This window comes from Hibiscus syriacus, unplaced genomic scaffold (genome assembly GCF_006381635.1).
Source record: "Hibiscus syriacus cultivar Baekdansim isolate YM2019G1 unplaced genomic scaffold, ASM638163v2 tig00116960_pilon, whole genome shotgun sequence".
Classification (NCBI taxonomy): domain Eukaryota; kingdom Viridiplantae; phylum Streptophyta; class Magnoliopsida; order Malvales; family Malvaceae; genus Hibiscus; species Hibiscus syriacus.
In genome coordinates, this window is record NW_024063486.1 from 1,162,538 (window position 1) to 1,234,626 (window position 72,089).

Consider the following 72,089-nt stretch of genomic DNA (forward strand, 5'->3'; position numbering starts at 1 on the left):
AACTTGTTATTTAAGCTCTAGATTTGTCCAAAAATCCAAACTGAATTCGAAATGGCGATCCATGGCGACTGAACCCGACTCTTCTTCCTTCGCGCCTTCTATTGATTCTGATTATTCCGCTGATAAAATTACCGCCGGGTACCTTATTTTATTCTGTCTTTAATTAAGGTTTTTCACTTTGTTTTAGTTATTCTGATTTTTTTATTGAAAACGTGCAGATTTTGCATCATAGAAGGGCCTGAAACAGTGCAGGATTTTGCTAATATGGAACTGCAAGAAATTCAGGATAATATCCGAAGCCGGCGGAGCAAAATCTTTCTCCAAATGGAAGAGGTCACCCCACTGATTTCCTTTTTCTTGTTTTTGATTGTTTTCATTGAGGGAAGTTTTTGCCTACTGCATCTGCACTTCAAATTGAGAGTTCTTATTTTTATTGAGTGTTCAATAACATTTGGTAAGTGTATACATATGTTCATCAATTACAAAGCTTTTGATTTCCAGTGAGTTACCGTTACTAATAGGGGAAGTTTCTGAAATTGATTATAAAGATAGAAAGCTTTGAGTTCAATTCAGTATCTTTATCAACACTTGAAGTTTCTGCTCCTGCAAATTAAGTTGAAAGTTCTGCTTCCATTGAGTTCTAAATAGCATTAGCCGGGGTCTATTTAAAAGTTTCAAAAATCTTGGAGGTTTAAATTAAAATTTCAAAAAGTTTGAAGGATTTAATTTAAAATTTTCAAAAAATGGAGGTCTAACTAATATTTTCATAAATTTGGGGACTTAAATGAGAACTTTTAAAAATTTGAGGAGGGGACTTAATTTAAAATTTAAAATTTAAAAAGTTTCATGAGAATTTTTAAATTTGTTGAAGGATTAAATGTTAATTTTCAAAATATTGTGGGGCCAGGGTCCTTCTGGCTCCATTACGGTCTGCCCCTGCCATTGGCGTTGTAGCTGCATATGCTCATCCATTAGAAAGCTTTTAATTTCCAGTGAGTTTTTGGTACCAATGAAGGAAGTTTCTGCATCTGCTCATAAGCTTTCCATTTTGATCGAGTTTCGATATCAATGGTGGAAGTTTCCGACTTTCCGCGTCTGCTCATTGAGTAGATTGTGTTACTGAAAAGTACCATATTGTAACTTAAACTTACCCAGTTGTAGGTTCGGAGACTAAGGATTCAACAGAGGATTAAAAGTGCTGAACTTGGCATTTTAAAGGAAGAACAAGAAAATGAACTTCCTAATTTTCCATCATTCATCCCGTTCCTTCCTCCACTGGTAAGATGCATCTTGCGTATGCTTATTTTTCTTCCCTCAGCTTGTTCATAGTTCAACCTTTTTGTTCATTAGTTAAAGTTAACTAATTTATTTGTTCTGTGCAGACCTCAGCAAATCTCAAGGTCTATTATGCAACTTGTTATTCTCTTATCGCTGGGATTATCCTTTTTGGTGGACTTATAGCACCCACTGTGAGTCACTTATGCCCTCAACTCTCATAATCCTGTCTTTCCTTTGGTGTCGATTGCTGAGCGAGTTGTGGTGCTTCTAAGTTATGTCGCTCGCACTCTTCATTCTCATAGAATAGCCCTGTTAGACACGTTCAGATATTGGAGTACCATCCTCCAAAATATATCGATATAAAAAAGAAAATTCAACTATACTGGTTTTGGACGTATCCATATTCAACAGTTACTCGCAAGTCCGATTAACATAGCTTTTGGTAAGGAATGTGTAGTTCTCTTTGAGAGAATAAAATATTTGAAGGGAAGTAATCAACTAAATATAGGAAAACAAGCATGTCGGTGACAGTGTTTACCTTATTATGCTGAAGCAACAAGTTCGACGCCACTGAACACTTTAGGTGATGTTATCACACATGATTCCAGAGGTTGAAACTTACTTTTCCTTATTTCATTCTGTTCCTATATCATTAGCTGGAGCTTAAGCTAGGACTAGGCGGCACTTCATATGCAGATTTCATCAGCAGTATGCACCTGCCAATGCAGTTGAGGTATGGCAATCCTCTTTGTAATTTATTGTTCATTATTTCTAAAAGATTGAATTCCTGAAGATTTCCCTTTTACCTTGAGGTCGACGTACTTTCCGTTTCCTTATGCTGCTATCAGGGATACCCTAGATAATGGCATATTCTTTTAAGACAGTGTTGATCAAGAGACAGTTGCTATTGGTGCAACAATATAGGATATTAACATTAGAAATGTTGATGGCAAATTAACTTACAAAGTTTTCTTCTACAAAGAAGAGGCATCTGTCATCCGTCTCGAGTTTGGTATACTGTACGTAAGTTTGTTTCATGTCGTATTAAACACGATTCTATTGGTGGTAACTGCAGCGAGGTTGATCCGATAGTGGCATCATTCTCTGGAGGAGCAGTCGGTGTTATCTCGGCCTTGATGGTAGTTGAAATAAACAATGTTAAGCAGCAGGAGCATAAACGATGCAAGTATTGTCTTGGAACAGGTATATGTTCTGATTGATACTTCACCTTTTTTTTTTTTTTTAATTCCCTAATATATTGCAGATGCTGTATTTTTATTCATGATGGTAAATGCAGGATATCTTGCTTGTGCTCGCTGCTCGAATACTGGCTCTCTTGTTCTTATTGAACCAGTCTCGACGGTCCATGGTCGAGACCTGCCATTATCAACTCCCAAAACAGAAAGATGTTCAAACTGTTCTGGATCTGGAAAGGTATGTCTTCTGAAAATGTGTAGTCTTAATAGTTTATTGTCTACTTGTGCGCATGAATTGGGAAATTTTGATGAATGGAAGTAGGGGTGAGCAAAACTCGATTCGAAAAAACTAATCTTTTCGGCTCAACTCGAAAAACTGATCTTTTCGACTCAACTCAACAAAATTCGACTTGAATCGACTCGACTCATAATTTTATAATCTCAACTCGAAAAAATTTTAAATTCAAGTCAAGTTATGAAATAGAACTCGAATGACTCAAAATTTTTAGTAATTAGTGGATTGGTTTTCAAGTTTGAGTCGAGTTCTTAAATTTGTATGATATATGTATATCACATATGAAGAAATATATATGTATTGTATATGATTATAGAATCATATGTTACAAAGAAATTGTCACGAGTAAAAGGCATTAACTTTAAATTTATCACAAATTAGAATCATATGTTACCAAAAAATTATAAATATTTACAATTAAATTTAAATAAAAACTCGAACAACTCGAGAGCATTTCAGATAAAGTTTTGAGTTATAAAATAGGATTTGGTAATTTGAATAATTCAAAATTTTTGGACTCAACTCGATCGAATGCTCACCCATAACTGGAAGATTATTTTGCTTATCCAAATTTGGGACTCTTGGGGTTAGGTTTCATGGTTTTTATCAGTTCATATATCTCACGATTTTATATACATTGGCAGGTGATGTGCCCTACATGTCTTTGCACGGGAATGGCAATGGCTAGCGAACATGACCCACGAATTGACCCATTTGATTAAAACTGCGTAGCTCCTGTTTGTATCAACCGAATGTTTTTCATATACAAAATATCCAACCAAATGAAAATGAAAAACTTCAATCCTCTTGTAGACATTCTAGTGTGATTTTATGTTGGGTGAACAGATTTTGAAAAATACGATTTTATTAAAGAAAAAAATTGATCCTTTCAGAGAAGAGAGAAGATACGGGAATAGGGTAAAGTAGATAAATCATTTCTGATTATAGAATTTGGTTTTGTTGAGTTTCTAGATTATTAAAAGTTACAAATAATATTCTGATTATAGGGTGATGTTTGTTGAATCTCTTAATTGTTAAAAAATTATAAAATAACTATTTCATTATTCATATGTTTCAAATTTCTTTTTTCGTCAAAAAAATGATAGTTGTCTGCGTTGGACATTAAGTTGTTGATTAAGAAATGATAAAACTATATTTTAATAACATTTACTAACATCATCGTTGCTTTCAAACACTAATTCAACTACATAGTATTTCAAGCATTGACTTGATGATATAATGTAAATGGATAATCCATCCACAAAATACAACTGAAAAGATTCCAGACCAAATTTTATTATCTATTAACAGGTTAACGTTTATCTCAGACAATTGTTAATTTCTTTTAACGAAAGTTTGGAAATATGAATAGTTTGATAACCATTTTATAATTTTTAATAATCGAGAATTCAACAAAGCATCATCATATAGTCATACGATTATTTTGTAACTTTTAATAGTTAAAAGATTCAATAAAGCGACGTTCTATAGTCAGAGAACTATTTGTTCAATTTACCCTTAATTTAATGAACGTAGATAATCAACGTATTAATTAAAGGACATGGGGAAAAGTAAAAAAAATGTATTATTCAAAGATCACTGCACTTAATCTAAGTTTATTTCTCAAAACAAATATAGTCATCTGAGTGGAATATAAATGGAATGTGTAAATATCATTACAATAAATGATTGAATGTTTATAAAAATTCAAAACCAAAATGGGCTAATGATGGATCATGTAATAGCAAATTTTATTTATTGAACAACTAAAAGAACAGTGGGATCACTCATTAACCACTAAGCTATTAAATGTAATGCACGGTGGAATGTTTTACGCTTAATAATAAACAACTTTCTCAATTTATCACGAGTAAAAGGCATTAACCTTTATAATCATTAAACATTTATGTTTGGAAAGTGCATACATATAATTGAGGGTTAAAAGTTATCTAAATTGCATAAAAATTTGTTTGTTACACACATATGATAGTATACTACTACTAATTAATTAATTAATTAAACTCATGCATTGTTATGTTCATAGAACCTCGAATTACAAAATATATGGTCTTAGACACTTTTTTGAAAGTTCTCGCCTAAGTCAACCTGAATAATCTAAACAAAAAGAATTTGTTTCAAATTTGGAAGCGACAAGAACTTTGAAAAGAAAGGCTCATAGCAAACAACAAGAAAATTTGGAGAATACTTAACTTTATTCCTCGAAACAAAACTGAACTGAAAAATGATGTGGAGGGTAAGCCTATATTTATAGTTGAAGTGTCATACATCCAACGATTAAAATTGAATTACATCAATGGCTAAGATTAAAAAGAAATCTTATATAAATCATTATCTTAGTTTTGAATTCAAAATAAAAATAATATATATTCTAAATTAAATTAAAATAAATAAATAAATAAAAGAAATGAATTTTTCAAGATCGGGCCAACTTAGCTAAAGTAACCCAAGATGGTCTTCAAGCTCCTATGATGGCCCATGATAATCCTGATGGTGCCTTATGGTGGCCTAGGAGGGTCCGAAGGCGTGTTGGCTGGTGAGCTTGCACTGGTCTCGACCACGGACTCAAGGTTCATGACGTTCTCCCCCACTGGTTTTAGCGACGCCCTCGTCGTGTGACTAGAGTGGTACTGGTCTATCTGCTCCTTGAATTGTAAAAGTCTCTCAGCTTGTTCCCAACTCCCCTCACTGTCGGAAAGTCCCTTCAACTGAACAAAATATTCATACCTTGATCGATGACCTGGTCATTGGATGGATCTTTCTGCCTGGATCTCTCTAACTTCATCCTGACAGGAAATCTTCACTTTGACTAGTGCTCGGCATGACTTGTGTTCGCGTGTTGTGAGTACTATAAAATATACGCAAATAATGTGCAAGTATACACAATCGCTCAAGAATAAAGTGATGAGTGAGTATCGTCTCCACAGGGATTGGAAGGATATTGAGTAAAGTTTATGCACTATTCTATCTAAGTATAGATAGTCTTGATATATACAAATGTCACGGCAATAATTATGTGTATGCTGGTGAATGTGGATTGATGGTGATGGTGTAGCAAATGGAAATGCAGTGGCAAGAATAGATGTTTAGTGTTGAAAATGATGAAATGTCAAGACAATGAAAAATGGTAAAAACAGTAAATAAAAGATAAATAAAATGAAAAAAGATAATCCTCACGTGACAAGCTTCAATGGAATGAATGGTAGGGATTGATCTAAGAATGCTAAACTGATCTCTCAGGAAGATTAAGCTATTAGTGTTGAAAATGATGAAATGTCAAGACAATGAAAAATGGTAAAAACAGTAAATAAAAGATAAATAAAATGAAAAGAAGATAATCCTCACGTGACAAGCTTTCAATGGAATGAATGGTAGGGATTGATCTAAGAATGCTAAACTGATCTCTCAGGAAGATTTAAGCTATCTGGTCTTTACTTACTCGACAGGGCTTTCCTAAAATGTTCTCACAGGAACCTAACAGAATAGGATGCCAAGGCATCTGCTCTCACTCAACGATGTTGGACAGCCTACCCTATTGATAAAGACACCCTTTTCAGTTGTTGAAATCCTATCCTAGTCTCTTCCGAGATCTAAGGGATTAGGTTATAATATTCCTAGGCCGGTTCAAAGCCCCTTGAAAATACTATAACCCATTGCTTATGAGGATCTTGTCTTGCGTTTCTTCCGAATACTTACAAGTATTTTTAGCTTAGGATTCTTCCGAACACCTAACCTTCATCTAAGAAATGGACATTTCCATGCCTCTTACAAGCCTAGATGGTGAAGCATTCATATGCAAAGTAAATAAAGAACCAAAATAAACTTAAATATACCATTAAAATAAAGTTAAAACATCCATTAAACCAACCACCACCAAATAAGTTAGTTCATGGTGGGGTTCAAAATATCCATATAAAAATCCACAATATATTCGTTCCAACAACCCACAAATAAAATAAATAAAATAACAGCAAAGGGAAGTGAGAAAGAGCCTTCGATGCGCACCACCGGAGGTCTCCTCGGCCACCACGAACCGCCTTAGCTCGCTAGCTCCTCTCGGTGCCTAGCTCGCCACTCCTTGAAGCTTTATCAATGGAGGAAAACCCAAGGAAGAAGAAAGGAAAAGGGAAAATAAAAATCTGATTTTTCTGCTATAATATGCGTCTCATTTCTTCCCCCACACTCTCTCTCTTGTGAGGTGTTATATATAAAAAATATCTAGGGGTAATGATGAGGTTGTTGGGATATTGTTGGGTGAAAAATACCTCTCATACCCCTAGAATCACATGTTATGCATGAACCTTATCCTCTAGGTGTAGTGGTCCCCTAGTAGGCTGTTACAGCCATCATTTCACGTGTAGAGCCAGCTATCCACGTACAACTGTATATTTTTGTCGTTTTCTACGCTAGAAATGCCGAGGCATTTCAATCTGTTTCAGCAACGTGTGATGCCGCGACATTACTTCCTAGCTCGCCTATTTTGCTTGTTATTTCCTGCACATACTAAAAACCACACCTTCCTCTTCATATAGCACCTTAATAAAATAAAATAACACAACCACCAAAAATGCAATTATATACTGCTACATACATCTAAAATGACCTATATATACCCTTAAACAAACAATAACTTAAGTTGAAAAGGCCTTAAAAATAGTCTTTTTACAAAGTTATCACACCCCCAAACTTAATCTATTGCTTGTCCTCAAGCAATGGATAACAATTAACACAATCAAAATGTCATGGCAATTTCAACAGTAGGACAACAAGACAATAACTGAATTTCAACCCTCAGAATAATTGGCTTCAACATGCTAGACATATCAAGAATTCAAGTACTTTTCCCTAGGTCAAGATTCTTTATGGTTGTGTGTGTGCGTGATTGTATCTAATCTATACTTAACAAATTTAGGCAATTTCTAATTGAGTTCCCTAGTTTCGCCACAACATTTTTTTTCTTTCACTTTTTCACTTTTTTACGCTGCTACGAAGGGAGTCAGCTCATCACACCTACCATCCCACACTCTAGGTGAAAGGGAGCATACCTTCCACCCCCAAGCTAGTCAGGCAGAGTCATCCCGTGACTACTTTCATTCACTCGTATACGCGTGGCTACCATTTATTAAAGAGAGTTCCAGACAATGCCACGACAAAGAGGAGTGTCCCTCTACAGCTATGCCGAAGCATTTATTCATGATTAAACAAAATTCAGAGATAAGGGAGTTTTTTTTAATTGATTTATCATTTAGGCATAATACCATATTTTAATGCCAAGGCTTCTTTCATAAAAACTTCCTAAGTTCTTTAAGTACAGAAAACATACAAATCGTGTAAGAATAATTCACAAAGCATCAAGCCCTAGAGTCAGTTATATCATTCTCAATAGTCATTTACATTCAATTTCTAGCCTAAAAAGTTCATCTTCATTAGGTATCATCAAAACATTTCATCTAACTGTCCTATCATTTACTGATGCCATAGCATAACATTATGTTAATATTATCATGCACATGTTCTACAAAGAACACTACCTCCCCCAAAATTGAGAGAAGCATTGTCCTCAATGCTATAAAAACTAAGTTAAAACTAGACTATATGCTATGTGATACGATGCAATGCAATGCAATGCAATGCAAGGTACCTTGTCTTCCTAAGATGGTGGTGGAGTCACGCTGGCAGTGCTAGTAGTATTGTGTCTGGTGCACTTCCTCAGTGATGTGGGGCTTTTATCAGGATCAGAAATGGGTTCAGCAGGTGGTGTGCTAGGGCCTTCAGTGTTCTTAGATGTTAAGGTCTCCATACGCCCAACAGATGACTTTAGACGTCATCTAGTCCATGCTGAATGGGTTAGCATCCTCTGACTTGGGTGTACTGTCTTGCTGAGTGATATTTGCAAATGTCGTGGCATCCTAAAATGATGGCAAGATCTTATCCAGGATGACCAGAAGATTATAAGCCCAATGTGGGAGCATCTCCTTGTGAACAGGTGCAACGACTGCGTCTTGTTATAGCCTCAATTGCATCTAGTTTTGTCGTGGCATATTGGTTTGCAGCAGCCTATGAAGTTGCCTCGTGAGATTTCATCATATTCATCCTTCAGAACACCCTTCATCCTAAAAATAACTAATAACAAAGAAAAACAAACAAACAAACACTCACGACAAAATTAAACTTCTAAAACATAAATTAAAAAGGGTTCAAGGGATGCAAACTCCAAAACACCATGAATTGTCTGGCATTTTTGTCGCGTTCGATTGGAGCACCAGTATAGACCAAAATGCTCCACATATATAACAGCGCCATCTTCAGTGTAAGTCGTTAGAACCCGATTTGTAGGACCTTTGCAGTAGTCCTCTCTTTTCTCTCCCCGTTGTAGTGGCATCTTTTAATTGCTTGGGTAGCAAAGTCGTTCAAGAAGTAGGGGTCATTATCATGCATCAATCTGTTCTTGCCCAGGCTATTCAAGTACGGAAGCAAAACACCACTAACGAGAAAATTGACAATGTCAGCGTACCACGACAATGCCGTGGCAAATAATAATTTCTCATCAGGGAATTGTTTCTCCATTTTATTCCTTAGTGTTTTAACAATTTCTAACCTAGAAAAATGGGCAACTAATTGGGGTTGAGTAAATTCAATGAAATCCACAGGTTCAAATTTCGTACCTGGTCTAGCTATGAGTAAGCTAGATTGACCCGCCTCTTTTGAAATATCCTTAAGCTCATCTTTATCTTCTTCATCGAGCTTCAAGTACTCACAAGTGCCTACAAAATTGTTGTGGCATAATTCTGCAGCTTCCCTTTGGTCATCAACTTCTGCTAGTGGGGGTTTTTCTTTTGTCGTGGCATTATTTTACTTGCCATCATCGGGTTTACTCATTGAACATCCAGCTTTGTTCTCCAGCGAATGTAAGTCCTCTTGCAATTGAGACTCTTCATGCACAATCTCATAGCTAGGTTCTTCGAGTGTTTCCCCCAAACTTAGCATCTTTGTAGATATAGGTGCCACTCCCTGAGGTGAATGTACTAAATTTCTCACTGCCTTTAGCCTTAGTGACTTCAGTATCACTAGACAATATGTCTGGTTGGTATTCTTGTAATGCCGTGGCAATTTGATCCACTTGCATTTCCAAAGCTCTCAAAGACAAACTATGACTTTGCAACCATGCCCCTTGACTTTGTAATAATTCTTCTTGACTCTTAATAGATGCATCGTGATCTTGTAATAGAGCCTTTGTAGTTGCCATAAAATCTTGCATAGTGGCCTCTAGAGAACTTGTATTAAGTGAAGATGTTGTCCCTTGATTATGCCATGGCATATTCATTTGAAAGGCTGGGGGCTCATCTATATACTGCTGCTGAGCGAGATGACTGACATTACAAGCTCCTTGACTTTCCCATGAGAAATTGGGATGCTGACTCCATCCATTGAAGCTTCCCACATAGTTGATGGACTTTTGATTGTTCGGGCATTCACATTCATGGTGATTGCCTTGGCATAACAGACATGCCAAGCTATCAACCTTCACTTCTTTCACCTCCTTAGAATTTTGCAAATTCTTCAACATATTGGTGATGGTAGAGAGTTGGGCCGACACTGAATCTTAAGCTTCCAACTTGAATATCCCATATGCCTTCCTTATAGTTTCAAACCTTGAAGAGGGAAATTGGTAATCATGGTTAGCAATTCGATCAAGAATGCCAAAAGCCTCTTCAGATGATTTGTCAAGAAAAGTTCCATTTGTCCAGGCATCTAGCATCATCCTCGTGGGTGCATTGGCTCCATTGTAGAACATCACGACTTGAGTCCAGTCGTGGAATCCATGGTTGGTACATTTGTGAAGTAATTCTTTGTAGCGGTCCCAACACTCATGCATTGACTCGTCATCAGCTTGGTGAAAAGATGCTATGAAATTCCTAAGAAGGTTGTTCATATTCGGTGGATTATGCCGTAGCAAAAATATTTTGCACAATTCAGCCCAAGACCGTATCGAGCCAGAAGGTAATCCATTAAACCATGCCCTGGCATAATCTTTCAAAGAATATGGAAATAACTTCAATTTCAGCACATCTTCATGCACACCTTCTTGTCGAAAGGAGTCACAGACCTCCAAAAATTCTCAAACATGTTGCCTTGCATCCTCATGAGGAGCACCACCAAACTTTCCAATCAAGTCCAACATGTCAAACATAACCAGTTTGAGCTCGAATTGGGTTGCCTGAATCTTGGGAGCTATAATAGCAGGTTTTAGGTCATCCAAGGTGGGAGCTAAGTAATCTCTAATAGTTTGTGGTCGAGCAGCATTCCTAGCATTTGGAATTGTCGTGGCATTTAGAACTGCAGGATCATTCACTTGATTTTGAACAACATGAGCCTTAGATTCTATATGAAATAATGGTTCTTTAGGTATTTTACGTGTCATGCGACAACGTAACACCTGAAAAAGGTAAACACAAAAACAAGTAACTATGTACAAAGAAAATAAATAAAACGGTGCAACAACTAAACTCAACATCATCAATTGCCAATCCCCGGCAACGGCGCCAAAAACTTGTTCGCGTGTTGTGAGTACTATAAAATATACGCAAATAATGTGCAAGTATACAAAATCGCTCAAGTAATAAAATGATGAGTGAGTATCGTCTCCACATGGATTGGAAGGATATTGAGTAAAGTTTATGCACTATTCTATCTAAGTATGCTGGTGAATGTGGATTCATGGTGTGATGGTGTAGCAAATGGAAATACAATGGCAAGAATAGATGTTTAGTGTTGAAAATGATGAAATGTCAAGACAATGAAAAATGGTAAAAACAGTAAATAAAAGATAAATAAAATGAAAAGAAGATAATCCTCACATGACAAGCTTTCAATGGAATGAATGGTAGGGATTGATCTAAGAATGCTAAACTGATCTCTCAGGAAGATTTAAGCTATCTGGTCTTTACTCACTCGACAGGACTTTCCTAAAATGTTCTCACAGGAACCTAACAGAATAGGATGCCAAGGCATATGCTCTCACTCAACGATGTTGGACAGCCTACCCTATTGATAAAGACACCTTTTTAGTCGTTAAAATCCTATCCTAGTCTCTTCCGAGATCTAAGGGATTAGGTTATAATATTCCTAGGCCGGTTCAAAGAACCTTGAAAATACTATAACCCATTGCTTATGAGGATCTTGTCTTGCGTTTCTTCCGAATACTTACAAGTATTTTTAGCTTATGATTTTTCCGAAAACCTAACCTTCATCTAAGAAATGGACATTTCCATGCCTCTTACAAGCCTAGATGGTGAAGCATTCATAAGCAAAGAAAATAAAGAACCAAAATAAACTTAAATATACCATTAAAATAAAGTTAAAACATCCATTATACCAACCACCACCAAATAAGTTAGTTCATGGTGGGGTTCGAAATATCCATAGAAAAATCCATAAAATATTCGTTCCAACAACCCACAAATAAAATAAATAAAATAACAACAAAGGGAAGTGAGAAAGAGCCTTCGATGCGCACCACCGGAGGTCTCCTCGACCACCACGAACCGCCTTAGCTCGCTAGCTCCTCTCGGCGCCTAGCTCGCCACTCCTTGAAGCTTTATCAATGGAGGAAAACCCAAGGAAGAAGAAAGAATAAGGAAAAATAAAAATCTGATTTTTCTGCTACAATATACGTCTCATTTCTTCCCCCACACTCTCTCTCTTGTGAGGTGTAATATATAAAAAATATCTAGGGGTAATGATGAGGTTGTTGGGATATTTTTGGGTATAAATACCCCTCATACCCCTAGAATCACATATTGTGCATGAACCTTATCCTCCAGGTGTCAGTGGTCCCCTAGCAGGCTGTTACAGCCATCATTTCACGTACAAAGCCAGCTGTCTACGTACAGTTATATATTTTTGTCGTTTTCTGCGCCAGAAATGCCGAGGCATTTCAATCTGCTTCAGCAACGTGTGATGCCACGACATTACTTCCCAGCTCGCCTATTTTGCTTGTTATTTCTTGCACATACTAAAAACCACACCTTCCTCTTCATATAGCACCTTAATAAAATAAAATAACACAACCACAAAAAATACAATTATATGCAGCTACATACATCTAAAATGACCTATATGTACCCTTAAACAAACAATAACTTAAGTTGAAAAGGCCTTAAAAATAGTCTTTTTACGGAGTTATCAACTTGTCCCGACCTAGAATCTTCTCATCATTGTGGCATGGCTTGAGTAAACTAACATGGAACACAAGATAAACTCGGATGGTCGGTGGCAAGCCTAATCTATAGGCCATGGTACCTATACGCTTCACAACTCTGGATAGTCATTCATATATTTGCACAAGTCCTTTATGCACATTCGGGTTGCGCATGATCCTAGTCAACTTGACAAGGACTATATAACCAACCTGAAGATTCACGTCCCTATGCCTTCGATCTGCTCACTTTTTGGACCATTTTCCCATCATGTGTAAACAAGCTCGGGTTAAGTCATGGTGCTCTTACCATTATTTGGAAAACTTGTGTGTTGTTGGATTAGGCCCCTCATACTTAGCAATAATCGTGTTGGGTATCAATGGTTACAATCTCGAATAGGCTTTGGTTCGTGGCCTCGTTTCACTACAAATTATAAGAAAAATGTGCCATTTATAACATCTTTAGCCAGTTACGTTGTGGGGCACTCACATAGTTCCTCAAGTAGATATTTAAGAGTGCATTCACTCGTTTGGTTTACCTATCGATTTGTGAATGACAACTAGTTAAGAATTTCAAGTTCGATCCTATTAACTTTAACAACTTGGTACAAAATCTCCATGTGAATCGTGTATCCCAATCACTGATAATCGTCTTTAAACCCCCAATACCTTATCATGTGATTGAGAAAAAGACGAGCCACCTATTCGGTTGGACACACATTAGGTGCTGGAATGAATTTCCCATACTCGAAAAACCTGTCAACCACAACCATGATGCTAGATAATCCACCAGTGTCTGGCAAATCAACAACAAAATCCATGGAAACACTTTGTATTGGTCGTTTCAAAATAGCAGCTGTTACAGTACTCATGTTGGCTTTTTCATCTTTATCCTGTCATGTTGGCACAGAAGACTAGCCTTCACATAAGCCTCAACATCATTGCCCATGTGCGACCAATAGTAGTGCTTAGCTAACAACGTCAATGTTTGGTTCATTCCTAGATTTCCCTCCCATTGAGAGTCACGACACTCTCATGAGCGGCTTGTATAATTATTCATATTGAGGTACATAGAGGCGGTGTCCTCGACCATACAACAAGTCCTCCTCGATCCAAAACCTTTTGGTTTTCCCCTTTTTGGCATAATCAATCAACATTTTGTTTATTGGGTCATGTGACAACCCTCCTTGATGTGCTCAAAAAATGTTCCCTCAAGCAGGCTAACGAACTCCATGGTATACATTTGGCTTAAGGCATCGACAACATAATTCACATTCCCCGGCGTGTACTCCAAGGAAAAATCAAACTCTGCAAGAAATTCCTTCCAATGAGACTGCTTGGGAGATACCTTTTTCTAAGTTTAAAAGTAACTATCGATAACATTATCAATAAATATGATAAACCTTGAACAAAGCACATGATGTCATCAAATGCACAAACAATGCATTACTTCATCATCTCTTTTTCATAAACCAAATATCTCCTTTATGTATGTTAGGATCGAAAAGGATCAATTGAATAACCGAAAAAGATTGCAAGAGGGGTGAATTGGCAATAATTTATTTAGGGAGTAAGGAGAGTAAAAGATAGAGAAATTTGACACAATGATTTATAGTGGTTCGACTTATCAACCTCACTAATTTGTTCTTTCTTTTTCAAGGATCAAAAGATAACATTTTCACTCCCTATCTTTTGATTTGGCTAAGATAGAACCAATTCCGTTTTACAAAAGGTAAAAAGAAGTAAACAATAAAACCTCTCAAAGGTAGGGTATTTACAAATTTAGCTCACTAAAACACAAATATTTATAAGAGAGATAAAATAAGATTGGAAAACTATTCTCTTGTGTTTGTTTGCTTGGATTGGTGTTCTAACCCTTCTTCAAGTGTCTTGAACTTGTATTTATATGTTGGAATGTTGTTGTGTCTGTTTCTAACCGTTAGAAGCGTTTTGCAGCTGTTGGGGATCATTTTTCGTACAAAATAAAACTACCCAGTACAGAGGGTATCGGTACACCTAAAGAGAGTATCAGTACTATCTTTGTTATTTTTAAATAAACTAGTCGTTACTAGCCGTTGGGGTCTTATGGTATTGATACTATGACTATGGTATCGATACTACTATGTGAAATAGTATCGATACTCCTTTGGGTATCAGTACCATTTTTGCATTCTGGAATTTGAGCAATGATGGTAGTATCTGTAACATCCTAAAATCAGGGCTAATGACTAAAATGGAAATTTTGAAACTTTGAGGTCTGATTTTGAAAGATTAAAAAGTTCAGGGACTAAATTGGGAATATTTTGTGAAGGATTGTTCAGTAAATATTTATTGAAGTAAGGGTATAATATTCATTTCATAAGAAAGATTTTTATTATTCCATTATAAAGAAATTAACCACGTGGAATTAGGGAGGCAAAAATAAGTTTCCAGTGTTCTCTTTTTCTTCTTTTTCTTCTTCCTTCAGGCGTGGAAGCTAAGTGGAAAAGTTTAGTTCATTGTTAAAGGATTATTCATTAAATTTTAAGTTTATTTATGTTCTTTAGATGATACTTAAGCTTAAGGAAAGCTTAAGTTGTCTTAAAACTAAAAGATAAAAAAGTTAGGAAGGATTAAAGATAAGAACTTTCTAAGTGAAATATTGAGAAAGAGTTGGTAAATAAGTTTTGAAGTGAAATTTGACTTATCAAGGGTCTAATTAAGAAATTAGAAGCAATAGAAGTGAATTTGGAACATGTTGATTATTGGTATGATTCTTAAATTCAAGTATAATAGTTATATATGGGATGTTGTGATGAGTTAAAGTGAAATAAGTTAATTTGGGTATGTGTGGTTAAGTTTAAAGGCATGAAAGAAGAGTAAAATAAGGAATTTAGCTGGGTAATGGATGATTTTCGGGTTTAAGGAATGGATTCTGGGTTGGTAGTATCGGTACTGGTTGAATGAGTACCGATACCACAAGGCAAATTATGAGGATATTGTGCATGGGGTATCGATAGTTGTATGAACAATATCGATACTATAAGGAAGAAGTATCAATACCTATGTGGAGGGTATCGATACCAGGGAACATCGAAGCTAATTTTGGTATCGATACTGGGGTAGGGTATCGATACTCTAGCATATAAGTATCGGTACTGTGCTAGTAGTACTGATACTACTTAAGATGAGAATTGGAAATTAGTGCTTTATTTAGTTTGCTTCGATAAGAATCTTTGCAAGTGATTCAAATTACGATATTTATTGGATTGTGTATTCATGTAGATATCAATCGAGAGAAAAGTCTGGACAAGTTGACAAGTAATAGTTGTCAAGAAGAGATAAGGAAATGGTATTGACTAGTGAGGCCAGGTGAGTGCTAGTTATTATATATAAGAAATTTTATGGAAATAAGACTTGCGATGAGTCTATTTCCACTATTAGATTGTATGAGTCCATGAATGCAGTTGTTGTATTGATATGATTTCTTTGTGGATATGAACACATGCATATGTTTATAGGTTAAGTATGTGAATATTAGTCATGAGAATACATGTTTATATGATACATGTTAAGTATCCATGATATATGTGAAAACATGATAATATGATATAAGTGAAGTTATGTGATACTAGATTATGAAATTGTATGAAAAGGGTTATATGAGTATGTAAAATAAGTTATCAGATCATGAATCAAATAAAATAGTAAATGACTTATAGGATAACAACGGAAAGAATATGAGCTAAGTGATTATAAACAGGTAGATATATGTTTAGATGAAAATGTGATAACACGATATAAATTATATGAGTTAAGCTTAGAGGAAATTAGTATAATAGACTTATTGTATTAGAGGAAAAGTGAGAGAAGCTAACTAACATTGATCTTTCGGGTAATAGGAGAATATAAAATAAGTCATGTAATTATATGATCATAAGAGGTAAGCCATATGATAAGATAAGTGATACATAAGAATGTAATATAAGTTGTTTATCAGTGATGAATTATGCAAATATAAATCACAAAATAATGAATTATAAGACCATCACTACAATAAAATATACCTTTAATGACACACGAACGATGACACACGCTAATTTATGACTTGCAAAAAATATGTCAAAAAAAATGTCTTGTTTTTTAAAATTTGAACGATTTATGACTTATAATAATGTATGTCCTATTTAATAGTTATAATCCAAAAAATTTGCAAAAACACGAAGTACACTTTTAATTGTGTGTCATCTGTAAAGTCGTCTTTTAATTCCCCCCCATTATTTTCATCCTTTCCCGCTTCTTCCCCCCTCGATAATCAGTTCACGCCGCATGCTTCCCCCTTTTTCTCTTTTTCCTTTTTTCTCTTTGCATCAGTCCACTGGTTTCGCCATTCACCCCAACGCAGACAAAGGGAGTCAAAATTCAAGGGTTTCCACAGGTATTCCTCGTTCTCTATTCCACCATTCAATTTGGGTTTGTTCCAGTTTCGATTGGGTTTTTAGATTTTATGAATGGGTTTTTTTAGAATTCTTACATAGTACACATGAGTTTTAGAAAAGATATGGTTTGTTTTTTTATTTGTTTGATACCTTTGGCTGTTGTCTCATTTTAATTTTTGTTTTTGGGTTCTTTTTCACTTTTTCGATATTTACCCCTCCTTTTACAATATCCAAGGTATTTGAACATTGTATGAATTGCTTCCAAACTAACTTCCAATGCTAAATGCTGCGACCACTAAGATCTAAACTTGCAAATCCTATAAATGCATCTATTTTCATGTGAATTTCTACGAATGCAATTCACCCTTGCTAATTGTTGAAATAGTTTTTTTCTCTAATATGTTTGATTGTTTATAATGTTATGTTTAAAACTATTAATAAAATGGAAATAACATATTATTAAAGCAGGAGTGTAAACTTGTTCTTTGACGGACTAGTGTTGAAATTTGCACTTCTTGATGGAAGAATAAGGTGCATAGAAAAAGGGATTCACATTCTTGTTTATCATGCTGGTCAGTTATTGTTAGTAAAAAAGATTGACACCATAGTTCTCATTGTAGTGTTTAGTTTCAATGGCTATGCTTCCATTTTCTAAAATGTGTAGGTTTAAGATGATGAATTTGCACCAAGTTCTAAAAATTCATCCTTCTTTTATAGTTTAATTCTGAGTAATCGTATATTTTTTTGTTTATAATTGGGACTGATTATTGACAATTTAACGAGCATATGAGAGGGTTTACATGAAAACATATTGTGTATATTGTGACTGAAAGTGAAACTAAACTATCTTAAACCAAGTCATGCATTTTAGCTTAAAGAATATTTGTCTTAACATGTCGGGATCTTGCCCATTATATAGGTTGTTTACTATTGCTCAAACAGTTAGCGCAAATTACTACTTCTGTGTTTTCAATTATTTGCAAGGTTAGATTGCTCTGTTACTTTCAAATATGTAGCAAATTTTGTCTTATGTTGCTTGTTAAGATAACTTTTGTTTAACATGACCAACTGAAACTGTAATATACAGAATATATTACTACATGAATAGATCTCAGAATGGTGACCTTACTCTTAGGGAGTTGAAACGTGGAAACTTGATTAACGCGATGCTACATGCTGATGAGGAAGAGGACATTAATAAAGATTTGAGGTAAGGACTTGGCTTGGAATAAGTAATTGCTTTTGGATGCATGCTTAATACATTCTGTTTGATACTGATTATTTTCACTTTGCAATCTCTCTTCTTCTATACTATATATACATGTACTTTTTATATGAGCACTTTTACGTGATATACTGCAAGTTTTGGGAGCTGGATACAGATCATGATTTCTTGATTGACAAGGAGAATCTTATCAGATATGATAACCATGCGCTTACCTACCGGATTGTTGATAGGATATTTTCTCAGGTTTGTCCGTGTCAGATGCCATTTTTGTTCCTTGGTCTAAACTACATTATATATGCAGAAGAACATTTTCATTTAATTGAACTGTCTATTCCACTTTCATTTTCTATCACTTATTCTGTGTCATTGATTGACTTAATTTTATTCACAAGTATGGAACTTTCACTCATGTTATACTTCCATACCATTAGGTTCCAAGAAAGTTTACAGTAAGGTCGAAGGAAAGATGGGGTATGAAGATTTTGTATACTTCATCCTTAGAGATGAGGACAAGTCATCCGAGCCTAGTCTTGAGTACTGGTATGTTTTTGCTCTTTCTCTGTAGAATCAAGGGTATTATGTTTGAATTTTTTCATGGATTATTAATTTTGAAGTTTATTTTCTTAGTGATTGAAGTAAATATACCCTCTACTTATTGTATAAATTTACTTGTTTGAAAAGTCCCCCAAAATTTTTGAAATGACATTTTTTTGCACTCCTAAAATATTCTGAAAATATTGTCTGAAGCTACCATTTGGGAAATTAAACTTGCTCAAAGAAAAATTTAACTGATGTAAATGATTCATCAGAATTTTTATAAATATTCCATAACTTGCTGTTGCTGCTGTTCGAGGGTGAGAAAAATTAATGTGTTTTGAAAGGGTGGAGCTTCTGGATGAACACAATGAGATTGGAGTTCCAACAATTTACAATTTTTGGCTAGTTTTTCCAATGTGGTTTTTTTTCCTTTTCTAGGTTCAAGTATATAGATTTGGATGACAATGGGACTCTAACACGTAACGAAATGCAATTCTTTTATGAGGAACAATTGCATCGAATGGAATGCATGGGACAGGAGCCTGTGTTCTTTGAGGACATCTTATGCCAAATAATTGACATGATTAAACCAAAGGTTCTCTATTTTATTTTCTCTCTTTTTATTTTCTTGTTTATTTAATACAATGCCTATTGGAGTGTGCTCAAGGAGAATGGATTAGAAAACTAATTTTGTGCTAAGATCTACTTGTAATTTCAAACTTAGATTTCTGTTGGTGTAAAGGTAGGTTTCTGGAAAATGGAGTTTAATCTCTTCTCATGCTCCTCCTGAAATAGGTAATTAAAAGCTGATTCATAATAAGATCATTTAGTGTGATCTAATGAGCTAGTTATACAATGAACTGCTTTTACCATATCTTGGTTTGGGATTTTAGGTCTTGAGTGTTCACTGAATGCTCCTTAATATACACTGCAAATGAAAATAGAATGTTTTACATGTTCAGCTATGTCACATTTACAGGATGAGAACTATGTCACATTGCGTGATCTGAAAGGCTCTAAACTTTATGGAAGTGTTTTCAACATCCTTTTTATTCTTAACACAGTACTAGAAAAAACCCCTTTAATGACGCGCATTGCGCGTCATCTATGGTTGCGGATGACACACAAATGCCTGTCGTTGAAGCCACTGACATGAATATCAGATGACACGCAATTGTGCGTAATGAATTTATGGCGTGCATTTATGACGCTCATTGTGCGTCATTGAAGCCCCCGTCATAAATGAAGATGACACACATTTGTATGACATAAATTTATGACATGCATTTATGACTTACATTGCGTGTCATTGAAGCACACATCATTAGAAAAGATGACACACATTCGTGTGTTGTGATTGTATATTGTAAATTAAATATATATATTGTAGATTGACAAATAATCAAACTAAATCACATTTAATTCCTCATAATACTAAATATATATATCATATTATATATAAGAAATCCATTTGCATACAATATATTAACATTAAGTTATCAAAAATATTGTAATCATATGTCGATACAAAATATCACGGCATAATAAAGTTTTCCACATAAGATACTCATTCTTTACGAATATCAAACATGTCGATGTTGCGGGAGATGCAACTCCTCTAGCTTATTCTGCAATTTGAAGTTGCTTCTTTAGAGTCGAGAACTCTTGAAACAGGCTACGAATGAGCATTGGCTTTAACTGAACTAGTAGGAACATCAGATGCACCAGCTGTCCCGAACCCTTCCCAAAATTAGAGCTGATCACCTTTGGTTTCCACTCCTTATTTGAACCAACTGCTAATGACATATAGGAATTAATACTTTGCATATATTAATCAAGCATCAACAATCTTCAGGTGAGCACACAAAGTAGTCCAAACATTTGTAAAGAGCAAACATTTTCATTTATGGTTATCAAGTCATCACTCATCACTAAGTAATATGAAAAGAACGAAAAATCAAGTAAATTTGTGGTAAAGGTATCTTAAGCTTTAAAAGCTTTACTTTTCATTTCTCATAGTTACATTGTTATTTAAGGGGATACTTCAATTTACATATGGGTAATTCACCCATCATTCTCGGTTATAATGATGATTTTCATTCAAACTTGCAACAAACGTGCTACTGAATTCTATTTCGCTCAGAGGAAAATGTGATTAATATCCATTTACCAAAATTAGTTATAGATTCCAATGATTATAAGGAGTAACATAGTGGGTCTGAACTCTGAACATCTTTAATCAATCAAACAAAGGAGGGCATTCAACTAAACTTTCCTGGTCTAAGTGAATTTAGATAAATCTCATCTCTAACTAATAACGCACATATCTTGATATCTAGGTTAGATCGAGACAGCTTAAGCATCCATGTACAGTCCAGCAAAAAGCCAAAAATCAGCTCTTTTTTTGTGTATCAGAAGGATTATAGCACAAAATCCACAATGTTTCTCTGGATTTACCCAATTAAGCCATAAAACCAATAAAACACCATCTAAGTTTCATCAGCAATTACCAATATATAGAAAAGTTACAAAACAACATTGATTTGGAAACTGAAAAGTTAAATAATAATCCATTATACCTGCAGGTTTCTTTGATTTGGATCCAATAAATCTGTTATTTGCTCATTGTATATCTGCAAAAGAAAATTGAAAATGAAGTGATAAGGAACAAGAATAGTACAACGCTAAACAGTTCAATTATGTCAAAACTAAGAATCAAAATAATTCAATTAACTCTACCTCAAGAAAAGAACAACGAATTTGATACTTGAGATGTTTATCAGCATGCTTAATTCACAACTTCTAAACCGGAAATATAGTACAACTCAAATACCCACCTTGGCACATAGAACTCCAAAAACAATCCCTCTAAGGTGGGAAAGACGGACAATAATGCATAAAGTATGGAAACAGGAATTACTCAATCGCACTAATTTAGCAAATTAGATTACTACATTACATACCGATCAACTGGTAACCACATAAGTCACATATAAGTTAAATGTCCTCAGGAATAAATCATTAATAGTAATTTAACTTTGAAATAGGCTTGCGATGCTATATGCATGAAAAATAAAATACACAAAGGATATCATAAAGGCAAAAACAAGAAATTCATAAATCAGTTAAAAGCATAGTAGCAGCACCCCAAACAAAGGGAACTAATTAACAACATAGAAAATATTAGGAACAAAAAGGCATATTGACAGTGGAACTTACATTTTATTAAAGAATTTTTCCAATAATACTGAGAATTAAGCTTATTGATTACAAATAATAATGCATTAATGCTTACCTTTGGAACAGGCTAAGACCTTATTGGTTTGAGCAGTATGGACTTCAGTAATCACCCCTTGCTCACTATTGGCACAAGTTTTGTCTTCTCTTGAGGTCATTTTGCATGTGCCATCAACATTTACACAAGCTTCTAATCAAGAGGCAACACAAGTAGAGTTTTGATTAGATAAACAAAATTCTTCATCACAAACCTTCTCTGTTTCTACAAGTTGTTATGGATGGCACTGTTCGGATATAATCATAACTGATGAATCATTATCCTTAGTTCCTTCATTTCTAGGAGAAACATTAGTACCTTGGATCATGATAGAAGACTCTCCAATATATGTGGTATCAGAATCTTTTACTGCTATATTGCAAGATCTATCATTGTCTACCTTTTCAAGTAAGTTATTACTTTGGCAAGAATCTTGGACTACATTCTGAGACATCTCTATTTGACCCCCATATTAGAATCATCTCTTGCAATGGTGTGACGTTTCTAAAATTATCATCTATTGCACAAACAATATATTTGGGATCATACTGCAATCTAAAAGAATTACCAGAGTCTTTATTTGTCTCCAAATTTTCATTTTCATCAGCTGCATGGAAGTTGAGACACATATTTAGTCCATAATCAACTCCCTGGTGAAGTTAAAGTTTCAGCATTTTTGACAAACTGATTCTGACAATCCTTGAAGTTAACAACGTATGATAGTGGACATGGTTCCGAGCCACAAAAACTTATAAGCTTTTGAGCTTGAAAATTTTCCAAATTAATACATCTTCAACATACACAAGAACTCAGGAATGCATAAATGATAAAACCACAACCATCAATGCAAAAAATGTTAAACTTGTAAAGTCATAAATTGGAGAAACCATTGGACTATTATCACTCTTTTTTTTACCAAAGCAGGTGGAATGATATGAAAATGCAGTAGAAGGAAGTTTCAGAAAGGAACATGTATGTTTAAGAGTACATGTTCCTATGAAGCTGAGACTAGCAAAAATTTTCAGCCCTAATGTGCTTGTAATTGCAAACTACAATGAGAAACAAGTTTCATACCTAATAGTACAAGTTAGCATAATGCACAGTAGATCCATCTTCTATACATTCTATTTGAGAAAATTCAACATTCTTTTTCAGATAATCCACCATTAGGGGTTGTCTGAGAAATTCTTCGAGCTGAGGACTTCTCATAAATTCAATGGCTGAAGACGAAATTACTGGAAGAGCCATAAGTTGAAAGAGCGAGTTCGATCTCGCCCAGAATTTATCAACCAAATCAGCAGGCACAGTGGGAGGAAATTCAGCCAGTCTTTCATCACATACATTGTCAATCCAAGGGCAAGTCAATTTATCCACTATCTAGCTTTAAGCTAAACACCGAGGCCACATTCTCAACTGAATAACATAAAAATGATATCTAATTTAGCCTACAAATACCAGAATTTTCAAACTATCTGGCCAAAATTAAGCAATATTATATACATAACATGCCTTGCTGCTGTGTCCAAGAAGGTGGGGTCAAAAACAAGAGACGTGCTCCGCATGATTCACAGGCCAGAATGCCCATATCCACATTGACCCAACCTCTCATAGCAAAATTAACAACATCTACTACCTAAAAAGAATGGAAAGCATTATCATCTCTTTGAATTAAAAAAAAACCCAAAAAGCATAGGAAAGGGTAGGGTGAGAATATAGAGAAGATAGAATAGAAACCTTGGGCTTAGAAAACTAAGTCATGGATTTGAAAGTTGATAATCTCCTGAGAATATCTCCTCTATCCCATGGTATGCAAAGTGGAGATTCACTCGCACCTAAGCGATGATAATTCTCTTCCGCTGCTAAAGAATACATTGGATTTGGGTGTTTATTCGCTCCTAATAATTGTTCTTGTCTCCCCATTCACATTCCCGATGGTGATGGACTACCCATTAATTACGATTACAAATACATTTTATATACAAAAAAATAGCAATAGTAATGAGATTTAATTGAAATTTCAAGTTTCATCAAACAAATCAGTGGTTAAAACTTAAAAACAAATAGAAAAAAGAAAACTTGGAGAGGAAGAGCTTGTCCATTATGGAATGAAACTTCTTCTCTGGATCGTTGGCCATTTCTTCTTAATGGAACAATAATAATCTCTTGGCTTTACAAAAATTAAACAAACAAGGATTTTGTTCAACTTTTGCCGCTCCTACAACCACTGGGCTCTTCTAACCATTGCCTTTCTTACCCCCTGTATCAGTTCTCCTTAGATGATTTTGGGTGCTTTTGTTTGGATTTTAGAGGGTAGGGTTTGGGGAAGAAGCATTCTCCATCTGATCTCTCAATATCGTGTTTCTTGGTAACATGAATGCAAAGAGAAAAAGGGAAACATAGTTTTAGTGTGAACTGATGATCCAGGGGGAAGAAGCGGGAAATGATGAAAATTATGGGGGGAATTAAAAAATGACTTTTACAGATGACACACAATTAAAAGTGTACTCCGTGTTTTTGCAAATTTTTTGGATTATGACTATTATATATGACACACATTATTGTAAGTCATAAATCGTTCAGATTTTAAGAAACATGACATTTTTTTATGACACATATTTTTTGCAAGTCATAAATTAGCGTGTGTCATCGTTCGTGTGTCATTAAAGGTATATTTTCTTTGTAGTGACAAATTCATGGCCTTTGAGACTCGTGATCCATTCCTAATTCATCAGGTAAATGTGTTATGTTAGCTTCTTTAATATTACCATTACCAGAAATTGTAAATCATCATACTTCTATGCAAGTTTCGGATAATAACATTGTTTGTATTGAAACAAACAAGAGCGTGAGAACCCTACATGGACAGAGTGGGACCGATTTGCACATATAGAATATATTAGACTTTCAATGGAAGATGATGTCGAAGATGCCTCTAATGGAAGTGCAGATGTTTGGAATGAATCAGTTGAGGCTCACTTCTAAGTTGAATAAGGTAATCTTGTCCAATTCACATTGTGTTGTTTTATTCTGGCTTTTACCGAAACGAAAAAAGAAAAACCAATCGATGCATATGCAAAATTAAATGTAAGTACTTGTTAGCAAGACTGAAAATTGTGAATTCTTGTCGTGATAATGTATATAATTTATATGGGAAGTTTTACTAATTAAATGTGTAAAATTTATTTTTACATATGCTTCAAAGAATGCATATGTAAAATTGGTCATTTTAGTACTCTTTGATAGTTATATACTTCACTTTAAATAAGTATAAATTATATACTTATTTCATATTTTTACCTAGGTTGGCGACGGGAATGAAGAATACACGGATGATGACATTGATGATATTCGCAAAGAATGGGTATCTTATGTGGTAAACTTTATTATGCCGTGATATTTTGTATCGACATATGATTACAATATTTTTGATAACTTAATGTGAATATATTGTATGCAAATGGATTGCTTATATATAATATGATATATATATTTAGTATTATGAGGCATTAAATGATATTTAATTTGATTATTTGTCAATCTAAAATATATATATATATATAATTTATGACATACAATCACGACACACGAATGTGTGCCATCTTTTCTAATGATGTGTGCTTCAATGACACACAATATAAGTCATACATGCGTGTCATAAATTTATGACACACAAATGTGTGTCATCTTCATTTATGACAGGGGCTTCAATGATGCTCAATGCACGCCATAAATGAGCGTCATAAATGCGCGTCATAAATGTGTGTCATAAATACGCGTCATAGATTTATGATACACAATTACGTGTCATCTGAGATTTATGTTGGTGGCTACAATGACGCGCATTTGTGTGTCATCTGCACCCATAGATGACACGCAATGAGCGTCATTAAAGGGGTTTTTTTCTAGTAGTGCATATGAGAATAATATATAAATTAGGGAACATGAACGTAAATGATAATACAAAATTATAGGATAAGCCTTATAGGAAAGTTGTATATACTTAAAGAAAATTATGATATATGAATTATCGAATGAAGAATTATAAAATCCTATGAGAAGGTTAAAGTTTTTACATGATTTAAGTAGAGAAATGGATATAATATATAATCAGGTGAAATCCTCATGTGATATGAGTATATGACATTACTATATGGATTATATGAAAGAATATGTATGAATACATGTATAGATGGTATTTATAGGACGCATAAGATTATATGCATGTATGATAACATGAGAAAGTGAACTAAGATCAATGATATTAAGTGAATATAAGAGAATAACACATAGATTATATGAAAAGATATGAGCCATATGATATGACATTGTGAATATATGAGAGAGGATATAAGAGATATATGTGTTACGTGATATATGTGGTATATGTGATATATGGAAAACACATGTGAACAAGAGATGACAATGACATATATGTTATATGAACACATAATAAGTGTTATAAGCAAAGTGACATGTACGTGTGAATATGGGAAATGATATGTAAGAGAATGCCCATGTTATGTGAAATGAGAACTAGATGTATAGTTGGCATGCCAAGATTCGATGGTTACCTATGTCCTTCAGGACATATGGACAAGTCCTTCGGAACATAGACTTCATATGCCATTCAGTTGAATTATACGTGCTGTGGTGACAAAATAGGTGCAGAACCTCAATGTACTCACATATATTTAGTTCTCACATGTGTACATGGGCTAAGACAGAGATAAAAACAAATACCTTATATATATGTTGTATATGCTTATGTGATATGAGATAAATTATAGAAATTGTATGATGATATATTTGATTCTTTGCAAATTGATCCATGTGATATATGATGTGCGCAACTAGTAAATAAAATATCATATAATAAAAAGATTAATAATAAAACTAAGTATAAAGATTATGATATATGTGCATGTGTGTACTTGTTATATAAAAGGATAGATGTTTGTGCATGATATACTCGTATTAAGTGTTAATGCATTATTAGAAACTAGAGTTTCAATTATAAGTTTCATATGCCTCACTAAGTCATCGAGTTAGAGTGTAAGTGTCTCACACGTAGGTTCCACGAAGTAAGAAGAGAAGCTTAGAAGAGCAAGACATGCCAGTTTCTCCTTTTTGGATATCATATCAGAATAATATTTTATGTATTTTTTATTTGAAATGTAGTTGGCATGTAAGATAAACGATTTGAATTGTATATGCTCTAATAAGTTTGTAAACTTTTATTTTGAAATAATATGAAGTTTTCTTTTAATGGGAAATTTCCATTATTTTGCACAAGTAATTGTTTGAAAAGTCAAGATGACACCTCGGACTCGTATCCGGGTCAGGTATGGATTGGGGGTGTTACATTTAACGGTATTAGAGCTAAGGTTTAGCTAATTCTAGGCTTAAACCGAATTCAAACGAGTTTTAAAATGTGTACATGCCAACATAAATTGAAATTTTATGATCTGATAGTGAAAGGAGTATGATGTCTTGCTAATATAATAAGATTAGTATGATATAGTAGGAATCTGATTATGATTGTTTCAAAACGAAGTGAGAGGTGATATCCCTGATTGTGGTAGCAATTCACCTACCCTGCCCAGGCAGGATGAAGAGTGGACACCTCAAGGAGCGCTTTTGTAAAAATTAAGGAATGTTTTTAGAAGATTGAAAATGCATTCGAATAGTGTTAGAGGATTTTCATCGTTCTGAAGTGGAGTAGTTCCTTTGTTACGCTAAAAAAAATAGAGTAGAGGGGATAGATGTTATCCGAAGAATATTAAAAGATCAAGTGATGGGGATATTGTTTTGAAAGAGTTTAAGAATGCGTATATTAGTGATCAGTCTATACGACAAAAGGAGATGAAATGTTTAAATCTGAATCAAGGAAATTGTATTATGTATGAGTAAGAATAAAGGTTTGATAAGTTGAGTAGATGGAAGATGAGTTATTTTGACTGAAAAGAATATATATATAAATGGTTTGATGAAGGTTTAAGCTCTACATTGAAAGAACTGGGCTGAATAACAAAGTTATGTGATAGTAAGTGTATTAAAGTTAAAGGATTAGATGATGATGTCAGGTTAAGTTAACCAAGAATAGTGTGGATTTGGATATGATTGATTATCTATCTTGATCATGTAAACGTGATGTATGGAAAGATATAAGGATTTGTATGTTTGACGGAAGCTGAAGATTGACAGAAAAGTTTAAGATGATAAAAAGAGATAAGTATGTTGTGATTTGAACAATGATTTCACAAAGAATAAGGTTTGTGCAAGTAGTGTTAACATCAGAGTTATGGAAATGCTATAAAGAGTATTGATAAGGGGTAAGTATAAGTGATATTAAAAGGAGTATGGGATCATAAGGGAAAAAGATATGATCTATGATACAAGGAGATCTTGATTTGTGAAGGAATAAATAGATAAATAAATTAAATGAAAAAGGGAATTTAAAGGAACAAGTGTGACATGGTTATTTGGAAGTGTAGATTATAAGTTTGATATAGAAGTAAGAAAAGTGTGTAAGTTTTGTGGAAAGATTGTTGATTTCGAAAAGCGTATGTTTTAATCATCTATGATGAAGATTTAAGGTTGTGTTTCTTAGTCAAGTAGACGTAGTCAGAGAGATAAGGATTTAGTTATGTGTATTAAGGAAATTTAAAATATAGTTGATGGATTATATTCTCTTTGATTAATTATTGAAGGACGAGCGTGTTATTCCTAAATGATTATGGACTTAAGGTTGAGATATTATTGTAAGGTAATTAGAGATTGATGAAGAAAATTAATGAACTCATAATCTTGAGTGATAAGAATTAAGGCTATTGTCTACAGGAAAAATAATATACTATGGATTTTCAAAGGTCAAAAGTAAGTGTAAAATTTAAGGAGTGAAATATAGGAAATGGATTGGATTTTTGGAAATTGATTGATTTATAATTTTGAGTAATAAGAACTGATGTTACTATCTATATGATAAGGGACATGATATGGATGTATAAAGGAAAAACGTAAAAGAAGAATTAAATTATTTAGAGCCAAGTTTATTAATGATAACACGAAAGATTAATTGAAGAGGCAATATGTGAATATAAATAGGAGATGTGTAGACCATATCTTCATCTATTAATGCAGTGAAAATTCGAGGATGAATTTTCTTAAAGGAGGGAGATTTGTAACATCCTAAAATCAGGGTTTGTGACTAAAATGGAAATTTTAAAACTTTGAGGTTTGATTTTGAAAGATTAAAAAGTTCAGGGACTAAATTGGGAATATTTTTGTGAAGGATTATTCAGTAAATATTTATTGAAGTAAGGGTATAATATTCATTTCTAAGAAAAATTTTTATTATTCCTTTATAAAGAAATTAACCACGTGGAAAGAGGGAGGCAAAAATAAGTTTCCAGAGTTCTTTTCTTCTTCTTCTTCCTTCAGGCGTGGAAGCTAAGTGGAAAAGGTGAGTACCTTGTTAAGGGATTTTTCATTAAATTTAAGTTGGTTTATGTTCTTTAGATGATACTTAAGCTTAAGGAAATCTTAAGTTGTCTTAAAACTAAAAGATGAAGAAGTTAGGAATGATTAAAGATAAGAAGTTTCTAAGTGAAATATTGAGAAAGAGTTGGTAAATAAGTTTTGAAGTGAAATTTGACTTTTCAAGGGTCTAATTAAGAAATTAGAAGCAATAGAAGTGAATTTGGAACATGTTTATTATTGGGTATGATTCTTAAATTCAAGTATAATAGTTATATATATGGGATGTTGTGATGAGTTAACGTGAAATAAGTTAATTTTTGTAAGTGTGGTTAAGTTAAAAGACATGAAAGAAGAGTAAAATAAGGAATTTAGCTGGGTAATGGATGATTTTCGGGTTTAAGGAATGGATGATTTTCGGGTTTAAGGAATGGATTCTGGGTTGGTAGTATCGGTACTGGTTGAATAAGTACTGATACTACAAGGCAAATCATGAGGAAATTGTGCATGGGGTATCAGTACATGTATGAACAGTATCAATACCGTAAGGAAGGAGTATAGATACCTATGTGTAGGGTATCGATACCAGGGAACATCAAAGCTAATTTTGGTATCGATATTGGGGTAGGGTATCGATACCCTAGCATAGAAGTATCGATATTGTACTGGTAGTACCGATACTACTTAAGCTGAGAAGTGAAAATTAGTTCTTTATTTTGTTTGCTTCGATAAGAATCTTTGCAAGTAATTTGAATTACGACATTTATTGGATTGTGTATTCATGTAGATATCGATCGAGAGCAAAGTATGGACAAGTTGACAAGTAATAGTCATCAAGAAGAGATAAGGAATTGGTATTGACTAGTGAGGCCATGTGAGTGATAGTTATTATATATAAGACGTTTCATGAAAATAAGACTTGTAATGAGTCTATTTCCACTATTAGATTGTATGAGTCCATGAATGCATTTGTTGTATTGATATGATTTCTTTGTGGATATGAACACATGCATATGTTTATAGGTTAAGTATGCGAGTATTAGTCATGAGAATAAATGTTAATATGATACATGTTAAGTATCCATGATATATGTGAAAACAGGATAATATGATATAAGTGAAGTTATGTGATACTAGATTATGAAATTGTATGAAAAGGGTTATATAAGTATGTAAAATAAGTTATCAGACCATGAATCATATAAAATAGTAAATGACTTATACGATAACAATAGAAAGAATATGAGCTAAGTGATTATAAACAGGTAGATATATGTTTAGATGAAGATATGATAACAAGACATAAATTATATGAGTTAAGTTTAGAGGAAATTAGTATAATAGACTTATTGCATTAGAGGAAAAGTGAGAGAAACTAACTAACATTGATCTTTCGGATAATAGAAGAATATAAAATAAGTCATGTAATTATATGATCATAAGAGGTAAGCCATATGATAAGATAAATGTGATACATAAGAATGTAATATAAGTTGTGTATAAGTGATGAATTATGCAAATATAAATCATAAAATAATGAATTATGAGACCATATGAGAATAATATATATATTAGGGGACATGAACGTAAATGATAATACGAAATTATAGGATAAGCCTTATAATAAAGTTGTATATACTTAAAGGAAATTATGATATAAGAATTATCGAAAGATGAATTATAAAATCCTATGAGAAGGTTAAAGGTGTTATATGATTTAAGAAAGAAATGGATATAAGATATAGTCAGGTGAAATCGTTATGTGATATGAGTTTATGACATTACTATATGGATTATATGAAAGAATATGTATGAATAGATGTGTAAGTTTATATGGTATTGATAGGACACATAAGATTATATGCATGTATGATAACATGAGAAAGTGAACTAAGATCAATGATATTAAGTGAATATAAGAGAATAACACATAAATTATATGAAAAGATATGAGTCATATGATATGACATTGTGAACATATGAGAGAGGATATAAGAGATATATGTGTTATGTGATATATGTGGTATATGTTATATATGGAAAACACATGTGAACAAGATATGACAATGACATACATGTTACATGAACAGATAATAAGTGTTATAAGGAAAGTGGCATGTACATGTGAATATGAGAAATGATATATAAGAGAATGCCCTTGTTATGTGAATTGAAAGCTAGAGGTATAGTTGGCATGCCAAGAGTCGATAGTTACATATGTCCTTCGGGACATATGGACAGGATTACCTATGTCCTTCGGGACATATGGACAAGATTACCTATGTCATTCGGGACATATGGACAAGTCCTTTGGGACATAGACTTCATATGCCACTCAGTGGAATTATACGTGCTGTGGTGACAGCATAGTTGCACAACCTCAATGTACTCACATATCTTTAGTTCTCACATGTGTACATAGGCTAAGAAAGAGATAAAAATAAATAGCTTATATATATGTTGTATATGCTTATGTGATATGAGATGAATTATAGAAACTGTATGGTGATATGTTTGATTCTTTGTGAATTGATCCATGTGATATATGATGTGCGCAACTAGTAAATTAAAGATCATATGATAAAAAGATTAATAATAAAACTTATAAAGATTATGATTTATGTGCATGTGTGTACTTGTTATATAAAATGATAGATGTTTGTGCATGATATACTCATATTAAGTGTTCATGCATTATTAGAAACTAGAGTTTCAATTATAAGTTTTATATCTCTCACTAAGTCATCGAGTTAGCGTGTGAGTGTTTCACACGTAGGTTCCGTGAAGTAAGAAGAGAAGCATAGAGGAGCAAGGCAGGTCAGTTTCTCCCTTTTGGATATCATATCATAACAATATTTTATGTATTTGTTATTTGAGATGTAGTTGGCATGTATGATAAACGATTTGAATTTTATATGCTCTAATAAGTTTGTAAACTTTTATTTTGAAATAATATGAATTTTTCTTTTAATGAGAAATTTCCATTATTTTGCACAAGTAATTGTTTGAAAAGTCAAGATGACACTACGGACTTGTATCGGGGTCGGGTACGGGTTGGGGGTCTAACATTTAACAGTATCAGAGCTAAGGTTTAGCCGATTCTAGGCTTAAACCGAATTCAAACGAGTTTTAAAATGTGTACATGCCAACATAAAGTGAAAATTTCTGATATGATAGTGAAAGGAGTATGATGTCTTGCTAATATAATAAGATTAGTATGATATAGTAGGAATCTGATTATGATAGTTTCGAAGCGAATGAGAGGCAATATCTCTGATTGTGGTAGCAATTCATCTGCCCTGCCCAGGCAGGATGAAGAGCAGACACCTCAGGGAGCGCTTTTGTAAAAGTTAAGGATTGTTTTTAGAAGATTGAAAATGCATTCGAATAGTGTTAGAGGATTTCCATCGTTCTGAAGTGGAGTAGTTCCTTTGTTACGCTAAAAAAAATAGAGTAGAGGGGATAGATGTTATCCGGAGAATATTAAAAGATCAAGTGATGTGGATATTGTTTCGGAAGAGTTTAAGAATGTGTATATTAGTGATCAGTCTATAAGACAAAAGGAGATGAAATGTTTAAATATGAATCAAAGAAATTGTATTATGTATGAAAGAATAAAGGTTTGATAAGTTGAGTAAATGGAAGATGAGTTATTTTGACTGAAAAGAATATATATATGAATAGTTTGATGAAGCTTTACGCAAAGTTATGTGATAATTAGTATATTAGAGTTAAATGATTAGATGATGATGTCAGGTTAAGTTAACCAAGTATGGTGTGCATTTGGATATGGTTGGTTATCTATCTTGATCATGTAAATGTGATGTATGGAAAGAGATAAGGATTTTTATGTTTAACGAAAGTTGAGGATTGACAGAAAAGTTTAAGATGATAAAAAGGGATAAGTATGTTGTGATTTGAATAAGGATTTCACAAAGAATAAGGTTTGTGCAAGTAATGTTAACATCAGAGTTATGAAAATACGATAAAGAGTGTTGATCAGAGGTAAGTATAAGTGATATGAAAGGAGTATGGAAGCATAAGGGAAAAAGATATGATCTATGATAAAAGGAGATATTGATTTGTGAACGAATAAATAGATAAGGAAATTAAATGAAAAAGAGAATTTAAAGGAACCAGTATGACAAGGGTTATTTGGAAGTGTAGTTTATAAGTTTTATATAGAAGTAAGAAAAGTGTGTAAGTGTTGTGGAATGATTGTTGATTTCGAAAAGCGTATGTTTTAATCATCTATGATGAAGATTTAAGGTTGTGTTTCTTAGTCAAGTAGACGTAGTCAGAGAGATAAGGATTTAGTTATATGTATTAAGGAAATTTAAAATACAATTGAAGGATTATATTATCTTTGATTAATTATTGAAGGGCATGCGTGTTATTCCTAAATGATTATGCATTTAAGGTTGAGATATTATTGTAAGGTAATTAGAGATTGATGAAGGAAATTAATGGACTCATAATCTTGAGTGATAAGAATTAAGGCTATTGTCTACAGGAAAAGTAATATACTGATGTTATTGTCTACATGATAAGTGACATGATATGGATGTATAAAGGAAAAAGGTAAATGATGAATTAAAGTATTTAGAGCCAAGTTTATTAATGATAACACGAAAGATTAATTGAATAGGCAATATGTGAATATGAATATGACATGTGTAGATAGTATCTTCATCTATTAATGTAGTGAAAATTTGAGGACGAATTTTCTTAAAAGATGGGAGATTTGTAGCATCCTAAAATCAGGGCTAGTGACTAAAATGGAAATTTTAAAACTTTGAGGTCTAATTTTGAAAGATTAAAATGTTCAGGGGACTAAATATGGAATATTTTGTGAAGGATTGTTCAGTAAATATTTATTGAAGTAAGGGTATAATAGTCATTTCATAAGAAAGATTTTTATTATTCCTTTATAAAGAAATTAACTACGTGGAATTAGGGAGGCAAAAATAAGTTTCCAGAGTTCTCTTTTTCTTCTTCCTCTTCTTCATTCAAGTGTGGAAGCTAAGTGGAAAAGTTGAGTACCTTGTTAAGGGATTTTTCATTAAATTTAAGTTGGTTTATGTTCTTTAGATGATACTTAAGCTTAAGGAAAGCTTAAGTTGTCTTAAAACTAAAAGATGAAGAAGTTAAGAAGGATTAAAGATAAGAAGTTTCTAAGTGAAATATTGAGAAAGAGTTGGTAAATAAAGTTTTGAAGTGAAATTTGGCTTGTCAAGGGTCTAATTAAGAAATTAGAAGCAATAGAAGTGAATTTGGAACATGTTAATTATTGGGTATGATTCTTGAATTCAAGTATAATAGTTATATTTGGGATGTTGTGATGAGTTAAAGTGAAATAAGTTAATTTGTGTAAGTGTGGTTAAGTTTAAAGACATTAAAGAAGAGTAACATAAGGAATTTAGCTGGGTAATGGATGATTTTCGGGTTTAAGGAATGGATTCTGGGTTGGTAGTATCGGTATTGGTTGAATGAGTACCGATACTACACTGCAAATTATTGGGAAATTGTGCATGGGGTATCGGTACCTGTATGAACAGTATCGATACCATAAGGAAGGAGTATCGATACCTATGTGGAGGGTATCGATACCAGGGAACATCGAAGCTAATTTTGGTATCGATACCGGGGTAGGGTATCGATACCCTAGCATAGAAGTATCGGTACTGTGCTGTTAGTACCCACACTACTTAAGCTGAAAAGTGGAAATTAGTGCTTTATTTAGTTTACTTCGATAAGAATCTTTGCAAGTAATTCGAATTACGACATTTATTGGATTGTGTATTCATGTAGATATTGATCGAGAGCAAAGTATGGACAAGTTGACAAGTAATAGTCGTCAAAAAGAGATAAGGAATTGATATTGTCTAGTGAGGCCAGGTGAGTGCTAGTTATTATATATAAGACGTTTTATGGAAATAAAAACTTGCGATGAGTCTATTTCCACTATTAGATTGTATGAGTCCATGAATGTAGTTGTTGTATTGATATGATTTCTTTGTGGATATGAACACATGCATATGTTTATAGGTTAAGTATGTGAGTATTAGTCATGAGAATACATGTTTATATGATACATGTTAAGTATCCATGATATATGTGAAAACATGATAATATGATATAAGTGAAGTTATGTGATACTAGATTATGAATTTGTATGAAAAGGGTTATATGAGTATGTAAAATAAGTTATCAGATCATGAATCATATAAAATAGTAAATGGCTTATAGGATAACAACAGAAAGAATATGAGCTAAGTGATTATAAATAGGTAGATATTTGTTTAGATGAAGATATGATAACAAGACATAAAGTATGTGAGTTAAGTTTAGAGGAAATTAGTATAATAGACTTATTATATTAGAGGAAAAGTGAGAGAAGCTAACTAACATTGATCTTTCCGATAATAGGAGAATATAAAATAAGTCATGTAATTATATGATCATAACAGGTAAGCCATATGATAAGATAAATGTGATACATAAGAATGTAATATAAGTTGTGTATAAGTGATGAATTATGCAAATATAAATCATAAAATAATGAATTATGAGATCATATGAGAATAATATATAAATTAAGGGACATGAACGTAAATGATAATACGAAATTATAGGATAAGCCTTATAGGAAAGTTCTATACACTTAAAGGAAATTATGATATATGAATTATCGAATGAAGAATTATAAAATCCTATGAGAAGGTTAAATGTGTTATATGATTTAAGCAGAGAAATGGATATAAGATATAGTCAGGTGAAATCCTTATGTGGTATGAGTATATGACAGTGAAATCCTTATGTGGTATGGGTATATGACATTACTATATGGATTATATGAAAGAATATGTATGAATACATGTGTAAGCTTATACGGTATTGATAGGACGTATAAGATTATATGCCTTTATGATAACATGAGAAAGTGAACTAAGATCAATGATATTAAATGAATATAAGAGAATAACACATAGATTATATGAAAAGATATGAGACATATGATATGACATTATGAACACATGAGAGAGGATATAAGAGATATATGTGTTACGTGATATATGTGGTATAGGTGATATATGGAAAACACATGTGAACAAGAGATGCCAATGACATACATGTTATATGAACGCATAATAAGTGTTATAAGCAAAGTGACATGCACATGGGAATATGGGAAATGATATGTAAGAGAATGCCCATGTTATGTGAAATGAGAGCTAGAGGTATAGTTGGCATGCCAAGAGTCGAGGGTTACCTATGTCCTTCGGGACATATGGACAGGATTACCTATGTCCTTCGGGATATATAGACAGGATTACCTTTGTCCTTCGGGACATATGGATAGGTTGTTCGAGACATAGACTTCAAATGACACTCAGTGGAATTATACGAGTTGTGGTGACAACATAGGTGTTGTAACACCCCCAACCCATACCCGACCCAGATACGAGTCTGAGATGTCACATTAACCAATCAAAGCATATACTTTTATAAAAACCATATAAAATTTAAAACTTCTATTATATAAAGTAATTCTTTTACATAAACCTGTTTAAAACCTTAACAGACTCTATCAGAGTGTTCATATATATAATGACTTAGTTACATGCCAACATACTAAATTATATGACAAGACATACTTTACAAAATATTTCTGATCTGAACTTTGCGCGGAGATATGCTGCTTTACGGATCTGAACTTTGCGCGGAGATATGCTGCTTTACGGATCTGAAGCTTGATCTTCTGACTTATCCACACCTACGTGTAAGACACTTACACGCTAAGTCATAGACTTAGTGAGACATGTAAATATATAAAGTAAACTAACAAATGCATGAACATCTTATGTAATACACATTATACTTATACACCTATTGAACTCATCACTAACATGTTTATCTTTACTTATTTCCTTGTCATTAATTTCATTCCATTATATGAGCATATATTGAACATAAACAAATAATATAACTTCAAAACACAACAATACATGAATAATTACTATGATCATATCATACATAACCATATAACATCTCATATCACCATTACACATATGCACTTGTTACCATTACTATCATATGATCCTAACTTATTACTTATACATATCACATATCACATATATCATTTCACGAGAAACACACATATCATTATATCAAATTATGTTTCTTTTCAAAGCCCATGCACACTATTGAGAACTTAACGTATGTGAGTACATAGAGGTTGTGCATAATGGTGTCACCACATCTCGTATAAATCCCACTAGGGGCGCGTAGAATTTGTCCCATAGGACCACTATGTCCTGAAGGACCACTATGTCCCGAATGACCATTATATCCCGAATGAACATTATGTCCCGAAGGACCACTATGTCCCGAAGGACCACTATGTCCCGAAGGACCATTATGTCCCGAAGGACCACTATGTCTCAAATGACCATTATGTCTTGAAAGACCACTATGTCCTGAAGGACCACGTAGACCCTCGACTCTTGGCATGCCAACTATACCTATAGCTCTCGTCTTATATAACATAGGCATTATTATTCATCTTTTTACATATTCACGTAGGCACATAGTTCACTTTCACATAGCATATTTCCATGTAATTCACATTCACTTATCACATAGCTTTTCACTTTTTCATGTATTCCTTTTCACATAGTTCATAGCCATGATTCTTATCTCACAACACATGTTCGCATATACATGTTATCATACAACCCCTTCATTCAATTATAACATCTAATCTATCTTATTATACTAACATGTATTCATATCATTCATTTCACATACATAACATATCATTAACCTTCTAATAGAGACACATATGATTCATATTATTTTCACATATATATTATCATATATCTCATGATCACATGACCTATTATCATATATACATGCATTTACATAGTTCACACATAAAGATGCATTCAATAATTAGACATATGCATTTACTCATATACCATACATCTAACACCATATCACTACATGTTTATGCTTTAGTACTTATATCATATAATATCAGAGTTAGACTCATCGCAAGTCTTAATTCCTTAACATAACGTACACTTACTATCATGTACTCACCTGGTCTCAATGAACACTCTTAAGCTCTTGTTTTCTTTGCGTATCTTACTCTGCAGACCTATCCGAACTTTGCTTTCGATCGATGTCTACACAATCATATATTTATACTATCAGTATTCCATTGATATACTATAAATCTATAATTTCTTAGACTGAAAGAAAGATTTATTTCATTTCCTATTGAAGTGCATCGGTACATTATACCATGTATTGATGCATCCCTTAACATGTGCATCGATGCACTATCCATGCATCGGTACACCAATCACCTTTGATGTTTTCATTTTAAGGGGATGCATCAATGCACTCCCTATGCATCGATGCACTAATGGCATTCGATGTTTATTTATTTGAGAGTGCATCGGTACACATTGAATGTGCAACGATGCACACAGCCCAGAAATTACATCTTGAGCACGAAAATGTCTTGTTTTGACCCCAAATTCTACTTATTAATCCCTCCTTATACCTTAAAACTTATCTATACATATGTAAACCTTCTTATAACACTATAACACTTTACCATCTCTCATAATTCACCATAATTCTTGAATTAAAGAATTTCATCAAATTTTCCATGTGTTCTAAATTCAATTCTATCACCTTTAACTTCTTAATTAACCCATTGACAAGTCAAATCCATCCTTAGAACTTCAAAAACCTTTCTATAACAAAAGTTCATTTCTGAACTCTTAATAGAAATTCCTTTCTAATTCTTTCATCTTGGTATTTTAAGCTTATATAAGCTTTCTTTAAGCTTATATAACACCTAATTATTCCAACCCAACTTATAAATTCCAGAAATTAATCAATTAAATCAACTTACCTTTAGGAGCTGGAGCCACGAAAGGAAGAAAAAGAAAGAAAGAAGATAAGCTTCTAAAGTTTTTTTTCCTCTTTCACACGTGTTATCTCCCTAAATAAGGGAGACAAAAGATCTTTCAAGCTAAATTACCATAATACCCTTATAATCATCTCATATTCACCCTTTTATACAATAATAAAAATATTTTTATTTAAATCCTTGAACTTTAAATTTTCCCAAATTAATCCCCAAATTTCTAAAATTCTCATTTTAGTCACTGACCCAGATTTTAAGATGTTACAGGTGCACAACCTCAATGTACTCACATATCTTTAGTTCTCATATGTGTACATGGGCTAAGACCGAGATAAAAACAAATACCTCATATATATATATATATTGTATATGCTTATGTGATATGATATGAATTATAGAAACTGTATGATGATATGTTTGATTCTTTGCTAATTGATCCATGTGATATATGATGTGTGTAACTAGTAAATAAAAGATCATATGATAAAAAGATTAATAATAAAGCTAAGTATAAAGATTATGATATATGTGCATGTGTGTACTTGTTATATAAAAGGATAAATGTTTGTGCATGATATACTCGTATTAAGTGTTCATGCATTGTTAGAAACTAGAGTTTCAATTATAAGTCCTCACTAAGTCATCGAATTAGCGTGTGAGTGTTTCACACGTAGGTTCCGGGAAGTAAGAAGAGAAGCTTAGAGGAGCAAGACAGGTCAGTTTCTCCCTTTTGGATATCAGATCAGAACAGTATTTATGTATTTGTTATTTGAAATGTAGTTGGCATATAAGATAAATGATTTGAATTGTATATGCTCTGATAAGTTTGTAAACTTTTATTTTGAAATAATATGAAGTTTTCTTTTAATGATAAATTTCCATTATTTTGCACAAGTAATTGTTTGAAAAGTCAATGTGACACCTCAGACTCGTATCTGGGTCAAGTACGAGTTGGGGGTGTTATAGTATCGATACTACCTAGTGAGGATAATACCTCACCAAGTGTTTTCCCCCATAAGTGAAACACTTAAAATGCTCATTAGTCTTTTCCCACAGCTTATAGAGTCTTTTGGGTCCATCATTCAACTTCCCTAGAGGCCTCTCACCCAGTCTTGGCCGATCTCTTCTTGTTTCCCCTGGTATTTACCTTAGGTTTTGGCTTTATCTCGGAAGACTCAATCCTCTAAACTTTAAACTCTATAATGGAATATGCTCCTTTCAATGTTTTAGAAAGCTCTGTGACTCCTCTTCGGTGTTTCTCCAATTTCACTCATCTTTAGAGTTCATCCATGAAAGCAAAGAATATCTCATCTTTGCTCAAATTTTGGATTTAAAGTTTGAGTTACGTGAAACTCTTGACATAGTCATGGATGAAACTATCATGGTTAAGTTGTCCCAACTACCTTCGGGCCTCATGTTACACATACTTCGAGTAAAATTATGCCTTGAGTTTCTAATTGAACTCCTTCCATTTTTCGATAGGGATGCATACCATTCTCCTTAGAACATATATGTGGCCACCATAAGAGAACGACACCAATCAAATAAACGGAAGTAATGTTTACCTTTGAAGTATCATCTCGATACCTATGGCTCAGAAATATTACTCCATGCCCCAAATAAAATTTTCTACATCTAGGGCTATCCTCGACCCCTTGAACTCCTTCGAATTTGGGACATCGATCTTGGGTTTAGGTGTTGGTGATTATCTTAGCACTCCATTTTTCATGGTGGCCTTATAAATGAACAGTTCACTTTGAAGATCCTTCATCCCTTTCATCATTTCGGCCCTTATAGTCGCTAATTGCTCGCCCATAAGATCCACCATTTCTCTCTCAATGCCACAATCGCAACTTCAATGGCATTCTACCACTAATCTAATTTCCCATACATATAATTGAGAAGTCCTTGTGTCTCATCCTTGAGTTCTTCCTCCAAGGATTCTAATATGACGAAGCGTGGTTTTGCTTCCTCCAAGGCCTCCTTAACTTCTTTCATTGAATCTTTAAGACTGTTGACCTTCTTCTCTAAGGATCTAACAAAATCCTTGGAAAGTGCTCGTTTCTTCCCAACATTACAAACGTTAACTCCATCGACTATTATGACTTGGCCTTGTTGTTGTGGGTCCATCTCACTCTCGAAACAATCTGTAATACCACTTGTCACGTCCCTAGAACCTCAAACTAGAAAATGTACGACCTTAGATGCTTTTTAGAAGGTGTCACCTAAGTTAGCCTAAACAATTTAAGCAAAAAGACTTATATCAAAATACGGAAGTAACAAGAACTTCGAAAGGAAAAGACTCACAACAAAGAACAAGAGAATTGAGAGAATACTTATCTTTATTACTCAAAACTGAAGTGAAAAAATGAGGAGGGGATAAGCCTCTAATTATAGATGAAGTCTCCTACGTTCAATAGTTGAAATTGAATTACATCAATGGCTAAGATTAAAAGGAAATCTTATATAAATCATTATCTTAGTTTTAAATTCAAACTAAAAATAATATATATTCTAAATTAAATTAAAATAAATAAATAAAAGAAAATTATTATTCAAGATTCGAGCATCTTAGTTTTTATCATTTCAGTAGACCATACTGTTTTGATCCTTTTAATACACAAGGATATTTTGATAATTTTTGCTTTTAAGAGTATTTTTGTCTTTTTCTAGCTATCGGTCTATCTTAGATAGTTTCATGCATATATCATTTTTTTTATCATATCACTGATATTTACTTATTTTAACACACGTAGGTAATTTGGCATTTGACCTAAACGGGTGTTTCGATCATTTTCCTACTCATAGGTTTGTATCTTTTCTCACTCATGACAACTTATTCTTTTATCAACACATTATTTCATATACTTGGATGCTTGCATGTACAATTTATGTACTTGATATATAATTATATTTGTCGTATGCTTTTTCAAGTTTTTCTTCAATTAATTCAAGTGGTCAAAGTTTATTAAAAGCCCTTGCGTTATATCTAAAAGTTCATTTTAGTCCTATAAAAAATATTTTAATTTTTAGTCCTATAAAAAGTATTATAATCCTTATATTATACTTAAAAATTTATTTTAGTCTATTTGCTATAAAATGTACATTTTAATCCTTATATGATTAAAAAGTCAACATTTTTTTATCCAAAACGCTGAAATTATTTCTATTTGACTTAAATATTTTTACTTAAATGATTTTTAGGTTCTTCTCAATTTTGATTTTGAGAAAATTAATCTCTCAAAATATTTTGGGTGAACTACATTCAAGGTCCCTTTTATTTTTGATATGTCTTATTTTAATCATCGATTTTAAAAAGTATATTTTCGGACACTTATGTTATCAATTTGTTATGACTTGTTCTCTAAGACGTTAACTCTCGCTAGTTTGATGATGTATGTTAAAAAAGAATAATTTCTAATTTTACCCTTAAGCCACAAAAAAAGACATTGATCGAAGGTCCAAGTGTAGTCAAATATTTCATGACCTTATCTATCCAATGATAAATATGTATTTAATTGTCACACCTTAATTTATGGGCTAAATTTTATTAATTTATGTAAATATAAGGGACTAAATTACAAGTTTTAGAAACTTGTAGCTCAATTTTGAAACTATGAGAAATTTAGGGATTTAACCCTTAATTTTCTTATTTTACGTTGACAGAGAAAAAATAAAAAAGGAAAATACCCCAATTTCGGAAAATCAAATCCCTGAACCCCCGACCGAAACCTCGCCGGCCTCTCCAAGTCCTCGCCGCCCGACTACCGTTCGACCCACTACTACCCTCGTTAGATTTGTCGTTGATCAAATAAATAAGGAACGAACAACAAAAATCAGTAAATGGATTACAAATACACAAGGGAAAAATAATAAAATAAAAATATTAGAATATTGATTTAAGATTGGAAAGGAAATCAAATTAGAATTATTTAGAAAAGGAATAAAATGGATCGAGTATGAAAAAGAAAATGTAACTTAAATTAAAGAAAATAAAATGAAATTAGGAACTTAAATTAAAGGAAACCGCTTCCTTTATGAACAACCATAACGACCACAAAAGGAATCAAATACCATATCTCAGTAAGAGAAGCTACGCCGAGACCCCTCCAAGCTTTCAGAAAATCAGTAGGATCGTTTGGCATCACTGTAACCAACCCAACTCTGGAGAAGAAATGCGACCATACTTTCCAACCAAAGCCACACGAAAAAAACAGATGATTGGTAGACTACCGGTGAGATTGAAAGAAAGAGCACAAAGATTTAGAGCCAGTAGGGACTCCCCTTTTAACTAATTCGATCTTCACAGGCACACGGTTTCTGATTACTAACCAAACAAAAAGTTCCACCTTTGGAGGAGCCAAACCTTTCCATACAAACTCGGACCAAAAACTATTCGATGAAAGAGGACCGATACACAAACTTTTCAAAGATTTGACCGAGAACGAGCCATCACTCGAACCCATCCACCTAACCTAATCATAATCCAGCGCACTCGATTTAAAAGAGTTTAGACAAATTCATAAATTCATTCCACACATTCAATTCTCTATCGAAAATATTTCTACGTAGAGGAATATTCCAAACCCAATTATTCAGTGGCTTGGTGCCAAAATCAACAATATTACCTGTTTTATTGAGAGCCAATGCATAGATTTTGGGGAATTTGGACTTAAGAGGAATATTGTCCAGCCATGTGTCTTCCCAGAATGAGATTTGCTTCCCATTTCCCATTTCCCACTTGTAAAGCTAGATTCGATCTCGGGCAGCATCCAAGATCATCTTCCTTCAAGAAAGATTTCAATACATCATTCCAAATCCAATAGAAATTCCTAGGGGAAGGCTTCTTTGGCAGCAAATCTGAACCATGGCCAGGAGCTTTACCGAAACTACCCTTCTCCATAAACCTTTTTGTTCATTCCCAAACCTCCACACCCACTTACTTAACATAGCTCTATTCATAAAATCCAAGTTGGCTATACCAAGTCCACCATCTTGAAGAGGTTTGCACAAGGAATTCCAATCTACCCAATGAATCTTAGATTTATCAACGTTACCATCCCACAAGAATTTTGGCATGAGCCAATTGAGACGTTTCGAGATTGAAGCAGGCATTTTAAAGAGAGAAAGATAGTAAACCGGGAGACTAGTCAAAATGGATTTAATAAGAGTAAGCCTGCCCCCATGAGATAAAAATTTTAATTTCAAGCCTTCAAGACGCTTTGTGAAATTGCAGACAACCGGTTTCCATAAAGAAGCATAGTTCCTTCTTGCACCCAGGGGAAGTCCGAGATAAGTCGAAGGAAAATTATCCACCAAACAACCAACCTCCCTAGCCCACATTTGGATGGCTGAAACTTCAACATTAATGCCAAGAAGTTTGCTCTTTTCTAAGTTGAGTTTTTAGTCCAGAAGCTATCTCAAAAACTCGAAGGACCCTTTTAACATTTCTAACATGCATCTCCGAAGCTCCGCAAAAAAATCAGTAAATCATCAGCAAATTGTAGATGTGAAACTACCAAATTTCCCTCTGATCTACCCACTGCAAAGCCCGAGAATTGACCCTGCTGGACAGCTTTGTTAAGATCAAATTTAGCGCTTCTCCAACAAGATTAAAAAGTTAGCGGAGATAAAGAGCATCCCTGCCTCAATCATCTCGAAATAGAAAAAGCCTCCGTAGGCACCACATTAACCAAAACTAACACCTTTGCAGAACAGATACATTTTAAAATCCAATTGCACCATTTCGTGCCAAATCCACATTTCTTCATTAACCGAATCAAGAAGTTCCAGTCAACGGTTTCATAGGCTTTCTGAAAATCAATTTGGAAAGCCACACCACTAGCCCCTGTTTTTTGAACGGAATCAATTGTCTCGTTAGCAATAAAACAACAGTCGAGGATCTGTCGACCCGAAATAAAGGCAAACTGTGATTCTCCAATAAGCTGTCCTAAACACGACTTCAACCTCTTTGTAAGAACTTTCGAAATTAATTTGTAAAGTCCCCCAACCAAGCTAATAGGACGAAATTCATCGATAGATTCCGGATTTGCTATCTTGGGGATAGGAGTAATGAATGAATGGTTAATCCCTTCCTCCCATTCTCGACCAGCATGGAAGTCTTCCAACAGAGTCATGACCCCTTCTCGCAGCTGTGGCCAATTTTTTTATTAAAAAAAACCCAGATTGACACCATCAGGGTCTGGGGCACGATTGCTATCCGAAGTGGAAAGCGCCTCCCAAACTTCCTCAACAGAAAAGCGTTTCTCCAATAAAGACGCTTGATCCACACAGATTTTCTTGAAGTCAAGATTCATATCTAAAAACTCCAAAGATTGTCTTTGATTGTAGGCCTTCGCAAAGTGATAAGAAATGTGGTTTTTGATAATACCAGGATCTGATATAACGGTACCAACATTTTTCAACGAGAATATAGTGTTGGATCTTCTTCTAGCCGAGGCCGAGAGATGAAATAATCTGGTATTTTTATCCCCATCACTTATGTAATTGAATAAAGAAATGGTTTAAAAAGGAAAAGGATTTAATATTAAACAAATCATTGAAATTAAGCAAATTAAAATATTGATATTGTGATTAGAACTTAAAATAGAATTAGAAGAGTCAAACGGGATTTAAGTTGATTTAAAGAATAAAGGGTTGGAAAAAGATTAATTTAGAACGAATTAAAATAGTAATAAGTAAGGGGACTAAAATGAAGTACAGAGACAAACTAACAGCCAAAAATAAAAATATATATAAAAGCTCAAGGGTCAAATAAAAAAATAAACAAACAATGAAGAGGATGGAATTGAACGATTGTAAAACTTGAAACGGAAATCAAGAAAAATAAAAGAAAAAAAACAAATAGAACAAAATGGGGATAAAATGAAACTAAATGAAATTCATATACCTGAACGTTAACATTGGAAACTATATTGAGGAAGAAAATGAACTCTGGGGAAACCTTGAGGATAATGGACGTGATTAACCCCTCAACTCCTAAAGCACGGGTCACCAGGCTAAACGACGTCGTACTATAGCGTATATAAAATCTGAAAAACTTTTAAAAATATTTTTATTTTAACCTTTGTCACCAAAAACCTCTTTTTTTTAAATCGGACTAGATCGGTCGGTTCAACCGGTTCAATCGGAAATTGTTGTTTAGTCCGGTTTAATCTAAACCGGTTGAACCACTATTAATGAACCGGTCAGAACCGTTGAACCGTTCGAACCGAACCGGCTGAAAACCAGAAAAAACCGGAAAAAACCGGGAAAACCGGGATTTTTGTTTTTTTTTAAAAAAAAATTAAACCAAACAACGTCGTTTGTTAAACGAGCCAAGTCGAACTCGAGTATTACTGAGCTCGACTCGAACTTGAAAACTTTAAAAGTAAGCTCAACTCAAACTCACAAGCTAAAAATTATCAAGTTCAACTCAAACTCGAAATATAATATTGAAACTTGAACTCAAAAAAAAATTAGAAGCTCGATTGAAGCCTAAAATTCGAGCTTGACTGAAGTGAAAGAATAGTTCACTCAATGCTCACCAAAAGGCTCCATGATTTTGAATGCCAAATTAGCTCTATTATTTATAGAAATTAGTTGTGATGCGCTTCTATGTTTCTTAGCAATGTGAGATTGTTTTGTTCTCATATTTTTACTCTTTAGACTTTTGGGATATTCTTCTATGTTTCTTAGCCATGTGAGATTGTTTTTAAAAAAAATTAAACCAAACAATATCATTTTGTTATGATTTTTTTAACCTCAAATTTATTTTTTAATTATAGTTATATAATTATATTTATTATTTAATATGTTTTACCTTAAATATTATGTTGTAGTTAATTTGAATCATTTTGTTTCACTTGATTTTATGGTTTTTAACTTATATATGTTAGAACTTATTTCGAATATGACTTGTGATATAAAAAAATTATTTTTTATTAAATATTTTTGATATTTTTATTTAATGTTTTAAATAATTATGACGTCGTTCGATTTTTTCGACCGGTCGGACCGGTTCGACTTATTAAACCAGTTAACCGATAGCATGACCGATTCGCTAACCAGTCCGGTTCTGAAAACCATGCCAAAAACTTTTTTGAGAGTTCTCTCCCAGCCCTCTCGTTGGCGTCGGATTTCTTGGGTGTTCTTGAATGAGCCCAGAATCCGGTGGTGGCCCCATCATGACTCCACCGCACTTTTGTCGCAACGGCCTATGTTGAACATCACCGAATAAGAAACAAACCCTTCTTTTGATTCCTCTCTGTCCCCTAAACCCAAAATCAAACTTTGTTTTAACGAAAGATGAAACAAATAGAGTTGATCTATAAAAAAACTTTCGTATTCCACTTCAAAAGGGCTTTGTCAGTGATGAAGATTACATAGTTTTCGGGGTTTTTTCTAGAAAACTCCCCAATTTCCTTAAGGCTTCTCTCTCTCTCTCTCTCTCTACACCAAACCTCTCGGGGCTTCTCTCTATTTCTATTTTTTTTGCTCGAATATGATTCCTTTACTGGTGTTTTCTTTTTACGGAATTTTGCTGAGTCCCCCTTTCCTCTCGATTTGCAGGTTTATAACGACTTCTTGGATGCTAAACTTGCTTCAACGTTTTTCCTAACAGAAAACAAGGCTACAACATCCTCTTTGCTTCCATTCGAGACTTCCCCTGGTGTGAACGTGGTCATGCAAATGTTTAGATCCAAATGTGACGGCAAAACCTTTTCCTCTTGGGCTTTTTTCCAATTACTTTAGATAGCGGGCTGCTAGAGTTTATTATTGGGCCACTTGGGTCAACCCTTTAATTGAGTATTGTATTGTAATGTTGGTTATTCGAGTTTTATGTAATGGGTAAAAGGCTAAGAGAATGGATATGTAAATGGACTTGGGCCATTTATTTAATATTGATTTAGACTTTATTATTTAATATGGTATGTGGTCATCACCCGGATAAAATGGGTGATGATAGCCCCCATGCGCCATCCTTCAAGCGAATATCCTGACCTTAGGTAGTGTATTCAGCTTGGATAAGGTTTTCCAAAGCTTCGAAGCCGTTTCCATAGTATGAGTCGGCCTTTGAAGCTGCCAGTAGGCAGAACGAACTGAATAACTCCTAGAATCATGTTTACCGCACACCTGCATCTCATCCCACTTTGGCCGATTAAATTGCATAAATTGGTATTCGCACATAAGTCTAATAGGGACATTGGAGTAGTCTCATGTTAACTTTACCAACGAAGAGCCACCATACTTAACAACCATAAGGTCAAGTTAGCTACCTATCCCAATCCGCTAGAAGAATACGCCATCAAAGGCCTGTATAGCCTTATATATTCATTTTCATCCATATGAGTTTTTATTACTAATAGAAACATTCAACAAGTCCCCACCAGGGAAATACTTGGTCCGAAGTACACAAGACAACAAACAATCAGGAATCTTAAGCAAATGCCATACTTGCTTCCCAATTAAGGCCTTATTAAACGAGCAGAGATCCCATAGCCCTAAACCTACCCAAAATTTAGGCTGACAAATGGTCGACCATGTAATTAGGAGCCACCCTCTTTAAGAAATCTTACCCGTCCACCAAAATCGACGCATAATACGAGTAATCTCATTCAGAAGGTGTTCAGACAATAGAGAGCACACCATCACCTGTTGGTGTAATGCTTGTGCTATTGATTTCAAAAACATTTTTCGACCCCTATATGAAGAAAGTCACTTTGTCCTTCCAGTGACCCTAGCAGTAACCTTATCATGAAGATAACCAAACGTACGCATTTTGGTTTTACCAATATGAAGAGGAAGTCCCATATAATGACCCAAAAAGTCCACAACCTGAATACCAAATATGTTTGTTATCCGATATTCCATTAGATTCTTTGGACTGAAATATATAATTGATTTATTCATATTCACACGTTGTCTAAATGATCTTGCATAGAGTGACAAGATCTCCTTAATATTAGTCGCCTCAATTATATAGTTCTTCATAAACACTATATTGTCATCGACAAACAACAGATGGGATACTCATGGGCCACATTGATAAGCCCAAATCTTTTTAATATATGGGGATAAAGGATCACCTTGTCACAAACCACGACTCGAAGAGAAATCCAAAGTAAGAGCGCCATTAACCCTGGCAGTGAATGTAACTAGGGTAACACACTGTATTATTAGTGTAACACCCCCAACCCGTACTAAACTCGGATACGAATCTGAGGTGTCACATTAACTTTTACAAACTAACAAAAATTCAAGTTCCCATTGAAAACAAAACTGAATAATTTACATTACGATTTTACAAAACCGATCAGAGAAAATCTTGTTCAAATCTTTGTTTACATGCCAACTACGTTCAACAAAATACATATAATTCAACATTTTTATGATATGATCTACGGAAAGGAGAAGTTAACATGTCTTATCCCTCTTTTCTCATGAATATTCTCGGAACCTACGTGTGAACCATTCACACGCTAAGTCTATGACTTAGTGAGGTATATAAAACACATAATGGAAACTTTAATTAACTAACAATGCATGAACGCTTCATACAATGATATCACACAAAACTATAGAAAATTTCATATAACAAAATACATATATACACATATCTCATCATTATCATTCTTAACCTGCTTATAATTATCAATATTATTCTCATTAATCCCTCTTATCATCTAATCTTGTACTTAACACTTATACACATCGTATCATACATTTTACACAACAAAACACGTAACATCACATAGAATTTATTTATGTTATATCTTTTTAATAGCCCATGTACACTTGTGAGAACTAAAGATATGGGATTCCCCTAAGTGGCATATAAAATTATCCCGAAGGACCACATAAAATTGTCCCTAAGGACCACATATATGTTCCATAGGACCAAATATATGTCCCTAAGGACCGCATATATGTTCCAAAGGATCACATATATGTCCCGAAGGACCGAGTAAAACCCTCGACTCTTGGCATACCAACTATATCTCTAGCTCTCATATCACATACTATGGGCTTATCATTTATACATTTCATATAGTTGATGTCTCATAGACATATATCCACATGTTCACATAGTCACATAGCTCATCACATATACATGAAATCATATAGTTTATTATCTCGTAGCTAATGTCACATTTTCATATGGTCTTGTAGATTATTGCCATATACTAATATCACATTTTCACGTAGTCACATAGACACTATCACATAAACATTTAAATCACGTAGTTCATATGACATGGCTTATATCTTGTTCTTATATCTTCTCATAAACATATAAACACGTAGATCATCATTCCATAATTTATATTACATGTTCATATAATCATTTATATCTATGTCACATAGCTTATATTTTGTTCTCTTATGTTCACATGGATCACGTAACATATGTAATAACATATAAACATATATCACTTATATCACGTCATTTATATACTAGTTTAATCTATTTACTTAGTTCAATTTCACATGGCTCCTATAACCTTCTCATGTGGTTTCATAAATCTTTACCATATAACCAATATGTCATAGTTTAATTTAAGTACATGAATCTTCCCCATATAGCTTATCTTAAATGTTCGTATTATCACTTATATCCATGTCTCCTAGTTGATATACTAGATTATCACACAATCATGTACTTGCCTAGCTCATGTTCATATTGTTTATATCATATTTTCACATACTTACCTAGCTCATATCACATAGATCAATATCATACAACAGAGAATATAACAATACATGCTCACATCCAAACAATTACCACCCATACTTATAATTATGCACACATACAAACCATATCAATCTACTCTTATTCATGTAATCATAGAAGCAAATCATTGGAAACAGACTCTTCGCAAGTCTAATTTCCATTTAATCATATACCATAGTAATATGCACTCACCTTAGCCTTACTAGTCCAAGTCATGCACTTATCTCTTTCTTTCTCGATCTTATCTCGTTGATTCATTAAATACTCGCTTCCGATCAATATCTTAACAATGAAGTCATGGGAAGAAGAAGATAACTAACCAAGTCTCCAGACTTTTTTTTTCATTTCCTCTCATTCTCCACGTGATTTATATCCCATAAAAGGAAAGATAAAAATCTTTCTTATCAAATGACCATTATACCCTCTTATCTTTCCTTCTTGACTAACGAGTCCTACATAAAGAAATTCCAATTAAGCCCCTAAACTTTTCAATTTTTTCAAAATTGATCACACAGTTTCAAAAACTTACATTTTAGTTACTAACCCTATTTTGAGATGTTACAATTAGACCCACAAACTCATAAAGAAGATCAAACTTCAACATAACACTCTCCAAAAAGCACCATTCAACATGGTCATAGGCTTTCTCAATATCCAACTTAAGAGCCACCCCTTTGTTAACTCCAGTCTTTGAAGAATTTAGATCGTACAATAACTCATGGGCTACAAGAATATTATCATATATGTGACTACCCGATAAAAAGGCTGCTTGATTATCACTGATACAAACATACATGATAGGTTTTTAACGGTCACTATAACCTTTGAAAATACTTTGTACACCACTATACAAAGACTAATGGGTTGGATCTGTCGTATGTGTTTAGGGTCTACCACTTTAAGAAACAAGACTAGTGTAGTTTTATTGACCCGAACCAAATCCTGCTGACCATTTAACAACTGTAAGCAACAATAACCAGATCCTCCCTAACCATGTCCCAATGTAATCGAAAGAAACCAGCCGGAAGGTCATCATACCCTAGAGCCTTGTTAGGATGAATACCATGAGAGGTTGTTAGCACATCATTCTCAATGAATGATCTACAAAGATATGAGTTCATCTCTGGTGTAACCACTTCTTCTATGGCCTCTGTTGGATATATGAACTGCAAAACTATACCGTTAGCATTGACTGGAAATATAAACAGTAATTAAAAGGAACAAATTCGTAAACCGTGTCGTGGTAAAAACCACTGCCTTAGAAATGAATTCGCCCCGATGTGTGTAATCGTTGCAGTAGGCGGACCGTCCCCCGAGGTTAACACGGTCGCTCTGAATTTCGTACACCCAAAACCGGAGTGGACTCCTGGTGGTATTGCTCTTTTGATTGGAAAGCACTCAGAGAGAACTCACAGAGAGAATTGTAGAAAACACTTTTGTAAGTGAATTGTGAATGTTTGAGAGTGAGTTGAGAAGCTGAATATAGCCCTCTATTTATAGGCTAGAAATAGGGTTAAAATCATCCATAAAATTTCAGGATTAAATATCTTCTTTTGTAACAGCTGAAACGTCTAGATGAACCTGACTCAAAAATAGTCCAGGTTCATTGCATCATTGTTCAGCTGTTATAACTACCGAAATTATATAATGTAACCCATGGAATTAAATCAAATAACTCTTGTAACTCTTGATATTAACAACTTCTCTCCTCTGTACAAAGCTAGAAATCAGTCCAGATACATCTTAACGTTTTTTATTTAATTTAGGAAAAGCTGTTTAATTTCTCATAAACCAGTTGTTATCATTTGAAATTAAACAGTCCTCAGCAGCCTATAAATATCAGTTGAAATCTTTCACATTTTTCCATTTGTTTCTTTCAAAGAGAAATTCCTCAAGAATTTTCTCTAAAAAAATAGTATCCGCGCGGACGTGTCGAAGACACGTATTACCACGACCACGACCACGACCACGAGCTGAGCCGAGCCGTGCCGTGCCGAGACGGACAGACAGCAGTGGCGGTGCGCGAGAGTCCCCCTTGTTCTCTATCACTCAACAAGGAAGTGGAAAGCCAAGCCTTAAATACTATTCCCAATAGTGTTTCCAATACTATGTGGGATTGAGCATTACCAACATTCCCCCACTAATGCAAAAGAAATCTTCTGAAACTCGAAAACAAATTTCCAGAAGAGCAATAGCGAGATTAGTTGCTTAAGCACTAGTGAACGTATCTGGAACTAGTACATAGTGATGATGAGCAATCCTTCTCTTAGATAAGTGAAACTAGTCAGAAACTTTCTAAGATCAGGGTAAACTCATAACACACAACTAACCCCTTCATCTATCTGAGTCCTCGATGTGTAAGATATACATATACAAAGTATATATTTAGCCATCTTACCTCAGGATTCTAGTAAATTTGCTAGAAAAATAGCCCAACATTTTTCATAGAAGGCGGCTAACCCTTCTCACTTACATAGGTTATTTCATCAAGTTTATCTCAACATAAACTACCCTTTAAAAAGGGATATGAAATAATTAAGAGCTTTAATAATAGCTCAACCTCACAAAGGGTATGGTGACTTTCTTCAAGTTCATTATTAATGAACCACCCAAACTCTGGGCTAAGAAGTCATTAAGAATAAATATTCAACCTCATTTATCGGTAAATTCAGTAAGTCCTTCTCACTAGAACCATCCAAATACTTGGATTTGAATTTATTAAGAGTTTAACAAACTCAACATTTCTGTAGGTAAGTTCATCATTTCCTACCCACTCACTCTGGGTTATGAACTTATTAAGAATAGATATTCAGCCAAAATCGGTAAATTCATCAAGTCTTTCTCACTAAGACCACCCAAAGCCTGGGCTATGAATTTATTAAGAGCACTTAAGCTCATCCTGGGCATGCACATTATTCGTCATAGGGATATGCAATAGGAATGTGCACTATGAGTCTTTCCATGGTTTCGTTTGACCACATGGAACTTAGATAACTAAGTTGGGTATCCACCATGAATTCCTCAACCAATGGGCTTTAGACCCATCCCCCTTGACGAATCTAGGACCAGCTTCCAACTTAACCCTTTGGTAAGTGGATCTGCTAGGTTCCTTTCCGTCTTCACATACACTAAAGAGAGCACTCCATTCTTTATTAAGTGTCTCACTGACTCATGTCTTATACGAATGTGTCTTTTCTTACCATTGTAAGCTTGGTTCTTAGCCACACATATCGCAGCTTGTGAATCACACAATAATGAAACTGGAGGAGTCGGTCTTCCCCACAACGGAATATATGCTAACAAACTTCTGAGCCACTCGGCTTCTTGCCCAGCTAGGTCAAGAGCTATAAACTTTGACTCCATAGTAGAACGAGCAATACAAGTCTGCTTTGATGATTTCCATGAGATTGTTGCTCCACCCAAAGTAAAAACATACCCGCTCATAGAGCTTACCTCATCATTATCAGAAACTCAGTTGGCATCACAATATCCTTCCAGTACCGCAAGAAAGCCAACAAACTCAAGTTTCCAATCCAAAGTACCCTTAATATACTTTAGTAAGCGTTTAAGAGAAATCCAGTGCTCACCACTCAGATTATGAGTATATCTACTCAATCTACTCACAACATAAGCAATATCAGGCCAAGTATAGTTCATTAAGAACATTAAGCTTCCGATTAACTTAGCATATTCAGTTTGGGAAACGCTACTTCCCTTATTCTTAACTAGATGTATGCTAGGGTCATAAGGAGTTCGAACAGGGACGACATCAAAACTGTCAAATTTCTTTAACACTTTCTCTATATAATGTGCTTGACATAAAGAAAATCCCTTATCAGTTTTGGTAACTTTGACTCCTAAGATTACATCTACTTCTCCCAAATCTGTCATCTCAAACTTAGTGGACAAGAAATTTTTAACTTTGTTAATGGACTCAATGTTAGAACTAAAAATCAACATGTCATCAACATAAAGACTTATGATAACACATTCAGTGTCAAACATCTTCGAATACACACAAGCATCCGAACCATTCACAACAAAACCAAAACTAAGAATAGTTTTATGAAATTTCTCATACCACTGTTTATGAGCCTGCTTAAGTCCATAGAGTGACTTTTTGAGTCTACAGACTTTGCCTTCCATACCAGGTGCTTCAAAACCTAGTGGCTGCTCTATGTAAATCTCCTCATCTAGATCTCCATTCAAGAAAGCAGTCTTAACATCCATTTGATGTACCTGCAACTTATGAATAGAGGCTAGTGCAAATAATGCACGAATCATTGAGATTTTTGTAATGGGAGAATATGTATCAAAGTAGTCTAAACCAAACCTTTGAGTGAACCCTTTGACGACTAACCTTGCCTTGTACCACTGAATTGAACCATATGGCCTTAGTTTCTTCCGGAAGACCCATTTGTTGGAGATTGGTTTGAATCCCTTAGGCAAGTCAACTAATTCCCAAGTATGATTAGACATTATCGATTCTAGTTCATCATTAACAGCGCTTTTCCAAAAACTAGCATCGATAGATCTTATAGCTTCTTCAAAAAGTTTTAGGATCCTCATCTAACAGAAAAATTTGAGCTATAGGATCTGAAATGGAGTCTAAATCATTTATCTCAGAAATAAAGGAAGTAATAAAGTCTGGTCCAAAAGAGGTTTCAACTCTTTGCCTTTTACTTCTTCTAGGCTCGAAGTCAATTTGTTCAGAAGACCTAGCAGGATTACTAGAAGAAGTGGATGGAATATATTCTATTTGTGTTTCAATATTCATTCTCGGTTCCTTTAAAGGAAAAGTATTTTCAAAGAAAACAAACATCCCTTGACTCACAAATAGAATAATCTTGTAAAAGCATGAATATGTATGCAGCACTATTCGTAGCATACCCTATAAACACTGCATTAACAGTTTTAGGTCCGATGGTGGACTTCTTAAAGTCTAGCAAACCCACTTTGCCCAGACACCCCCACACTTTCAGGTATTGTAAATTAGGAGCGTATCCTTTCCACAATTCATATGGGGTAGAATCTAATTTCTTATGAGGAACTCGGTTCAAGATATGAGTTGCCGATAGAATGGCTTCCCCCACATGTTATCAGATAACCCTGAACTTATTAGTAAAGAATTCATCATCTCTTTTAAAGTTCTATTTTTCCTTTCGGCTATACCATTCTGTTGAGGAAAATAGGGGGCTGAAGTTTCATGAATTATGCCATTCTTTTCACAAATATCTTTTCAGAAATTAGATCCATATTCACCACCTCTATCAGATCTAACCCGCTTGATTCTCCTATCTAACTGATTTTCTACTTATGCCTTATAAATAAGAAAGAAGTTTTCAGCTTCATCTTTAGTTCTTAGGAGATAAACTTTTGTATATCTTGAATAATCATCTACAAAAGTTATGTAGTAGTGTTTTCCTCCTTTACTTTCAGTGTTTCTAAAATATGCTAGATCAGTATGAATGAGTTCTAACAGTTCAGTCTTTCTATTAGAAACAGTCTTAAAGTGAAGTCTAGTATGCTTAGCTTCTACACAAATCTCACATTTGTTAAAGCTAGTTGTGACTGGTTTAGGCAAAACATTCATATTCATTAATTTCTTTAAAGAATGAATATTCACATGTCCTAATCTGTTCTCCACCAGATTAACTTCTGAGACCACCGCAGCAATGATCTCACCATCTTCTTCTACAACGTGCATTTGTGGCTTGTTGTCATTCTGGCGGTCTGATCGGTGTTGGCATTGGTAACCTTTGTGGCCGGGTAAACCGCATACATAACACTTGAACGTCTTTCCTTCCGGTTTGGCCTTTCTTGACTTCTTGAAGTTAGTAGCCTTCTGTGGTTTCGTCTTCTTGTCTTGATTCCCACGTTTCATGATCTTCTTAAATTTAGACTCAACCCAATTAGCTTTAAAAGATAAATTACTCATAGAATTAGTAAGCTTATCTTTTAAACGGTTGGCTTCTTCAATCTTCATATGGCCCACAAGTTCTTCAAGCGAAATGTCTCTCTTCTTATGCTTAAGAGAGTTGCGATAGTCGGACCATGACTTGGGCAGCTTCTCAATGAGTACATTGGCTTGCAGCACCTCACACATTTGCATCCCTTCAACGATGATGTCAGCGACTAAGTTCTCATAGTCATGGACTTGATCCATTATTGGCTTGTTGTCTGTCATCTGGAATTTGAGCCATTCGCCAACAACGTACTTCTTGATGCCCGCATCGTCCGAACCATACTTTTTGTCGAGAGTGTCCCATACTGCCTTGGCACTCCTTTCTCTAAGGAACATATCAAATAGTTTATTTGACATGTGGCTGAGCAGATGTCCTCGCACCGTCTTGTTGTCTTTCTCGTATTTCTCGTAGGTAGCCAGAGCGGCGGCGGCGGTTGCTAAGGCATCATCATTGAGGACCACATCTGTATCATTACCGGCAGCTGGGGTTGGCGGCATGGTAGGTGGTGGCTTGAGCAGCACGTAGTCAAGATCAAGCTGCTCGAAGAATATCAGGATTCTTTGGGACCACCTTCTATAATTCTTTCCATCAAGTGCATCGAGCTTGGAAAGATCGGGGATTAGTTTGCTCAAAGGTGTTGTCATGATTGCAGTACATTAATTCGTTTCTAAATTGTTGGATATATGAACTGCAAAACCACGACCACGACCACGACCCGAGCCGTGCCGTGCCGTGCCGAGATGAGACGGACGGACGGCAGCGGCGGTGCGCGAGAGTCCCCCTTGTTCTCTATCACTCAACAAGGAAGTGGGAAAGCCAAGCCTTAAATACTATTCCCAATAGTGTTTCCAATACTATGTGGGATTGAGCATTACCAACAGCCTCTAGGATACTAGTCGTATTGTCAGTATTGGAAGATGTATAAAGTTCACAAAAATAACTCACAATCGTGTCCTCGATGTCTTTTTGATCTTCAGACCATATCCCATTATTATTGAACAACCCTTTAAGTTTGTTCTTTTTCCGACGTTGACTACCGAGCGTGGAAGAAACCCCTATTACGATTCCCTTGGGTCAGCCATTGCACCCTCTACCATTAAGCCCAATACTTCTCTTCCTTATCAAGAAAATGCTAAAGCTCGCTCTTGGCATCCAAAGACTGCAGAGTCAATTTTATCTAGCACACTGCCATGAGTGAAAGTTCATGCTGTGTCAACACGTGAGACACATTATGCTTCTTTTGCCTAACAATTAGCATGTGTAATCCAATTTGTATCCAAAACAATATAACAATAATCCGAACATTCCGTAAATTCGGAACTAACCTTATATTGGTTGTAAGTTTGGAGCTATTCCTTTGTAGCCACAAAGCGATCCAACCTCTTAGCAATAGTTGGGGTGTGCGATTGCCATAGAACCAAGTAAACCACCCAAAGGATGGGTGACAATCCATGAAACCATTTCCGTCAAGTGCATCTCGAAATTCTTCAAGATGGAAACGATATTTTTGTCTTCCTCCACATTTTCAGCATCAGTAAGAACTTCATTGAAGTCACTACCGATTACCCAAGGTAGCGGAGAAGATCTACTCAAACGATCAAGTAGAGCCCATTTTCCGGTTAGCGTTGTAATGACCATAAATAACAGTAAAGTGATAACGAGTATTATCATATTTAACAGTTATATCAATATAATTCGGCGAGTAAGACAAAAATTCAACATTGATATTATTAATCCAAAGTAACATAAGGTCAGTACATTGAGAATCACAATCCAATGTAAAACAACCCTGCATTCCTAATTGACTACGAACATATTCACTCTTATTTTTTCTTAAAATAGTTTCACTTAAAAAATAACTGAAATAGAACGATGGGCAATAAATCGCCGAAGAGACTATCGCGACATTAGATAAACCACGTAAATTCCAACATAACATTTTTATGGCGTCCGACGAGATTTTCTCGCAGACTCCGCTGATATCTTTTTCATCTTGTCACGTGCCCCAACCCCTATCTTTTTCATCTTGTCACGTGCCCCAACCCCACCATCAAAAGTAGAGGACCTTTGGAATGTCTGGATGTAATAGGATTAGTAACCTTGTATTTCCCTTGTAGCTGCCGTTTGGAAGACTTACCAACTGAGTCATCCTTGTTACCAATAACCGGCTTGGAATTAGCTTGCATCGTACTCACAAAGTCCTTTTTGGCTTTAGGAACAACAGCTGGTAAACCCTTCGAAGCCCGCAACGCGACATTAGCAGTCTCACTAACCCCATCTTCCCTAGCATTACCGCCATTCAAAATAGGTTCCATAGGATTAGCATCATCCAACCCTCCTGGAGACCCTTGCCCGTATCATCATAGGACGTTCTTCCTCCTCTACAACATCGACCATATCATCACCAAGTGAGGCCGTTTTGAGTTCAGTCGAAGTATGGCTTCCTTCATCAATAACTTGGGTAGAACCAGCTGGGGTATCCGTGTCCATCAACCCCGTCATATCCTCAATTGGATCGAGATCATTACCCTTATCCGAAGCACCTTGGGATCCTTGCATATTTAATAGAACGATGCAACTGAGATTTTACCCGTGGTTGCTGCATAGGAACCTTAAGCCAATCATCGTAAGGAGGTTTAACTTTCTGCTCCACTTGGACAGTACAACTGACCGTGGCATGCCCAAGAATACCACATTCAAAGCAGCAGTTCAAAAGCCTTTCATATTTCACTGGACACATTCTTGGTTTACCTCCCTTTCGATTACCCAAAAGAACATAACGTCGTAAGGGCGTGATGATGTCTATTTCAACTCTCACTCTCAGAAAGTCCACGAGATTGCCACCTTGAAGGCGCATGTCCACTGCTAACACCTTGCCAATACACGATCCCAAATCGAGTCTCAATTGCTTTGTCATTGCACCCAACGGCAGGTTATAAATCCTCACCCAGACAGCCATGATTTCAAACGAATACTCATCAAGTCCCTTATCTGCAGCATATGGAGCCAAGAAGAAGAAATCCCCTTCAAAACTCCATGAACTGCGTTTGATAACTAGATCCATGGCCTCAGTATTAGTGAACTTAATTCTGAAGAAACGTTCACGTTATTCTTGGATCCCTCGTGCCCTAGACAGGCCTAAAAACCCTGCTTAACGTACCTCCATCAACACATTTTTGGGTTATCACCGTCCCAATCGAACAGTTTTCCAAAGCTACAGTACTTTCTACCTCCGGAGCTTCTTCAGGAACAAAGGCTCCTACATCAAGAGCAGTAAATGAGAGTTCCTCCATCTGATTTGTGATAATATCTTCCATGTGTGTCGAGACGTTACAATAGAGATAAGCAAGCAAAGTATACGCGATTGAGGCAATAACGAAACGCACATAATCTGTTTGGTCTATATGTAGAGATTCAAAAATCCTAGATTGAATTAAGAAGAAAACCCTGTTAGAATTGAACTCTTTCTCGAAACTCTAGGAGACGCTGATTTAATCACCATTTTTACCTTACCAGCTGTCCCTCCACGTTGCAACTCCAACCGACGATTCCAGTAGCTTCTAGAGGAACACCAATTGTCCCTCAACATTGCAGCTCCAGCCGACTGTTCCAGCAAATTCTAGAGGAACACCAGTTGTCCTCCACGTTGCAGCTCTACCAACAATAGTTGTTCCTCCTCGTTATAGCATAGCCGCCACGCCCGTGGTCTCACGTGTTCCACGTCGCCGTCAGCTTCACCCTTGGCCACTAATGCCCCACGTCCAGAATCAACTCATCATCACAAAACAAAATATAATGTAAAATTTATTTTTTTACTTGTAAACTGGGCTTATAAAACTCGAGAACAGTATACTTTGGGAAAAAAACTAGCAGCAATACAAAGAAAATCATAAAGAAAAAATATAAAAAATGCTATTTTTACATTTGGTTTTATTTTTTCAGCTTTGTATTTTATATTTTATATTTTATATTTTTCTTTTTTTCAAAATAAAAAAACAGTAGGTTAATAAAAAAAAGTAAAGAAGAGTGGGTTATACCGGCGCCAAGGGTTCTTCGTAGTCTAGGTCGTCGGAGAAGTGTTGATTGAAGCTTCGAAAGAAAAAAGCTTGAGTTTTAATCCCGGGTTTGGTAGATAATCCCAAATCTGGATTTAATTTTTTTAAGGGAAATTTTCGGTTCGGGTTTTGTTTGGAGTGATCGGAAGAGTGTTTGGCCACCGATTTACGATGGCCGACGGCGAGGTATTGGGTTTTTATGGCTCTTGGCCGTGTATGAAAGAAGAAGAAGGGAGAGGCTTTTTTCTCTGTGTTGAGAGGAGAAAATAAAAAAGTTGCTAGGTTAGCCAAATAGGGGAAATATATATATATAGTTTAGGTTTTGGGTTATTTACCTTTAAGTCACTCCAGTTTTAGCAATATTTTACACTTCAATCACTGTTCTTAAGATTAAATTGCGTATAAGTCCCTGTATATTTGATGTGTTTTGCGTTTTGGTCGCTAAAGAGTTTAGTTTACTTTTTGGGGTAAATCACGCTAAAGTCCCTGTACTTTAAGCGTGCTTTTTCATTTAAGTCACTAATTAGTGGGTTAATCATGCATAAGCCCTCCTAGTTTAGGCGTATTTTTTATTTTGGTTACTGATATTCTTTCTTTATTTTATTTCAATTTTTGCATGCTAATTTATATTTTATTTCATTTTAGTCATTAGTTAATTTTGTTATTATTTTATTTATGAATATGATGCTATAGTTTCAATTTTTTATTTTGGTCACTGTTTAATTGCAATTTTGAATTTTTTATTTTATTATTGTCCTTTATGTTTCAATACTTTAAATATAGTCCTTTAATTATTACTCTTTATTTTTTATTCATTTCATTTTAGTCACATGAATATATATATATATATATATATATATGAAAGACTTATAAGTATAACTTGACCGATTTCATAATTTGATTAAAGGACATTTATTTATTTTTAAATATTAAGAAATGACATTCTTAAAGTAACTAGATGTCCTATTATGATATTTAAAATAAATAAATACCCTACTTATAAAAACCTAAAAAATATAGAATATGCCTACTCTAGTTATATTCATTTTGGTTATATCAAATTATTAATATTGAGTTCTTGGGGAAAATATTATATTCTTTTTATTTCAGTTGGAAAGAGAAATATTCGTCCTAAAGTATTTTAGGGATTATTTTTCTCTTCGATTGGAAATATTAGAATATTTTCTATTTCTCCTTAGAATTTCCCGTTACATAAAATTATGCGATTGAATTTGGAATAATAAGATCGTAAATTAAATTTATATTTGAATTCTTATATTTCCACTGCTAGAGACAATTTATAATCAACGGGGTACCAATTTTGGGCGTTGTGGGGGTGTTAATCCTTCCCCATGCGTAATCGACCCTGAATCCCTTTTTATTATTAAAAAGAATGAATTTCTGGTTACACGTAGACTGATTTATCTTTTAAAATGATGTTTTCTTAAAAAAATCTTTTAAAAGATAATTTTTAGGTATTCGACCTACCTAATCCAAAAGGTCGATGGTGACTCCAAAACATTTCATTGAAAACCATTTATTTACCTTTTCACCAAGAAACATCGTACCGAGCGAAAATCGATTACGACAGCTTGGCGACTCCGTTGGGGACTAAGCTGGTCAAGCCGTAAAGCGATTATATATTGTCTTTATAGTTAGAAATTGAGAATTCAATTTTATTTAATTTACGATTCTTTTGATTTCTTTCAATTTTTTATACTATATCATTGTATATTAAAGTTTGTATTTGATTACTTTTCAGATATTAACATTTTGGATTCGCTTTAGTTCAATTTTTTTTGTGTGGTGGTTTGTCGAAGGATTGTGAATTTCTCATCACACACAACTATGCATTGCATAAATATAAGCTCTATACTCGAGCTCTTTTCCCTTTTAGATGAGAGTGAAAGAGACATTTTCGTGAGAATTTGTTCTCCGTGTTATAACTAGCAAGTAGCTTCCGGGGTTCATATACCTTATGTCTTCGTGAGAATTTATTCTCCGTGTTAGACATAAGGAAATGTGCCCTCTTGAATTGAACTCGATCTGCTTAAGCCTATAATAGGTGAAGATTGAGGGTCTGACTCACCCAAGGGAGCACCGACAAGGACAATTTAAGTACCTTTACTTCTAAAACCAAACCTCATATTGAGAATGTAGCAAGCCTACCTCTCTAGAGTCATGCATATAACTTAAGAGAACTAGAAATTATACGGTTAGGGTTTTATTTTCCTCTGTGTGTTTATTCACTGTATTTTATGGTTCATATACTAGTTGAATTTAATTTTTTATTATTTCACTAACATACATTTCCTTTCTTTGATTATTATTTTTGCTAACATCTTTTCCTTATCATGTTGCTTTATTTTGTTCATAAAGGTTGTTAATACCCAATTTATTTATCAAAATTAGAAGGCTCTTAAAACAACAACGCCACACGAAGGGGTAGATATTTTTATCTGCTTTAACATATTGGGACGTTGTATGTTCTTTGAAAGTTGTTATAGGATAATTACTTTGGAATTAACATATTTTTATACATGTCATATCATCAAAGATATTAATCCTCGAAATAATTGTTGGTATTAGAAGGTACTCAAAACGACAATTTTTTTTTATTGGATCAATGTCTTTGCATACATTCATCTTGCATTACACTTGTATTGCTTAATAATTTTCCAAATCATGCATTAAAATATTCATTCATTAAAATAATAATAATAAGATAAGGTTTCTGATCGCAGTGATCTTGATTCTTACTAGTAGTAAGAATGCTTAGCATTCGCATGACACAAGAAAAATGCCTAAAGAAACAGAGGATATGCTAGCCAAAATTAAGAGAGAGCAGAAAGAGATGCGAGGAGAAGCGAGGAGCAAGTTGGCACAAATTAAGGCGGATATCGCAAACTCTTAGCTCGATCTACTGAACAAGATGGAAGAAATGTTTAGGAGGCATTTGACCACTGGAAAGAGTCTTGTTGAAAACCCCACATATCCTCCGGGTGTTACACATGTTCACATTCCTGGGCACACCTCCGTGCATCAAGAAATCCAACTACCAATTCACTTCACTGATAAGAACCAACAATATTAGGCTGGAGCTTCATTCCCCACTGACTGTCCTACTGCTTCTAGGTTGAAACCAAGTAAATTAGGTACTGATAATGAGGTCTCTAACCCTAATGAATTAGTTGAGAAGGAAAAATTCACCCAACGACTAAAAAATATAAAAAAAGGTGATAAAATATAGGGAGATGGTTGAGTCATTTTATGGGCTTGACGCCAAAGAGCTAAGTTTGGTCCCCGACCTGGTTCTCCCACCAAATTTCAAGGTTCCAGATTTTGATAAGTATAACATGCCCTTCATATCATATCACCATGTATTGTCGTCGAATGGCTGGCTATATGGAGAATGAGAAGTTGTTGATATACTGTTTTCAAGACAATTTATATAGACCTGCTTCCAAATGGTATAACCAACTAAAACATACACAAATCCATTCTTGGAAAGACTTACCTCAAACCTTTTTGGTTCAATACAAGCACATGACAGATATGGCCCCTGATCGAACAATGTTACAAAATATGAATATGAAGTACAACGAAAGCTTTCGATAATATCCGCAACGATGGAAGGACGTTGCTTCTCAAGTGAATCTACCAGTGACTGAAAGGAAGTTCATTACTTTGTTCATCAGTACATTAAAATCTCCCTATATTAATCACATGATAGGGGCTGCCACTAAGAATGGTAGGATAAGAGGCTCCGACAGTACTGACATCGAGAAAGGAGCCGAGGTCAATACAGTGAGGTCTTATTCAGCTAATCATGGGACCAAACCTTATAGAATGACCCAAGAGAAGACTCCTATTGGTGAAATTCTAGTGACATATGAAGAATTGCTCCCATTACTAGTTGAGAACAATTTCGTGCCTCCAGTCTAGTCTAAACCAAAAGAACCCCCATTTCTTAAAGGGCATGATGCTAATGCAGTATATAGTTACCACATGGGAAGCATGGGGCGTACTACTAAGAATTGTGGGGCATTGAAGCGCAAGGTTCAATATTTAATTGATTTAGGGGCATGGACATTTGATGGGTGATGGGACATTCTGATGCAAACTGAGAAAATCATTATTGTCAATAGGAACTTTTGATGCACTCGCCTATTGTCTTGTTTGAATTTCTTTTCTTTCTCTTTTCGTTAAAAAGTTTGTAAGTCACTTGAAAATCAAACATTTTAAATAAAATGCTACCTTCTGAGGTTATGAGCAATGAGTAATTTTTAAACTTGAAATTTTGTAAGTATCCACTGGATTAAGAGCTCTTTTAAGAATCAGAGTTATAGATCTTTGACAAAATGACATGATTGAAAACTAATAAAACAATGACCCTTGTCCTTACCACAGATGATACATTCGACCACATACCCTTCTTTTGCAGGGACCACTATAGCATTCTCCTCTCATGAGGAAATGATCAAAAGGCTTGACATTCGGGTATGAATAGGAGCAGACAACTTGGGGCATCTCTTGTGTATGACATTTCAAAATTACCTACACTATACTTCTGTTGAAGATATTCAGTGATGATACTAATCTTCGTAAATGGAATGGTGGAGTAGACGAATTTAGCTTAGGTCAATTGTTTGGGAACTGAACTCTAAATATGGGATTTTCTGGCTATCAAAGACACCTAGACTATAACGGGTTCTTCTCGATGAGCTTAAGAAATTCTAAATCTGAATACTCAAAAGGTTAATAAATTATTATTATTATTATTATTATTATTATTATTATTATTATTATTATTATTATTATAGATTATACAATAAAGCTGAGCTATTCCACTAAAGCAATTGGTTATAGTGCCAACTCAAAAGCCCTTGCTTTAAGAATAGATTACATTCAAACCATGACATTGATCGGATACATGGCACTTTAGTGTTTGCTCCACTGTGATTGTCAAGTAGAAGACTTTTTGATGAGATGAATCCTTAAGCTATGCATGAACAAAGGGAAGTTAAATAAATTCAAATAAATAAAGGCTATAATGCATGTGTTTGATCTAATAATGAGTCTCAATGAAAATAGACTAAGGGAGTTAAGAAACACCTGTTATAGTCGACTTCACACAAGCACTCAGGAATTTTATATTTAGACTGATGTCCCTACACTACCTCTGCTAAAGGAAGTCTATAAAGCTTGAACAAATGAAAGATTTCAGATAACTGAAATAGAAGTGTTCTAGAAGTCTAGTAATTGATTATGCTAGTTGCGTCATTTTTTCCGCATCTGATTAAAATGTCAATCCAAAGAAGAGGGGCATGTCGTAAGGTTCACAAGGACCAAGAAAGAAATGGCATCTTGATGACTGAAACCTTATAAACTTAAAGGAGTTAACTTGAAACCAACTCATCAATTTTGACACTTATCAAAGAGATATAACTTCGAAAATATTAAAAGTGCCTTTGATTCTTTTGATATGTAGTGAACTCATGTTCTGTGATTTGATTCAATTGTGAGCCTAAAAGAAGGACATTTTTCTTAAACAAATTTTCCATATTCTGAAAATAAAAAGAAAGAAAATATTTTCAAACAGGTCAATATCTTTGGAGAGTTTAGCTTGTAAATTGACAAAGATCTCTCGAATTTAGAAATTCAAAATCAGAAATTGGGATAAATAATTTGAATGTTAGCAAAAAAGCATATTTTTTTGCAAAGAAATGTAATGGTACACCATGGTGTGGGAGGAGAATAAAGGCGAATAGATCAGGAAGAGAACCAAGATTGCTTGAGCACCTCTTCACTGCCCTTAGTTGAGAAAACATGCATTGACATACACATACACATACATGATTTTGCATTATTGCATCAAACATCCATCATCTTATGCAATAAAAATTTTGATTTTTCCTCTCACGAGGATACCCTTAAAATTTCTCTTGAAATCTTGTCTCTCTCAAGGACATTTTCTCTTCCCATGAGGACATTCAGGATAGTTGTATTCATATACATTTTTTACAGTTCTTTCAAGAAAGAATGAGATTAAAATGATTCATCGCCGTAGGAGCTTGCCTCGTAGTAGGACTCCTTAACTAAAAGAATTCCTGATACGTAGGGCCAACCGAATTATTGGGGCGAAATCGTTTCCATATAATTTTGTTTTTCTCCAAACGCCTATCTCCTGTGTCCTCTCTTACGTAAAACAATAACAATGGAAACTCTCAACGTATCAATATTTTAATGAAACGATTCGTTAAGATTAGCCTTGGCTCCATGCAAAAGCTCTCATACAATTGAATCCTAGGAATAGGGCATGTGGACTACCTAACAAAAAGAAAAGCATTAATTGGCCAATATCTATTCATAAAAAGGCCTATTGTAGAAAGTGCATGGCTTACCTCCCCATTTTAATAGCTCCACGTTTCAGCTTCAACAGCTGCCAACAGCTCCAACAACGACAACCGTCCAGCCATTTCTCTACTCCAACTACTCCGTCGCCTCTACTCCAACTGCTCCGCCGTTATGTTCCCCAATCAGCTGCTGCACAACCGCAATGAAGATTCCAAAAGAGATGAAGACGACCGCACACTTCATTGAAGCTAAGGTGAGTCACCATCCTAGATCCGGTGACTCACCGAACAAACAGCGTTTTGAAGGCCTATAAAAAGGCCATTTAACCTGCAAAGAAAAAGAAGGAGGAAGTAAGAGAACCAATCTACCACCAGTAGTAAAAGACCGAAAGGAAAAAGAAGGAGAGAGCATACCACGGTCATCGGAAAACCAAATATCGAAGGTATAAATTTAGATCTAGAAAATTCTAGGAGTTTTTAGGAAAAACGGAGGCCGAATTCGGCTTTAAGGTGTTCTGATCTACGATTTGGGGGTATTTTTATATTTTCTGGCCACTGTGAATACTGGCCGACGGTCGGAATAGTGACCGACGGTGGCCGACCGTTGGCTAAGTTTAGAGAGAAGTGAGAGCTTCTCTCTCTTTAGAGAGAGAAGCAAAATGAAGAAATGAGGAATTTTGATAATTTTAGGCTATTTAAGGTTTATTTATACCCTCCTCAAAACTAAGTCGTTTAGGGGAGGGACTTCTGTGTAATTTCCATCTGGGAAGAATCACGCGTGTAGCCATCCTAGTTTTGTAACTTTCTATTTCAGTCACTAAAATCAACTTCTAATTATTTCAATTCAGCTTTATAGTTTTATTTAATTTATAATTTAGTCATTATTATTATACTTACATATTTATGGTAAATACTTTATTTAGTCCCAGGTAATTTTAATAAAATTTATTTTAACCCGGATAATTAATATTGAGGCTAAATTACACTGTTAGTACATATCTTTTTTAATAATTCAAATTAGGATCTTTAGGTTTTATATTTTATATATTTTTCACTTTTTTTTATAATTTTCATTTTGTCTATTAATTTATATATCTTATATTTTAATCCTATAATTTTAGTTTACTTTGTTTTGTCATTGTTTTATTTATTTATATGTTTAATTGCAATTTAATTTATATTATTATCATTTCAATTTCAATATGTTTAAATTATTACTTTAATCATTATTTTTATTATTATTATTTAGTCATATTCATTTATTTATTTTATTTGTTTTTTATTAAAATTCTATTTATAAATTTAATTTTATAAATTACTTTTAAAAAATAATATTTTAATATATATTTATTTTTTAATATTTAGAAATGACAGTCTTAAAGCAACTGGATGTCCATTTTCTGATATTTTTAAATAAATAAATATTTTACTTTTATAAATTATAAATATTAATCTATTTTTTATTTTTAGATAAATGCTTTATTAATATTTATTTATTTTTTAATACTAAAAAAAGAGTTGTCTTAAAGCACCTAGAAGTCTTTTTCTGGTATTTCTAAATAAATAAATATCTTATTTATAAAAATAAAATTATTTTTAAATAACAGGATTATAAATTAAATAAATCTTTGAATATTTAAATTTCTAATAATATAGACAATTTATAATTAATAAGTACCAATTTTGGGCGTTGTGGGGGTGCTAATCCTTCCCCAAAAGTAATCGACCACGAATCTCTTTTTATTATTAAAAAGAACGAATTTTGGTTAAAACGCAGACCAGTTTATCTTTTAACTGATGTTTTCTTAAAAACTCTTTTAAAAGATAATTTTTAGGTATTCGACCTACCTAATCTAAAAGGCCGATGGCGACTCCCAAAACATTTTAAAAAAAACCATTTATTCACACATCACTTTTCCCGCCAAGTAAAAATTTTGTGCCCAGGCGAAAACCGGTTACGACAGCTTGGCGACTCCGCAGGGGACCTTGTCAACCTTTAAAATTAGTTATAAATTGTCTCTATCATTTAGATATTAAAAATTCATATTTATTTAATTTATAATTCTTTTCTTTCAAAATTTTTATTATTTATGATTTTCATACTTTTTTTATATTCTTCTTTATTAATTGTCTTTATTTCATTTCTAGATATTAAATTTCATTTTTATTTGTTTATCAAAGGTTTGAATATTTTTCCTCACACACAATACGTACATTGCATAACATAAGCTTTATAATCAAGCTTGTCCCTTTTAAGTGGGAGTGAAAGCGACGTCTTCGTGAGAATTTATTCTCTGTGTCAGACCTAGTAAGTAACTTTCGGGGTTTATATGCTATATGCCTTTGTGAGAATTTATTCTCCGTGTCAGGCATAGAGAAATATGTCCCCTCGAATTGAACTCGATCCGTTTAAGTCTGTGATGGATTAGGATGGAGGGTTAGCAGCCCAAGGGGGCACTAACAAGGACAGTTCGAGTACCTTTACTCCTAGAACTGAAACCCTGCATATAATAAACCCTAGAAATTCTCTTGATCTAAGACAATACTGAACCTCTGTCCGTAGGTTTACACAAAGGAGAAATAAGTTCTAACTTTTTGTCTTTTTAATTTATTTGATTTTTTCTTTTTCTGAATAAATGCATGCGAACTAAAAATCATGCAGTTAGGTTAATTTTTTCAAACAAAGCATGAAACTAGAAAGCATAAGGTTAGGATTTATACCTTGATAGATAGGATCTTTTCTTTCAATTAATTGGTGTTAACCAATTTATTTTTTCCTTTCTCATGTTTATACATTTTGTTCTAACTTGTTTATATTAATTTCTTTTGTCTGCATTGCATGATCATGACATAACCAAAAGGTGTTGACTTGAAAGATTGTTCATCAAATTGGAAAGAAATCATAAATGGACAAAAAGTTTTATGATCAAACAAAATATGACGCAGCCAAGGAATGACATCCTGAGGGAACTCCGAAGATAGAGGAGAGTTATACACCCAAAGATCGTATGCCCGTTGAAGAGAAAAAAGAGATACGAGAAATAAGAGAGCATATGTCCAAGATAATGGGTAGAATATCTATTTTGGCCAAAGGAAAAGAGACTCCTGCACAAAAGAAAATAGAGCTCAATGAAGATAATCCTACAATCTCATATATACAAGGAACTTCTGATCCTAACCAATTCGAGAAATTACAGACAGTCATCATTTGTATTCACAAACTGTCTGGAGATACCAAAGAAATGGTGACAACTGTAAAAGCTCCTATATAGTATAAGAAATCATGTAATCTGAAATCGTCGAAGTTTAGTATGCTCTCGACGTCTAAAACTCAGGTTCAATCCAAGACAAAAGACGATTCTCATTTTGATGTTATCCCTATATCATACAGAGAGTTGAATAAGAAGCTACTTGAAACACGAGAAGTGGCTCCGTACTACATAAAATCGTTCCAACCTCCGTATCCGAATTGGTATGACATCAATGTTTATTGTGAATATCATGCCGGAACTCAAGGACATACCATCGAGAATTGTCTTGCCTTCAAACATCGAGTCCAAAGTCTTTTGGATCATGGAACCTTATAATTTATGATTAATGATCAACCTAGTTTGGTAACTGAAGGTCCACCAGATTAATACCAAAAGTCTTCAAAGGTAAAAGTATCAGTAGAGGTGTCCAGAAAGAAGAAAATTTACTGAGGTCTGAGGCTCAAATACGTCATTTAAAGATTGAAAACAATAAATTGAGCACCAAAATGGAAACCATGCATGAAGATTTCCAGAAGGTCAGTCAAGCCTTTCAAAATGTTGGCATAGGAAACACCCCAGAAGAGTGGATAACATGGGTCACCAAACTGAAAAAGAATTGCAATATAAATGAAGGACGAGCCAAGAAGTTTTCTCATGATTTACGAGTTACAGAAGAAAAATGCAATACATCTATCAATAAATTTAAAAGGTGTCAAGTCGAAAATTAAAGGTTGAATAGTGCTATAATCAACATGAAAGCATCATATCAGATCCATCAACATCAAATTGATACTGAATTAAAAGTAACTATAGCCAAGAACAAGACATTGAAGAAATGTTTAGATGATTATGGAGATCTTGCA

General features: G+C 34.3%; 2 protein-coding genes and 1 pseudogene across 6 annotated transcripts in view; 2 read left to right on the forward strand and 1 right to left on the reverse strand.

The window, feature by feature from the left end:
• The window catches only part of LOC120189881 (protein ORANGE-GREEN, chloroplastic-like), a 3,824-nt gene extending 253 nt beyond the window's left edge, over window positions 1-3,571 (forward strand). The window contains exons 1-8 of one of the 2 annotated variants that reach the window (XM_039193029.1): window positions 1-138; window positions 219-333; window positions 1,162-1,278; window positions 1,383-1,469; window positions 1,935-2,011; window positions 2,354-2,481; window positions 2,576-2,712; window positions 3,414-3,571. The exon at window positions 1-138 is cut by the window's left edge and continues 253 nt beyond it. In XM_039193029.1, the coding sequence (XP_039048960.1) occupies window positions 1-138; window positions 219-333; window positions 1,162-1,278; window positions 1,383-1,469; window positions 1,935-2,011; window positions 2,354-2,481; window positions 2,576-2,712; window positions 3,414-3,491 (877 nt within the window). In that variant the 3' untranslated portion in view covers window positions 3,492-3,571. The remainder of the gene's footprint in view (window positions 139-218; window positions 334-1,161; window positions 1,279-1,382; window positions 1,470-1,934; window positions 2,012-2,353; window positions 2,482-2,575; window positions 2,713-3,413) is intronic. The other variant, XM_039193030.1, reaches the window with a different exon arrangement.
• A 4,957-nt stretch (window positions 3,572-8,528) lies between these two features.
• On the forward strand, window positions 8,529-25,424 carry LOC120189892 (annotated as a pseudogene).
• Window positions 25,425-59,354: 33,930 nt separating this feature from the next.
• On the reverse strand, window positions 59,355-61,481 carry LOC120189879. Of its 4 annotated transcripts, none has more exons than XM_039193028.1 (2): window positions 61,078-61,481; window positions 59,355-60,823 (listed from the first exon to the last, which is right to left on the reverse strand). In XM_039193028.1, the coding sequence occupies exon 2, from the start codon at window positions 60,626-60,628 to the stop codon at window positions 60,095-60,097; it is 534 nt and encodes a 177-aa protein (XP_039048959.1). In that variant the 5' UTR covers window positions 60,629-60,823; window positions 61,078-61,481; the 3' UTR covers window positions 59,355-60,094. The 4 variants fall into 4 exon arrangements, with proteins under 4 accessions (XP_039048959.1, XP_039048957.1, XP_039048958.1 ...); XM_039193026.1 differs by having other exon boundaries at window positions 59,355-60,987; XM_039193027.1 differs by having other exon boundaries at window positions 61,073-61,481.
• Between the last annotated feature and the right edge of the window lie 10,608 nt (window positions 61,482-72,089).

Bases quoted from the DNA above. Each gene is read 5' to 3' on its own strand.
- LOC120189879 (XM_039193028.1), bottom strand. From the start codon at position 60,628: ATGGATCTAGTTATCAAACGCAGTTCATGGAGTTTTGAAGGGGATTTC.